Here is a 72,089-nt window from a genome sequence, read left to right on the forward strand (position 1 = left end):
ATTTCTGTTTCTTTTCGGCCGTGTCTGGTCTGGAGCTTTCCATGTCAAAAGAGCAGCATCAGTATCCTGAAGACTTTCGTCCACTAGCGATCTGCGTCGAGCTCCAACCAGCTCGGCTGATTCTCAGATGTTCCCATATCAGTCAATCAAAATAACTTTCGTGGGTATTAGTGGAGTGTAAGAATTTTATGGCGGTGGAGCCATGGGCATTTTATCATTCATACCATAAGTTGGTATTAAATTTAAACCTATCAAAAGTTGGTAGAGCATTTTATCATTTATACCATACGTTGGTATTTAAATTAAACCTACCAAAAGTTGGTAGTAAAGTTTCATTAAACCTACCAAAAATTGGTAGTGTTTTTCCAAAACTATCATAAGTTAATAGTGTTATTTCAAACCTTTTTCCAAAAAGAAAGCTATCATAAGTTGATAGTAATATTCCAAACTTTTTTCAAACACTATCATAAGTTGATAGTGTTATTTCAAACCTTTTTTTCAAAGCTATCATAAGTTGATAGTATTTTTCATACAAACTTTTTTTCAAAACAATCACACCTTGCAAAGAGCAAGTTTCCATAAGATAGCCATTAAATTAATCCGGGTAACCGTTTTCAAACGGGAGTTGTGGGGTGCCTAACACCTTCCCCACACTCAATCGATCCTCGTACCTTTTTCTCTGGTTCGCAGGTCTTTTCGGTGTCCAATTGCACCTTAAATCAATTGGTGGCGACTCTAAACGTTTTTCATCACCCAACGCCGGTCCGCGTCGTGACCCCGGTTGCGACACATAGTATAATATCTTCAATGTAGAAACTAATTGGGCCACTATGAAGTAGTTTACTATAAAAATATCAATGTTGTGTACTTTGTCATACCCCAAACTCGTCGTTAGTTACATTTCACCAAGCATTACTCAATTCCTCAAAAGTGTTTTTACGCTTGTCAACCAGTAAATTACATGTATTTGCAATTTATTCTTTCAACATCATTGCCTGGGCAGTAAATTCAAGTAAATTTTATGTAATCAATAACAATTTTTCCTTAAGCGATCATGTTATTAGGATATGAAAACAACTCGTTTTCCTAACATTTTTTCGTTTTGGACGCATCATACCTTGTCCATAGGAGACATGTTGCCTCATAGGTTTCATGACATAATCAAAATAATGCAATGGGTTAGCGGGTAGATTTTTTGAATGTAAATAAATTCTTAGAACTCACATGATGTGTAAACATGGATCAATATGTCAAGGTGGCTGGTGCACAGGCATCACCTCAGACTCCATACGCCGAGGTGGCTGGTGAACAGGCTGGGGTATGATTGAGGCACGAGACACCCGAACCGGATTGGACAGCAATAGTGAATTGCTGCTACAGATGAAATTAAAGAATGAGAACAATTAATATGAAGTATTTGTAACATGTTTTCAGAAATACATGTCCACTGATTTAGGCAATCAAACTCTCTAGTCTCCTTAATTTTTCCACTCTCTAATTTTTTTGTATGACTAATATAATTGCTTGGGTTGAAAGAGACCAAAAATCCTTTATTTAGTTACTTAAGTGACTCAATTCATCAAAGAGTCATAAAGCGTACAAAGTCCTTATCTTGGTTTAAGGTGAATGTATCATTTATATTTATTTGGATTAATGTGATACATTAATTTAATGAACATTTTAATTTCATTTCTTATATTTTATACTTAAGACTAATATATTTATAAATAAGACTATTTAATATATATTTTATTAATACAAAGTATACCATATATTAAGTCCATACCCTATATTTGTTATATAATTTGAGTATATTGTTGCAAATTTTCAATATTTTTAAGAGAGATGAATAAATATTTGATTAAAAGGTCAAATTCTAATATGGATCACAATATATTATGTGTAGAGTGTTGACCGTTTGATGGTTATGTTTTTTCTTGTAATTACACGATCTTTATGCATTTAGTGAGAAATTGGGTAATTTTTCATTAAATAGTTCTGAAAAAAAATTTCGGGGAACCCCCATTAACCAATAAACCCCCTCATATGAATTCATGGCTCTGCTCCTCATCTTTAGATTAAAGTAACTAACGTCAGACGAATTGATTTTTATATTATGCAATTAGAAAAGAAAAAAAAAGTAATTACATAATAATTTATTTGTTTCTATACATTTTATAATTTTCTTTTATATGTGTAGGAAAAAAATATTAAATATTCACTCAAGCGACATGGTGGTCAAGACACACATAAGAGTCAAAGAGGCGTCTACCATGAGGTAGTCCAAGATAGGTATATCAAACACCTCTTGAGGGGATGGGTCAGCAAAGCAAGTGTCAAATCCAAGATGATGATTATTGTTCCGAACACTTCTGAAGGGTATAAGTGGGTTCACCCGCTTAGAATATTTACACACCAACATAAGCATCCACAGTGATGCTTGTTTCAAGCCCTTGAAATGAGGTTTTCTTGATAAATGGAATACTACATGCACACAATGAATAAAAATACACATTTGAAAATATCTCCATAATGTACCCATAATCTATATTTGGAGACCACTTACTCCAATGGGTATTACTTTCAAGTGCTCCACTTTTCCTTTTTGTCTGTGCATCACAATATTGTCAAGTGTCCACCCTACAATGGTGAGATTCCAAATTCTTCAATACTTGTTCTCTCTTCCCTCGCTCAATTGATTCTATGTTGAAGAATAAGGTAATTTTGTGGCTTTAGTGGGCCTCATTTATATACTATTCATTTTTTAGAGGACACTCCTTAATTGGAGTGTGGAGAAATTTATCGACTCTTTTCAAGAGTTATTTTGCACCCATCGTGGTGCTCTAGTACTACATTTTGGACAAAAATATAATTTCAAGTGTTGAATATAACATTCATTCATTGGAGTTGCTCTTAATTGATGAATAGTTGAAATTATGGACCACTCAACCAATGAAATTGTAGCGAGTACAAGAGAAGATAGTGTGTGATTTCAAGTAGTCTCAAGAGTTTTCATGGTGCAATAAATAGAGTGGTGCACTTGAGAAAACACTAATTGCACAAAAAAGAGAAGTTTGAGTGGTGGCTCTTGCCAAGAGGTAGTAGGTGAGTAACGGGAGTTATGTCATCAACCCACTAATTACAATCACTATAATTGAGTGGGATGTATAGTTACTTCATTGCCCCAACCACCATTTACAATCACTATATTCACAGGCAAGAATTATAAAGATCACAGTGATATCCTTTCTAAAAACATTATAGTAGTGTGTGACACTTATTCATTGGATGTGATAATATCATAATAAGGGTCCATTGAAAATCGAACTCAATGAATGGTGTCACACACTGTTGGGATATTTTTTTTGGATAACCATCCCTGGAATACCTAACATTATTGATTGACAAGATTCAGAGATATACGGCAAAGAGGCTTGGGATTTCAATCTCGCTCATTCTATTACTTCTCTCAATTTCTCTCTGGACCTTGTATAACGCATCAGAGAATTATTGAGCCAACATCTCTTATTTGTGGTGAGAGTTTTAAATAGGGTATTTGTCATAGACACCCACTGTGGTAGGGGATTTCTACATGCACCCCCTCGTTTTGACAGTCATTTCACCACAAAAAACGTAAAACACACCATTTTAACTTAATAAAATTGAAAAAAAAAATAAAACTGATATTTATTAAAATCTTCCAAAATTTTTCAATTTCTCAAAATCTTTGGCTGCCACCTACCCTTTAATACCTCGTATGTCCCACAACCACCACCATCCCCTCCACCTCCATTACATTTTCCTCTGTCGGTCAGTCCAATTGGACTCAATGTATTCTCTCTCTAAGCCCATCTCTATCTCCCTCTTTGTCTCTCGCGGTGGTGCCTCAGATCAAAGTGCCTAGAGATAGATTAGGTAGCTAATGATGGTGCACCCAATACTTCCATCCAACGCCGCCACAAGATCGGTAATTTAAGGAAATGGTATCGTGCCGAGAAGTAGCACGCTCTTTCTAAACCATATGGATTCTTCTCTAGCTGGGAATTGTTTCCTGTTTTGGGTTTTATGGAGAGTGGAGTTGTTGGATCTGTTCAGCATAAGCATATAGGTAAAGTTATTTAATCTAAAAATATTGGTTGGAATCATAACCCTAATCTTGTCTTTGATTGCGACTGTGGAGGTGGGTATAGCGTAAAACCACAAGATAATGCATTTCCTCTGCCTCTTTCTTGGGTTTGCTTATTGTTCTAGAGCTTTTACTAACTTTGATGATGACAAAAATAAGAGATTTGAGTCTTGGGTGCACCATTAGCAGTTTACCTGGTTTGGTCTTTCTTGAGGAAATAGTAGAAAATAAGAGATTTGAGTAAATAGTATTTTATTCGGGGTTTTTTTTCAAATTAAGTTAAAACGATATCGTTTTATCATCCACCGTTAGTCAATGGCGATCAACTGGATGGATGGACTTGCGATGACAAGAAATCGAGGTATAGGGGTCCAATTATTACGAATTCAAAACGAATGGATGCTGAAGCAATCGACATGAAAAACAATGAAGCGCCACCAATTGATTTTTAGGATGCGATTGGACATCCGTTTTGGTCTACGAGAAAAATGGGCAAGGGGGTCTATTGAGCATGGGGAAGGTGTTAGGCACCCCACAACTCTCGAAAACGGTTACCTTTGAATGTTTTCCTATTTGGCTCTAATTTGTTTTTGTAAATCTCATTGTGAATGTGATGAAAAATCCACTTGGAGTTGTTTAAAGAAAAAAGGTGCACGGGATCACTGCGGCCATTCCCGGCTTCGCCAAAGATGAATAAAAATTTCACTTGGAGTGGATTTGGATGATTTGAAAAGAGGGTGCACGGGATCATTGGGGCCATTCCCGGCTTGGCCAAAGATGAATAAAAATTCCACTTGGAGTGGATTTGGATGATTTGAAAAAAGGTGTGCACGGGATCATTGGTGTCATTCCCGGCTTGGCCAAACATGAATAAAAATTTCACTTGGAGTGGATTTGGATGATTTGAAAAAAGGTATGCACGGGATCATTGGGGCCATTCCCGGCTTGGCCAAAGATGTTTGTTTTGCTTAGTTTGGATGAAAAATTCCACTTGGAGTGGGTTTCGATATTTTTGAAGAAGGGACTTTTTGGGGACTTGGTTGATGTACCAAAAGAACCCACAATCAAGGAAAAATGTTCAATTTAAGCCTTACTCACAATTATGTTCTTCATGAGAAAATAAAGAATCCATTTAAGGCCCATTGGACGAGCCAAATGTCTTTAAACCCCCCTTTGGGTCCTTAAATAAATTCTCCTAATCCCTAAAAACATATTTGCTTTCCGGTCCACGAAATCCAAATGTTTTGTATGGATGCCAATGGAACCCCAATATCTTGAAGGCTCCTTGGTATTTAAACGAAACATAAGGGTTCCATAATTTAGTCTTGGTGTATTTATTAAAGTGAGACGGCTTGGATTAATTCTAATAACTAACGCGTTGCATTCATTTTCATTGCATTCAAACAATCTTATCATACATCTAAGCATCATGGCATAGTGTGAGAAATCAAAGTCCTAAGCATGCATTCTAATGCAATCATCATTCACAAAATAAATTCCTAATTTCTATATGCTTCCAGCATCCTAGAATATCATGTATGCATTTTCTATTTTACATCCACTATTTTTGCTACACTATTACAAGACTTACATTTTACAAGAATACATGACAAATAATAAAATTAAAAAATGAAATTTATACAAATGTACAAAAACCCAATATTGCCCTTGGGACCCATTGCTCAAATCCGGCCCAAATCTTCTAAGTATGTCTTTCGGCCCAAGTCCTCTAAGTTGCCCCTCGGCCCAAGTAGGGTCAAACCCGATCCAAACCCAACATCAAACATAAAAATGGGTCAAAATGGATACTCAAATGTAATCCAAATTCGAATTAAAATCAAATTCACATTAGGAGATTTACACATGTAAGTCAATGTTTAACATTATGTAACAAATCTAACACGTCGATTTTCCACATTATGTAACAAATCTGACTCATCAATTTCTCATATTATGTAACAAATCGGACTCGCCAATTTTACACATTATCTTTCAAATAGAAGCTTAGCCAATTGAAATAATGTTCCCTCCACTTTGTTGCTCCAATCAAAACCGGATTATTTGTTACTTGAAAACCGATTATAAGGTAAACTCAAACAGATTAACAAACTCAATGTATGAAGGCTCAGCAAACCCATATATTAGTTCTTTGTTTTGTTTTTGCAAAAATCGGCTAGTTTCATCAACAACACAGGCTAGCAACCAACTTCATTAACAACAACAACTAACAGACGAACTCAAATGGCAATATCAAGATATACTTTGAACCCAAAGACAAACTAGTTTTGATGACTTGAATGCTATTTTTCACAAAGAAAATTCATCAATCAGAGTTACCTTGTTAAGGAAATAAGATTTTGAAGACCTTGCTTGTGAATGGACGAACTTTATTGACCTTATTGATATCCTCAAATTATGGAACCTTTGTTCCATAATTTGCTCCTCAAATTATGGAACAAATTATGGTACTTTTGTCCCATAATTTGCTCCTCAAATTATGGAACGCACAAAACATATTGAAGTTGATTGTCATTTTATTCGTCATCAAGTTCAGAATCAAGTTATTCAAACAGTTTACACTCGAAGTCATGATCAACTTGCTGATGTTTTTACAAAGGTTTTGTCTTCTGGTCATTTTCACCAATTATTGTCCAAGCTTGGCTCAATCAATCCCCTTGATCCAGTTTGAGGGGGAGTATTGACCTTATTGATATCCTCAAATTATGGAACCTTTGTTCCATAATTTGCTTTGTTCCATAATTTGCTCCTCAAATTATGGAACAAATTATGGTACTTTTGTCCCATAATTTGCTCCTCAAATTATGGAACAAATTATGGAACCTTTGTCCCACAATTTGCTCCTCAAATTATGGAACCTTTGTTCCATAAATTGCTCCTCAAATTATGGAACATTTGTCTTAGGGTGTAATGTTTGATCCCTATATATATGAGATTGTAATTGTAATGTTTCATCAATATACATACACATCAAATATTGCCTCTATTCTTCTCTACAATTGCTCCTATTTTTCTACAAACTTGAAAATCAACCCCAAAATCGAACGTGAATCCAACGTCCTCCCTTCTCTTCGGCGACTCTCCTTCTTCTTCTATGTTGTGTGGCTCTCCCTTTCTCTCTTTTTGTTTTTTATTCCTTCCCTTGTGCGGCTTTGCTCTCTCTTCTTTCTTCTTTTTTCTCCTCTCCCGGTTTCCTCCTTTTTTCTTTTCTTTCTTTTCTTCTCTCTTGTTTCGTGCTCTCTCTTCCCTTTTTCTTTTCCCTGTTTTTGTCCTCTCAGCTGCCTCTACCCCCTTCTCTCTTTTTCTTTGTTGTGCGGCTGCTCTTTTTTTTTTGTTTGTGTGTTATGCGGCTGCTTTCACCCTCCCTCTCTCAAAGAATGCTACCTTTCCTTTTATATTAAGAGAATGAGACATCATCTCCTAAAACCATAGTTCTTTCAATTTGTCCTTTTTACCCTTACTTTTTCTTTCCCTTTTAACCAAGGTTGTTATTCTTTTTGATCTTTTCCATTTTTTAATTTTCCATTTAATTTACTTATTTTTATTCTCTAGATATTTTCTAGGGTTTTGTTGTATTGGGCTTGAGTTTGAATTTTATGGGCTTATGGTCCAAGAAATGGGTCTTAGGATTTGTGTATGTTTGTGGGTCCATAAAATAGGCTTTGAATTTTTGTGTAAGCATGTGGGCCTATGACACGGGCCCTTGAATTTTGAATTTTTACATTTTTATATATTTTTGTTTTTATTAATTATTTTTCGACCGGACAGAAACCGGTTACTACATATGCATGTTGTTCACTTATGCAATTTCACTTCAAAACTCTCTTTCCTTTTTGACTTTGGCACCAACAGCTCACTTTGGCTCCATATTAATTCCTTGACACATTTTGAAGTCGACCAAATATACTTTACATGTCGCACAAATGTCCACCTTAGTTGCCACGTACGCAATTTCCATTTTCGACTCAATTTTCTCATAGTGGATTCATACAGATGCCACCAGGATTTTGGCTAGCCCTAGACCTTTCCTAGGTCATTCTTGAGCTACCATATATTTTAGACAATTTTGACATTTCTTTGATTTAACATGAAAAATATAAATGGTGTACTACACCACAATATGCTTGTAAGCTCAAAAGAACTTCATGCTTTGAGCATAGGTTAGTCAATATAAATAATTAATCTTTTAGTATGAAACACATAATCACATATATATGAATATTCATGTAAAGTTTCAGTTCGAATAAATATCATAGTCATATAATGAGTCACATAAATCAATAGGATAATAAAATTGCACAGTAATTTCGGACAGATATTAGGGCAAAATTTTGAGCAGAACAAAGTCAAAATTTCTTAATCATGGCTTCATAAAAAACGTTCATTATGATGTAAATAATGTCGCTGTCAAATTTCAGCTTAATCCGAATTCACTTGATATTAAAATGATCAATGAGTTCACAAATAGGCTTAAACCTTTTCAATAAAAAACAATTTCAAATTCAATATCTTTGTAATTAAGTTCATCACATAGTACATGTACTCAACTAGCATAATAATATTGGATCATTTAAATTAAAATGTAGAGCCTTTGGTTCAACAATTGTGACGTTTTCGTGGTTTTGGAGTAAGATCAAAGGTAAGAATGTACTTAAGCAAGAAGTGGACCTTAGAGGGATAAACTGTTTTGAGCTGGACAAAATTGTCCATAAGTTTCTAAATTGGTGTCGGCCTGTGAATTTCGCTTAATTATTTCTTGAACAGTGTGTAGTGGACCCCGATTAATAATTCATCTTTCTATATGATAGGGGGGGACCAAGATTGGACCAATTCTGATTGAGACAAGTAAAAAGGAGTAAAAGGACGTGAAGAATCGTGTGGTCAGCCTCAACTGGTTAGTCGTTGTCTTATCGGGCGTCTTTAGGTTATCTGTACTATGTAAGAAGATGGTGTGCAAGGGATGATCTTTGGTTCTATTTGTGGTGGTAATAGATTGTTGGATTTTTATTTAAGAGCTAGGCCAAGCAAATATTTTGATCAGACATTGATCAAAAAACGAGAAACATGGAGATTGAGCTAATATCAAGAGAGTGCGTCAATCCTTCTTCTCCAACACCTCATCACCTTAGAACCTACAAGATATCTTTGATTGATCAATTTGGCGGTCAAGGATTTACTTCTAGCCTCTTTTTCTATCCACCAGGCCAAGCTACCTCCATCTCCATGACCAAGAGATCACAGTTGCTAAAACACTCTTTGTCACGCACTCTTACTCTTTATTATCCTATCGCTGGAAGGTTCATTGACAATCTTTCTATTGATTGTAATGACAAGGGAATTTGTTATATGGTGGCTAGAGCTAATTGTGATTTGCAAGACTATCTCAAGCAACCTGATTTATCCAAACTCGCTAAATTCGTGCCAGACGAAATCATTTGTAGTGAAATAACTCCAGGAGGTTATGTTGCTATGGTACAAGAAACTGCATTTGTTTGTGGTGGTCTTGCTATAGGCATAGTTGTTCCACACCATGTATTCGATGCAACTTCTAAGATGGTATTCCTCAAAACCTGGGCCACAATGGCTAGAGGAGGAGCACCGATACCTCCCGATTTCAGCTCCACGTGCTTGTTTCCTCAAAACACTAAATTTCCACAAGATCCGATATCCCCGATTATCGTAGGCCAGATATTTGGTAGGGATGGTAACTTTGTTTTCAAGAGGTTTTTGTTTGAAGGATCAACCGTAAGCAATCTTAAATCCAAAGCAACAAGCTCTGGAGTGCATAACCCAACACGGGTAGAGGTTGTGCTTGCACTACTCTTTAGATGTGTCATGTCTGCAATGAAGGCAAAATATGGTGTCCAGAAGTCAATTTTAATGTCTACTGCAGTAAACTTGCGATCGAGGGCTGTGCCACCATTGCCGGAGACAAGTGTGGGATGCTTAGTTTTGCCAAAACCCATTGTAATTGGCGAAGAAACAGATATGTGTGGTTTCCTAGGCCTAATAAGGGAAGGCCTGTCCAAAATCAATGGTGAGTTTTTCAAAAGCCTTCAAGGTACTCAAGGACCCCAACGATTTTTGGAGTTTGCGATACAGACTGGTGAATCATATTCCAAGGCTTTGTTCGACGGAGCCGAGTTCATTGTGTTTAATAGTTGGTGCAATGCGGGCATGTACGATGTTGATTTTGGTTGGGGGAAGCCGATATGGCTTCCATGTCTTCCTCTACCACTTCGTGGATCTGTGATTGCGCTTGTGGATGCTAGAATGAGTAATGGAATAGAAGCATGGGTGACACTTGAAGAAGAAATCATGTCCGTGGTAGAACGTGATGCGGAAATCCTTTCATTAGCTTCAGTAGATCCAAGTCTTCTACCAATTAACTCATTAAAGTCAAACCTTTGATCCATCAATCATCTATGTAACTTTTGTGTGTTGTGTTTTTCTCCGTTACTTTTCTAACTAGGTTGTTTACCCGCACTTCGCATGGCTTTCATTGTATTAGTATGGAGTTCAAATTATTCAATTCTTGCTTTTGAGGTTATAGAAGAAATAAGATCGTCAAATGACATGCACACTTTACCTTGAGCAAAGTTCAAAGTTGTAAAATAGATTAGAACACACATTATGCCACTTCAATTCAAACATGATTTTCTTTCAACCAAAATAACTATTACAAAATAGGATTAAAGGCATGTGAGAAGCAGTTAAATAGATTCATGAATACAGTTCTAACGAATCAAAGTGGTCATTTATAATTTATATTTCCTCTCATGTCATGTATTCTTGTAGCCTCAGGCGTGTCTAGATTCATGTGTATGTTTGTAATTACCAGAACGGTTGTAGCTTTTCAGCAATATTGAAACAAAACCTGAGAAGAGAACGATACTTCTCACTCTTACAATATCTTTTCTCCCTATTTTTAAGCATACTATAAAAGCATACCTTAATGTTTAAATGAAGTGCACATGATGGTCTAATATATGTTTTAGGACTACAATCATGAGAAATTAAGTGTTTCACATATATATTTTGTCATATGCTTAAATTCCTTCAAAATTAGGTTTTATCTAATTTTTTCCATGTGTTCTTTGTGAGCGTGGTGAACCAAATAAACTTTGATTTAAATAAAAATTTGTGCGCGCCTTATATTCATCGTTATGAACATATTTAACTACGAGAGAATGTTATTTACACTGAGTTTGCAAAATGATAATAAGGTTACACTTAGAATTTAATTGATTTAATGTCATAGAAGATGTCTTAAACTTTGGGAAATGTCTCTACACATTTGAAATCAAGAGACCAAGCTTGGAGCTTAAATACTTGAAGGAGATTAGGGCTGTTATTGGTACGGTTACCGTTACCAAACACTGAATACCGTTACCATACCAATTCTTTCGGTAACTCAAAAAATGTTACCGTTACCGTTACCGGAAAAGTCGGTATACCGATGGTCGGTATACCGATCGATCGGTAATGGTAAGTCGGTAATTGGTAAATTTACCAATTCTTAAACTTATTTAAAAAAGAAAAAGAAAAAAAATGCATCAAGTAGCATTGTGCTTAATAGTCATTATATGAAACTACAACACTTTCATCTTGCCTACAATACCAATAATAAAAATGATAGATTAATGAGAAGGATCATTGTGCTACATGTGAATAAGAGAAAATACCTATCAATCGGAGAAAAAAAGAAAGGAGAATTCACATAACATTATTCCAACAATCTATAACGGAAAATCTTTCATTTCATTAATTTCTAATATTTTTAGTATCCGAAGTGTTTTAAACTCCATAGCATGAAAGCTCGAAGAAACAAGATAAATAAAGATAAAAGACCATAATGAAAATGGAGAATAAAAGCATGTAATCAATACCAACAAAGCATTTTGTTATGTAGCAAATGCTGCTTTAAAGTTAATGAAATTGCTACGAGTGATATATAAATGATAACCCTAAAAATAATCAATGGTCTAGATTAAATTAGATCAATCTAATGGTCATAATTAAATAAAACTAAAACTAAAAATAATATTAATATATATTTAATATATATGTCGGTAATCGGGAAATTTACCGGTTTTGAACTTTGCTTACCGTTACCGTTACCGAAATCATCGGTAAATTTACCGTACCGAACAATTGGTAACGGTATACCAATCTTCTGCTATTTTCGGTAACCAATTGATCGGTAATGGTATACCAATGGATAATTTACCATACCAGTAACAGCCCTAAAGGAGATTCATCCAACAAGGCTTTCTCTTCGTAGGACCAATATGTGGGACTTATTTGTACTACAATTCAGATTTGCCATAGTCTTTGTTTGGCTTCCTTCATTTTTGACTTGTGCTATAAAGAAGATTAGTTTGATGCAACCCTTGGCTAGGGTTTGCTTTTGAAGTCTTGGAACCAAAATGGAACGGCAAGATTGCAAAGTACAATTGCATCGTACGGCTGAGAATTTAAAGAGCTGATTGATGGTCCAGATTTAAAGGAAGAGTTGATCTAAGGGATGTGCTTGTGACACCACATTGAAAACAAAGCTTGTACCTTTCCTTACATGCTCCCAAAGCATGTTCGGCTGAAGCAGCATGTATTTTTCCATAAATTTTGACACCTGGCTTCCAATATGTGGAGTTAGGAAGGCTTGTAACAATGATTGAGTAAATATGGACTGAGGGATTCTAATTCTTCCAGACATACAACACGTTGAAAACTTTGGAGATGTTGTTCTCATTCTTTAATTTCATCTGTAGCTGTGAGAACAATTAATATGAAGTATTTGTAACATGTTTTCAGAAATACATGTCCACTGATATTAGGCAATCAAACTGTCTAGTCTCCTTAATTTTTCTACTCTCTAATTTTTTTTATATGAGTAATATAATTGCTTGGGTTGAGAGAGACCAAAAATCCTTTATTTAGTTACTTAAATGACTCAATTCATCAAAGAGTCATAAAGCGTACAAAGTCCTTATATTTATTTTGATTAATGTATCCTTTATATTTATTTTGATTAATGTGATACATTAATTTTAATGAACATTTTAATTTAATTTCTTATATTTTATACTTAAGACTAAAATATTTATAAAAAAGACTATTTAATATATATTTTATTAATACAAAGTATACCGTATATTAAGTCCACACCCTATATTTGTTATATAATTTGAGTATATTATTGCAAATTTTCAATATTTTCAAGAGAGATGGATAAACATTTGATTAAAAGGTCAAATTCTAATATGGATCACAAAATATTATGTGTAGAGTGTTGACTGTGTGATGGTTATGTTTTCTTGTAATTACACAGTATTTTATGCATTTAGTGAGAAATTGGGCAATTTTTCAATAGATAGTTCTGAAAAAAAAAATTCGGGGAACCCCCGTCAACCAATAGACCCCCTCATTTGAATTTATGGCTCTACCCCTCATCTTTAGATTAAAGTAACTAACGTCGGACGAGTTGAGTTTTATATTATGCAATTAGAAGAGAAAAAAAGTCATTACATACTAATTTATTTGTTTCGATACATTATATAATTTTCTTTCATATGCGTAGGAAAAAAATATTCACTCAAGTGACATGGTGGTCAAGACACAAATAAGAGTCAAAGAGGCGTCTACCATGAGGTAGTCCAAGATAGGCATATCAAACCCCTCTTGAGGGGATGGGTCAGCAAAGCAAGTGTCAAATCCAAGAGGATGATTATTGTTATGAACACTTATGAAGGGTATAAGTGGATTCACCACCCACTTAGAATATTTACACACCAACAAAAACATCCACAGTGATGCTTGTTTCGAGCACTTGAAATGAGGCTTTCTTGATAAATGGAGTGCTATATGCACAAAATGAGTAAAAATAGACATTTGAAAATATCTCCATAATGTACCCATAATCTATATTTGGAGCACCACTTACTCCAATGGGTAATAGCTTTAAGTGCTCCATTTTGTCTTGTTGTTTGTGCATCACAATATTGTCAAGTGTCCACTCTACAATGGCGAGACTCCAAATTCCTCAATACTTGTTCTCTCTTCCTTCGCTCAATTGATTCCATGTTGAAGAATAAGGTAATCTTGTGGCTTGAGTGGGTCCCATTTATATACTATTCATTTTTTAGAGGACACTCCTTAATTGGAGTGTGGAGAAATTTATCGACTCTTTTCAAGAGTCATTTTACACCCATTATGGTGCTCTAGTACTATACTTTTGGACAAAAATGTAATTTGAAGGGTTGAATATAACATTCATTCATTGGAGTTGTCCTAATTGATGAACAGTTGAAATTATGGACCACTCAACCAATGAAATTGTAGCAAGTACATAAAGAAGATAGTGTGTAATTTCAAGTAGTCTCAAGAGTTATCATGGTGCAATAAGTAAAGTGGTGCACTTGAGAAAACACTAATTGCACAAAAAAGAGAAGTTTGAGTGGTGGCTCTTGCCAAGAGGTAGTAGGTGAGTAACGTGAGTTATGTCATCACCCCACTAATTACAATCACTATAATTGAGTGGGATGTATAGTTACTTCATTGCCCCAACCACCATTTACAATCACTATATTCACAGGCAAGAATTATAAAGATCACAGTAATATCCTTTCTAAAAACATTATAGTAGTATGTGACACTTATTCATTGGATGTGATAATATCATAATAAGGGTCCATTGAAAATCGAACTCAATGAATGGTGTCACACACTGTTGGGATATTTTTTTTGGATAACCATCCCTGGAATACCTAACATTATTGATTGACAAGATTCAGAGATATACGGTAAAGAGGCTTAGGATCTCAATCTCGCACATTCTATTACTCCTCTCAATTTCTCTATGGACCTTGTATAACGCATCAGAGAATTATTGAGCCAACATCTCTTATTTGTGGTGAGAGTTTTAAATAGGGTATTTGTCATAGACACCCACTGTGGTAGGGAATTTCTACATGCATCCCCTCGTTTTGAATTCGTAAAAATTGGACCTCCTGTGCTTTGATTTCGTATCATCACAAGTCCTTCCATCCTTTGACAGTCATTTCACCACAAAAAACATAAAACACACCATTTTAACTTAATAAAATTGAAAAAAAAAAATAAAACTGATATTTATTAAAATCTTCCAAAATTTTTCAATTTCTCAAAATCTTTGCTGCCACCCTTTAATACCTCATATGTCCCACAACCACCACTATCCCCTCCACCTCCATCACATTTTCCTCCATCGATCAGTCCAATTGATCTCAATTTATTCTCTCTCTATGCCCATCTCTCTCTCCCTCTTTGTCTCTCGCGGTGGTGCCTCAGATCAAAGTGCCCAGAGATAGATTAGGTAGCTAATGATGGTGCACCCAATACTTCCATCCAACGCCGTCACAAGATCGGTAATTTAAGGAAATGGTATCGTGCCGAGAAGTAGCACGCTCTTTCTAAACCATATGGATTCTTCTCTAGCTGGGAGTTGTTTCCTGTTTTGGGTTTTATGGAGAGTGGAGTTGTTGGATCTGTTCAGCATAAGCATATAGGTAAAGTTATTTAATCTAAAAATATTGGTTGGAATCATAACCCTAATCTTGTCTTTGATTGCGACTGTGGAGGTGGGTATAGCATGAAACCACAAGATAATGCGTTTCCTCTGCCTCTTTCTTTGGTTCGCTTATTGTACTAGAGCTTTTACTAACTTTGATGATGGCAAAAATAAGAGATTTGAGTCTTGGGTGCACCATCAACAGTTTACCTGGTTTGGTCTTTCTTGAGGAAATAATATAAAATAAGATATTTGAGTAAATAGTGTTTTATTTGGGGTTTTTTTTTTCCAATTTAATTAAGTTAAAACGATATGTTTTTATCATTCACCGTTAGTGAATGACGATCAACTGAATGGAGGGACTTGCGATGATACGAAATCAAAGTATAGGGTCCAATTATTACGATTTCAAAACTAGAGGACGCATACAGAAATGATATCAACCACAGGGAATATTAATGACATTTCGCCTTTTAAATAAGTTAGTCTTTGACAGACAAAAAAGATTGTGAGGAGTATTTTGAAGATTTTTCAAAAATTCACATTCATTAGTTTTTGAGCTCAGTCATCAGTGAGGATCTCCAAAATAAAAAATGGGGTTCGGATTTTTTCAGGGATGGGGATACGGGAGATCGGTCATCAGTGAGGATCTCCCTCAATTTTACAATTGGGTGGACATGTCAAATCAACTTCTTTTTTTATCCCAAATATGCCCCTCCATCCACTCCACCAGTCCCTTGCCAGTTTTGGACAGGCATTCTCTCCTCTGTCTCTCCTCTATAATTCTTTTTTTAATAGAGATAAAAGTATTGAGAAGGGTAACAGCTGGGCCTGATCCAATAGTTGACACGGTTTAGGCCAATTAAGGTTCCATTATGGGCCAGAAAAAGTTAGAATTAAAGAAGCTGGACATCAACGGCCCACCAATAGAGAGACGAAAGCGTATCAAAAAGCTAACACGACGACGTAACAATCTGACATATCTGCTTATCGCTCTCTGAGAGGAGAAATCTCGAGACTCGTGGGGAGAAAATATTCAGTGGCCAGCACACACCACGTCATTCCGCTGATGTGGTGTGCATGTCCCATTGAATGAGTGACACGTGTTAAGTTGGTCCCCACAAAAATTCAGTTTTCAGTTTATTTTTTATGATATTGTTTTTTATTAATTTTAGCTCCTAATTTTCTTTTTCTTGAAAACACATAGAGACAAAATATCTCGTCTGAACCCTATGTCGTCGTTCTCCTTCTCCGTCGGATTCTAGATCGGAACTATCAAAGCCCATGTATTTCGCTCACAGACCAACATTCATGAGCAACAATGACTTCAAAAGAAATTGGGAACAAATCACTTCTTCCACACTAGTGAAGTAAAGGTAGCAAGTCAAAAACCATGTCAAATCCATAGGCACGCGTGTTGAAATCACAAATCAGATCCCTCTGCTCGTCCACTTCCTAAACCCTTTTCTTTGTTGCATTTCATTCTTCAATTTTCATGATTATTTAAGTGGGTGTTGCATTATGGGTATCTGATTCAATAGGTGAACAAGGCAGAAGAATCAAAGAGGGATTTGACTCTAGTGTCACGGTCAAGAGATGGAGACCGAAGATGGCGGCGGCGATGCATTCCAGCGGAAGTTTAGGAGTGTTGATGGTGGTCGCGGTTGGAGGCGGAGTTCGTGTAGGTGACGTCGATGGTGTGGGAACCGAGAAGATGAGAGAGAGGAGATTCGTTGAGATTTGAGAACAGAGAAGTGAGATACAACGGTGTTTTAATTTTTAAGCGCGTGAGATCAAAAGGGTGATTCAGTGAGAAATTTTGCTGACTAAGACTAGAGACGCCAGGTGTTGATTATTCAGTGGAGCATGCACACCATGTCAGCGGAATGACGTGGTGTGTGCTTCCCACTGAATATTTTCTGGTCTGAGAGGATCAGAACGTTCCGTCACCATCACTTTCTTCTCCTTATGCCGCGAAACCCGAACTACAGTCCCACGCAACCCCCTCAGGGCAAACGCAATGGTGAAGTGGTATTGGGCCAACAAAGATGTTGTCTTTTGCTGATGTGGTTGTATTGTAAAATGTGTTTTGCTTATGTGGCTGTATTGGGATAAGTGTTTTGCTGATGTGGATGTATTGATATTTAATGTTTTGGTGTAGTTTTGTTGTGGATAATATGGAGGAATGGAATGTTGTTGGGTTGGGTAGAAAGAGAAAGTGTGTGGGAAGAAAAAGTGTATAGAAATTTGTGTTTTGCTGATGTGGCTGTATTAGAATACGCGTTTGACTTGACTTTTTGTGTAATAGAGGTGGGACCGGGCCAACAAAAATATTGGCCCAATAAATTATTTCTTATTGCATTTGCCCTCACCATTATGGACCCCTCATCTACACGTGGCACTAGTCCTCGGGTCTCCCGCTCTAATCATATTCACAGAAGAATCATTTCCATCTACTACTCTCGACCCCATCCTTGTTTCCCTGTAAAAACACTCCGCACTATCATAGAAGAGGAGATGAGAAAGTGCTTTCCATGTATTTGTGCTTTTCGATCGGGGATGCTTTTGAATTTATTTAGGTGGATGTATGTAAAATTTCTTTAACTAGCCAAATTGAAGGTAAAGTGAGTGAATACACCACCAGTTCGGGGAGCTTGAAGTGATTTAAATTTGAGAATACATGTTTTCTTTTCCAAGAACGGTTAATCAAATTATATGAAAATATATGGAATATGAAACAACAAATAACCCATAAATTTAAAGAGGAAATCCAAATGAGAAAAACCTGAAATCCATTAAACGATCAACCTCCGAAACAATCTACTATGTAAACAAAGATTACAAACGTTTTATCCTCAATTGAAAAACACCTTATTTCATCAAAGATTCAGTGTATGTTTCGCTAAATGCAGCAAGTTCGTTAGTTACTATTAGAGATAAAGACAAGACCAACCTACAGTAACCAACTCAACAACCCGTAGCTCATCTACCTCAGTCCGATAAGAGATAAGATCAATCCTGAGAGTCGTCTTGAAGTGTAACTCTGTTATTAATAATTGAAATCTGTTTGTCTAGTTTGTTACAACGCACATGTATATATTTGTAAACACTCTTCAATACACGTAACGAAACTTTCACCTCTTCAAGTATATCAAAATATTCTTAATTGTTTTAGTTGCAAATAATTTGACACCTACCAAATACTTTACCTGAGAAGACATCATCTGGTCGCCCACCAACAAGTGATTCACTCTATCAAGAGCTGTATCACATCAACAATCTTCTTCAATTGGATTGCATATGCAAAAGAAACTTTGAAGCAACAAGAACTCATATCTATGTTAAGCAAAAGCTTTGATACCCACAACACATCTTGAACGACATATATAGGTCTCGACCTGTTTAAGAGATAATATCAAGACAATATTTGTGATAGAACAAAACTCAGATATTAGGAGATGTTGTTCATATTGAAACTTACTCTTTAAGTTTATCTTCTAGTGTTTTATCTCATCCTAAACCCAAGACAAAGCACATCTAATTAAAGATAACTCTTAACAGGAGTCTTATTTTAACTTCTCAATTCTGTGTTGGGAAATTACCCCCATGATTATTCTTTCAGAACTATCAACAAACTAAAGAAAAATTGAACTTGATCTAACACAATCAACAACACACAAGATTTACGTGAAAAACTCCAAACCGGAGAAAAAATCATAGGTGTTGTCAAAGACAACAAGAGAAACTTTCACTATATGAAATTGTTACAATCATATTCTTATTGACTTTTCTCTACCCAAGAAAACTCAAGAACCTAAGAACCCTAGAGATTTTCCATAAGCCCTAATTCAACCTATCCCCTCTAAGATTCTACATCTTGAATTTCTTACAGTCTCACACTTTTGAACCCATATTTGAACCCTTAAGAGATACACTAAGAGATAAAACCACAAGGATTCCCCCACCCTTGCTCTCTCTCTCTCCCTCATAGCTACCTCTCTAAACCCAAGAAGACAAACAACAATAATTAAGGTTCAGTAAACCTAGAAACAAACCTACTATTTCTAAGCTTGTACAAAACCTAATCCTAGTCAAACTTGAATTAGTAATTCTCATCTAACTAGAGTCCAATTTTATTTATCAATTCCAACAATCTCCACCTTGATCAAAAAAATTTCATAGCTTTCGCTATACCAACGTCTTCACCAACAGTCAACTCTCTACACTGAGAATTCATAGCCTTCTCTATCATTGTCCTGACCGACAACCACACTCCACCATAAAAGTATACCACTAAGAACTTTACCGCTCCAAGATTTTCCTTTTTCTTCAGCTTCATGTCGAAATAACTTTCTGAATTTTATGGTGGAACACCCATGTTTGGCTTTTCTGGGAGTTTCTCAACCCTTCGACATCCGTTCCATCACACACCCTACATTAATGCTAAACCAATGCCCGTGCTTAAACTTGTGGACCCACTTTCAGTAATTCATCCTCTTCCATGGCAACCTAGAAATCAATCAACATGCTAAAAGGATAACCAGTCTTTTATGGAGAAAAGAGACTCCACCGTCAGCGACAATATCAACATCTCCATCTACTGATTTGGAGCTTTTAGCCGAACCGCTCCTCCTTGACAATTTTTCTTCCTCAAGTGATTGTCCACACCTTATACCTCTGGTGACCACTCCAGTTACCCTTCAAGTGCTTCTTCAGGTGATAACTCCACCACCAAAAACTCTACTTCGGTAGCTTGCGCATCACCTTCTGCCAACTTCTTCTCCTTGAGTTTTACCACACATGCATGAACTCCACCTCCTTGCCATACTCGGCACACCTGCACACTTTTCAATACACCACAACACCGATGCACCTCCCTGTGCCCTATGCCTCACGTCTCACCTCGATGCTTCACACATACTGCCTCTTGTGTAACCCTGATTGAATTTTCACAACTTTGACTTGCTCTTGCCACAAGCCAAAAATTGTTCCATCTCCCATCATACTTCTCGATGTCAACACCTGATAATTATGCCTTAAGGAAACCTTCAACTGCCCAAGAAACTAAATCCTGAAGCTCCGATACCAATTGTTGGGAAATTACCCCCCAGGATCCTTCATTCAGAACTATCGACAAACCAAAGAGAAATTGAACTTGAGATAACACAATCAACAACACACAAGATTTACATGGAAAACTCCAAACCGAAGAAAAAACCACGGGTGTTGTCAGAGACAACCAGATAAACTTTCACTATATCAAATTGTTACAATCATATTCTCACTGACATTTCTCTATCCAAGAAAACTCAAGAACCCTAGAGATTTTCCATAAGCTACAATTAAGCCTATCCCCTCTAAGATTCTACATCTTGAACTTCTTATAGTCTCACACCCTTGACCCCATTGTCGAACCCCGAGAGATACACCGAGAGATGAACCACAAGGATTCCCCCACCCTTGCTCCCTCTCTCCCTCTCAGCCACCTTTCTAAACCCAGGGAAACAAACAATAATAATTAGGATTCAATAAACCTAGAAACAAGCCTACTATTTATAAGCTTGTTCAAAACCTAATCCTAGTCAAACTCGAATTATTAATTCTAATCTAACTAGAGTCCAATTTTATTAATCAATTTCAATATTCTGTAAGATATAAAACACTTTAGACACTTCACAACTGAGTTGGAACACGAAAGTTATGTTTGGATCTGATCCAGAATCACGACTAGAGTAGCTTATCTCAGGTTGCATAAGCAATGTTAGTTACTTCAGGATACATCACTGCACAGAACACAAAGAACACAAGTATACAAACAACAAATCAATCTACTATTTAGACTGATATATACTAGTAGGGTTTAAAACCCTACAAACTTGAACTACCAAATGGTTTTTAAAAATATTTAAAAATGATAATGTTTTTTGTATTTAGATCATCATTCTGCATTTTTTAGGAAAAAATTAAATTCGTTGCAAAAAGATTAATACAAATTTGAAATATTTTATACTGTTGGATCAAACACTTATTTCACTTGTTATTATTTGTCAATATATTTATTTTTTTTTGCTAAAAAAATACACCATTATAATCTAGACCCCAAATATCTTATGTTTATTATTTTTTGATAATTTATTTAAAAATATTTGATAATTCCAAAACATCCCCACTCAACAGCGGACACATGACAATGAAGTTAGAATTCTGAATATGTATCTTGGTACATTGCTCAAACAACTTCCTCGGTCAAACCTGAAGTACAGAGTAATTCACTGATCACACCTTGATGACATCCAAATACTTGGGATCATGTGCGTCCAAATATTTCATATTTGTATCAATTCGAATACCAAAAGGGGTTATTTCCTAGCAAAACTAGGACTCCCTTAAAATAAGGATCATACTCCACAACGGAGTGGTACTTATTTTATCATTATAAAAAGGCGCCTCCATACAGGTACGATGAACACAATTTACTAATTTTACTTACATACTTGAGAGCTCCTACCTACGAATTCTCAATCTACTGCTTTCTCACGTTATAACTTAAGTATCAGATCGTCTTTTCCAAAAAACACACCTTGAGAGACCTCTTCACTTACTTTCCTCATCTCAGCATCAACAACATCCAAAGAAACTAATTCTACCATCCTGATACGTCATCAAACAGATCAAGACTTCCACGTTATCAGTATTTAAAGCTCAAATTGGCCCGCGAACCAATATGCCACGACGACTTAATGCATTTCTCATATGACGCGCATGTGGCAGATTCTGCATTTGATGGAAGAGACACACAAAAATGAATAATAAGGCGTGAAGAACTGTGTGGTCGGCCTCAAATGATCAGTGGCTTTTTTGGTGCAACTTGTGGTGGGAATAGATTATTGGATTTGGTTTTTTTAAGAAACTTAATATATATATATATATATATATATATATATATATATATATATATATAAAGACTCAGGTGCAGGATCTATCTAACATCATTCACGCGGGTCACATTACGTGTGAGGTCGCACTTACACCAAATGATGTTAGATGGATCTCGTACTTTAAATAAAGTGCGGGATCCCTCATCTTAGAATTGTCACATGCGCACTAACCATGTGCATCAACTTTACGCATTTGTTTTCCAATCATAGATGATGATGGTCCCATGGCTAATGTATGGTCTCCATTATTTTGTGCTTTGTTATAATCATTGGATTTCAAGTGGGCAAAGTTTGTGCATATAGTTGGTGCACATATGAGAATTCTTATATATAAACACACAACTACACAAGTATGTATGCGCCCATGTAACCACTACATAAACTCGGTTAATTATTACGCCACAATGATAGGCACCTCATGTCGAATCTCGAGAATAAATTAAAATTTATGCTAATAATGTGATACGCTATTGACAATACTTGAATGATGAATGGTAGGACAGCTTACAGCGACCATAACCTCGTTGTACAGCTACTACAGAAGGAAAGTAAGAGAATGGTAGGTGGGACTGAGGTCAATATATAACATCTCTTTACACAATTACTACCAAAGCAAGCTGATATCTTAGAGCAAAATATATATATATATATATATATATATTAAGCTAGCTGATATCTTAGAGCAAAATATATATTTTGATCAGAGACTGATCCAAAAACGTAAAAAATGGAGATTGAGATAATATCTAGAGAGTGCGTGAAACCCTCTCTCCAACACCTCATGATCTTAGAACCTACAAGATTTCTCTGATTGATCAATTTGGCGGTCCAGTTTTAACTTCCGACCTCCTTTTCTATCCACCAAGCCAATTACATTGTCTTAACACAGTCTTTTATTATATTGTTTCTGATTAACATGTCTTTTATTACACTTTTTCATACATAATTACATTATTTTAAGTATTGTAGATTTGTATTCAAAAACAATGTAATTAAGAACGTTCATGTTAAACCTACCAACAATGAGTCTTTTTGGAAAGAGTTTTACATGCTGAATCTGAATGTGTAATTTTTTGAATCTGAATGTGTAATTTTGAGACATAAAACATTTTGAAGTTTCATTTAAAAAATAAAAAGTAAAAAGTCGTGATGCAATCTTACTTAGTAAGTATGCTACATAGATCACGTATACATAGTGCCGCTGTTAAATTGGGGCTATTGTGAACTACTTGGATGAATTTCTAATTAAAAAATAAATTGAATTAAGATGGTCCTCATCACAAAATCGAAATATTATGATTCCACAACCACTAAGAATACCAAGTAGTACTTATTGCTAAATGAATCACATTTCCATCTCTCTGTCGGAAATGTCAAAATTATTGTAGTGCATTGTGTCCCCCACTTCTTCTACAAAATAGACAGTGTTTTCAAATGTTAAGATATTGGTAACATTGCTTTTTACTACTTAAATAATTTGAAGAGGAAAGTTGTCTTTTTCTTATTTACTATTCTCCACCTTTGATTTTTGGTGTGATTTTTGGTGGGGGTTAGTTGCACTCCATAGATTCACATTTGCACCCCAAAACTAAGAACACAAAACTAAGAAATCATCTAATTTTGATCTCTTCTTCAAATGGACTGTGTGTGGTTAGAGAACACAAAACAGTTGGCTCTAGGTTTGCCTTCCAACAATCACCCAAAAACATGTAAAAAGAACAAATGTCAATAATAAAAATATCATGTCCTTGCCACGTGCTGCCAGAAGTTTGGATGCTTTTTGCAAAATGTGAGATCCGTATTGCCATGTGTTAGCTTACGTGTGGGGGATATTATTGGTAGACAACATGCCCCATTCAAACCTCAAACCTTTCTCTTTAAAAGAGAAGGATTTGAATTTTAATTTCTTGACTTTTGAAACCAGTATTAATCTCTCAACTTCTGGAATTTCAAAACCGCCTTAATGAGCCAATCACTAATGAGTCGTACTACCAGCTACTTTTTTTCTACAAACGCTTCATCTCCACAAGAACTCTGACAAAGGTAAATGTTTACTCTCCTCCAATCTTCCCGCTTCCATTTTTCTCCCCAAACCCTATCTTCGACGACCTTCTTCTGTACCCTGATCTCTTGTTTTCACCATGGCCAACCCCAGCTTCAGTCACCATGATTCTGACCTTGGAGACCAGGTTCACGAATCATTGTGAAAGAAAAGCCTACCCATCAATGCTCACCCCCATCTCCAAATATCAATTCTCGTTTTCGGTCCAGAATGCTATGGTTTGGCTCCCTCCTTTGATGGTTCTTTTCTTGAGTCTCTTCAGCCTTTCTATCCTCTTTATAGTCAAAGATTTTCTTTCATCCATCCTCACACGTAGAATACATACTTCAAAACTTATCCAACACGACTCTGACACATTGAAGACCCACGATATGGAGTGTGACTGGGTCATCTGTTTCCCACAAAGAAGACTTGTAGAGGAAGTTAGGGATCCATGATTTCTTGTTGATTAGTGAACAGAAGATTCACGTAGACAAAACTCTCCTCTGCACTGCAACTTAATTCTAGGATATGGGGACCAATTCATTACACTTTCGGGCTGGATTCATGAGTCCCATTTTGTAAGATTTAGCCTTCATTCTTGGGCTATATATGCTTCATAGGACCCAAGGCCAACAATGCTTTGGAAATCCCCAAAGCTGCCTCTTTCTCCTATCCTAAAATCAAGGATATGTCATAGTCTTTTTGGCTAAAAACCTTCATAGAAAACAAAGAAACAGTTTTTTATAAAGAGCATACCAGGTTTTTTATCTTCTAATTGAACAAAATTTTCTTTTGCATCAATTTCTCCAAGATTTCACCGGACTTGCTCTTTCCTGGACCCACGGTATTGCTTATTATTTTGCTCCTATGGTGATGGCTCTTGTCTATCATGCTATGCTTTCTTTCATTGAATCTGATTTCTTGTCTTTCATGCATATAGGTGGTGCGCATGTAAGAATATATATATATATAACACAACTACACAAGTGTGTATGCGCCCATGTAACCACTACATAAACTCGGTTAATTATTACGCATCAATTATAAGCACCTCATGTTGAATCTCAAGAATAAATTAAAAATTATTCTAAACCTGTTATATTATATATATTAATAATATGATGCGATATTGACAAGATTTGAATGGTGAATGGTAGGACAGCCTACAGCGACCATAACATCCGTGTGTCCATGCCAGCTACTACAAAAGGAAAGTAAGAGAATGGTAGGTGAGACTGAGGTCAATATATAACATCTCTTTACACAATTACTACCAAAGCTAGCTGATATCTTAGAGCTGGGCCAAGCAAAATATATTTTTTGATCAGAGATTGATCCAAAAACGTAAAAAAAAATGGAGATTGAGATAATATCTAGAGAGTGCGTGAAACCCTCTTCTCCAACACCTCATGATCTTAGAACCTACAAGATTTCTCTCATTGATCAATTTGGCGGTCCGGGTTTGGTTTCCGACCTCTTTTTCTATCCACCAAGCCAAGCTACCTCCATCTCCACCGCCATGAGATCACAGTTGCTAAAACAATCTCTATCAAGCACTCTAACTCTTTATTATCCGATAGCCGGAAGGTTCATCGACACTCTCTCCATTGATTGTAACGACGAGGGACTTTGTTATACAGTGGCTAGAGCTAATTGTGATTTGCACGACTATCTCAAGCAACCTGATTTATCCAAACTCGCTAAATTCTTGCCGGACGAAATCATTTGCAGTGAAACAACTCCAGGTGGTTATGTTTTTATGATTCAAGAAACTGTGTTTGCTTGTGGTGGTTTTGCTATAGGCATAGTTGTTCCACACCATGTATTTGACATAACTTCTACAATAGTATTCCTCAAAACTTGGGCTACAATGGCCCGAGGAGAAGTACCGATGCCTCCCGATTTCAGTTCCTCATGTTTATTTCCCCAAAACACCAAATTTCCACAAGATCCGATAACCTCGATTATCGTAGGCCAGATATTTGGTAGAGATGGTAACTATGTCTTCAGGAGGTTCTTGTTTGAAGGATCAATCGTAAGCAATCTTAAATCCAAAGCAACAAGCGATGGAGTGCATAACCCAACACGGGTAGAAGTTGTGCTTGCACTCCTCTTTAGATGCATCGTGTCTGCGTTGAAGGTGAAACATGGTGCCCAAAAATCAGTTTTGATGTCTACTGCAGTGAACTTGAGATCGAGGGTTGTGCCACCATTGCCGAAAACAAGTGTGGGATGTTTAAATTTGCCAATACCCGTTGCAATCGGCGATGAAACAGATATGTGTTGTTTCATAGGCCAGATAAGGGAATGCCTATCCACAATCAATGGTGAGTTTTTAAAAAGCCTTCAAGCTGCTCAAGGACCACAACAACTCTTGGAGTTTGCCAAAGAGACTGGTGAATCATATTCCAAGGCTTTGTCCGATGGAGCCGAGTTCATCGTGTTTAATAGTTGGTGCAACGCGGGCATGTACAGTGTTGATTTTGGTTGGGGGAAGCCGATATGGTTTCCATCTCTTCCTCTACCACTTCGTGGATCTGTGATTGCGCTCGTGGATGCTAGAATGAGTAATGGAATAGAAGCATGGGTGTCACTGGAAGAAGGAATCATGTCTGTGGTAGAACGCGATGCGGAAATCCTTTCATTAGCTTCAATAGATCCAAGTCCTCTACAAATTCACTCATTAAAGTCAAATCTTTGATCACCTATGTAACTTTTGTTTAATGCTTTGGCTTTGTGCGTGTGATGTTCTTTCTCATGGTGGGTGTGTGCCTTCATTTGCTGTGCTTGTGGCTATATGATGAATCAATTTAGAAGTCAGCACTTCGTGCTGACATTTAATCAGGTTCTGCACCTGCAGTCTTTGGGGTTCTATCCCGACAGAGAACCTTCCTGTCCGGACAATTATGGTTTATTGAAGGTTCAATTTTCTTACAGCTGATAAGTCGATTGCACGATGCTTTGAATTGATCGAGGGATGACATCGTTGTTTGGATGATCTATTACAGAGACGTCCCGGTCCGGACAACAGAATTCACTGTTCGAACATAACCGTCCATAATCATTTGACAATTACATTGTTTTAGCATTGTCTATTATTATATTGTTTCTTATTAACGTGTCTCTTATTACATTTTTTCGTATGTAATTACATTATTTTAAGTGCTGTAGATTTCTATAAATTGTTTCAAAAACAATGTAATTAAGAACGTTCAGATTAAATCTACCAACAATGAGTCTTTTTGGAAAGAGAAAAACATGTTGAATCTGAATGTGTAATTTTTAAAAAAAAATTTAACATGTATTTTGAGACATAAAACATTTTAAATTTTCATTTAAAAAATAAAAAGTAAAAAGTTGTGATGAATCTTACTTAGTATGCTACATAGATTATGTATACATAGTACCACCGTTAAAAATTTAATATGGAAAGAATCATTATTGGGGCGATTACTTGGGTGAATTTCTCATTAAAAAACAAATCGAATTAAAATGGTTCTCACGAAATCGAAATGTTATGATTCCACAACCACTAAGAATACCAAATAGTACGTATTGCCTAATGAATCACATTTCCATGTCTCTCTGTCGGAAAATGTCAAAATTATTGTAGTGCATTGTGTCCCCCACTTCTTCCACTAAATAGATAGAGTTTCCAAATGTTAAGATATTGGTCACATTGCTTTTTATTACTCAAATAACATAATAATTACTTTTATAGAGGAAAGTTATCTTTTTCTTGTTTATTATTCTCCACCTTTGGTTTTTTTGTGGAGGCTAGTTGCACTCCACGGATTCACATTCACACCCCAAAACACAAGGAAAAAACCCTAAACTATAAAATACCCTAGCGCGTCAAATTGTCACTCATTCCCTCATCTCCCTCTTTTCTTCCCTCTCCCTTTTTTTCTTCCCCTTGTTTTTCTGTCAACACTAATGGGCGGCGATGATTACTACGTTAATCCAGATTTCGGAGACTTCACCGATGAGGATATCTTTGACGATGAGAAGAGCTCCGACGACGAAGAGATGGAGTACCCAGAATACCTAGTAAGTCTATCTCAGCCAGTACCACACTACCTTTGATTTTTGATCTTCTCTTGTTCTGTTAATCCTCTTCAACTTACTCTTTTGTCACTGGATAAACTTAAAAACGCCAGACACGAATTTTATACCAATCAAAGGAAAAAAGAGTCATTTTTGAAGGTCTTCCCTTGTCAAAGTTAATGCAGGTGAATGAAAGAAAGTCACTTTTGAAGAAGCCATAACTTTTCTTATCTCTTTTCAGGGAAAAAAGAGACCCTTGCTATGGTATAATGTTGAAGTTACTACAGTTGGAATGCCCCCAACCTATCTCTGCCATCATCAACCATGACACCATCAAGCTTGCGTATATACCCATTCACCATTTACCTTGCGTATATACCCATTCACTAGTGCCCAAGCCTATCTCTGCTTTGTTTTGTTGGTCATGACTGTAGTTAGACTAGGTCAAATTTTAATAGGGTTTCTTAGTTTTGGGGTGCGAATGGAAATTTGTGGAGTGCAACTAGCCCCCACCTAGATTGTTTGATTTGTCTATATTTGACATGATTTTTTTCCAAAAAAAATGTACTTATATAAAAAATTATGGTAACTACTTACCATAAAATTATTGTGCTCATATTTTTTGATGAATAAAATAAAGATAATGTTTGAGACCTCTAAAAAGTGACCCCAAAACACCTCTATTTAATGTGAAGTGTTGGATGTGAAGTGGACACTACATTTATGTTTTTAATCAATGGCTATTTTAATCTCACATAGATTGGGGGACTTTTGGGAGTCATATTTTAGGAGTCTCTAGCATTGTCCATATAATAATTGTCGTATAACATAGATTATGTATTAAAAATATATGTTCGCATATATCTAGATATTAACCAGCCAAAATATCAAGATATTGATCCCAGTACGCGGTAAATCAAAGTAACCAATATTAGTTGTAGCACTGCATATACATAAGCATATATATATATATATATATATATATGCAACAATTAGCCTCCACAACAACACAACAATACGAAAGTACTCATCGGAGGTTGTGGCACCTAAATGTATCGTATTGCCGAAACAATAGGAAAATAAATCCAAGACAGTCATGATGTCAAGGTGGTATAGCTGACACGACCATCGCAACATTCGACTACTATCCACAACATCCAACGACTATAACAATGCCAAGTGTAGGAGCAGATTTCTACAATAGCTGAAAGGTCAATCTTTCTTCCTGTGGGGTCCGTTTGCAGCCTTGGATCCTGCAAGTTTCACAACAAAGCAAACCGTGAAAGCTCCTTAACCAGCTTGGGGGGTGCCGGTCGTGGAGGCTCCGACGATCAAAGCGGTAAAGTAACAATATGTCATAATTAAGACAGGTGTCGATGATAGTATGGAAGTTTTGTAGGCGGTATTTAATGAATAGATACGTATATGAAAGAAAGTCATACCTAAGGATGTGAGCCAATCACACCTATAAATATCGGCTGTAGATTAGACTGACAAAAACTGCTTTATGAGTGAGGTAGTCCGAGTAATGGCGCTTATAGGTGGCGTCGCCATTACTATGTTCTGGCGACTGTACTGGGTCGCCAACACCTGCGGATGCTTTGACACCTAGTTCCATCATGCTAAGGAAGGATCATAATAAAGTGACCAGTCTACAAAGCTATAAAGATCCTGTAGATAAGTATAAGAGAATATGACAGTTTTAGTGTCAGAATACTGTTTATATTACGTAGCAAATAATGTAAAGATTGTATATGGACCCAAAGATTGGCTTTTAGGTTCGGGCCTAACTATGATAGTTAACCTGGGGGCCTAGACAATCCAGCTCATCTTGTCGTTATGTGACCAGGTGGGGCCATACCATTTTTGGCACCTACAATTGTCCCCCACTCTCTAAGCATGAAAACAAATTCATCTTGGAGAGTTTGCGTAATGAATTTCCTGCAATGAACAAGAAACAGAGGAAAGAGTATAACTGAAGATGAAATGTATAGCAGAGGCGATCCAAGATGCTGGTGAGATACAACTTCTTTGTTCGAAGCTGTACAGGGGACACCCTCGTTTGTTTGAGGGTGACAATGTATACAACCTCGTTTGTTTGAGGTTGCACATAGCCAGCGTGGGCGTTAGCGTAGAAGCTATTTTGGAGTCATAGCTGTGGCCTGTATTGGCGCTAGCATAATGACTGAGGTGAAGCTAATGTCGTGGCCTGAATTGGCGCTAGCATGCTAGCCATTCGATGTAACTGATTCGTATTCAGAGGCGATGACTAACACCTGTAAAAAGAACACTTGATGGCGACTTCGTGAGTACGAGCTTTACTCAATGTAGTACAAGAGTCTATGTAAACGGAAAGTGAAAGAACTGCAACTATTATTCTGAAACTGTCATTTGCAATAAATCCAAAGAATATTAGATATATGAACAGTAGTTATAGTGACAGTAATACTGTATGAATGCCATTATGCTAAGATCAAAATGTTGCAGATAGAGGTCGTGACACGTGTCAATCGTAACACGACAAGCATTTAATGCATCTGACGTGCACATTGACATTTTGAATTGCTACCGCCATCGTTCCTTGGAGAGCACGTTTCTGTAAGCGTGCACCATGATGAACACAAGGGTATTACGGACAATCGTACAATACTAAAACTCAAAGATCGTGCTCTTAGTTTTTCAGAAAAACTTTCAACCGAAATTTACAGAAATTACTCAGATTTGCTGAAGACGGAAGAAAGGAAGGCATCGATTGACGCTCGTACCGTACCAATTGAAGGTAATTCTCACTTTCTCTTGCCCTGAGTTTGTATTTAATAGAATGATGCGACCTCATGATCAAGAATCGGAGGATGAAAGAGTATCCGGCAGCGGTAGAACTCCCGCCGATCAAAACAGAGATGAACAAGAACCCAGTGTAAACTACTCACGGTCTGGGTCGGGGAGTCAGGAACCTGGTGACGATAGAGCCGGAACCAGCGCACCAGTTAATGAAGGAGAAAGATCAGAGAGGAATGGCCACATTGAAGGGCCGTTAATACCGAAAGGGTTAAACCCTAAATCGACCTTGGCAGCAAGTGATATGGACTTCTACCGAAAGAAATATAGAATCCATTCATCCATTGAGATAAGACCTGGAGCTGACACAGAGGGAGTCGATTTTCAAGTCCCTGGATGGACGCCGTTTTATCTATTGTCCTTCAGCATAGGATTGAGATTCCCCATACCAAGGTTGCTTGCCGATGCTTGTAGGATTTGGCAAATATGCCCAAGTCAATGGATGCCTAACAGCCTCAGAATTTTGTTGAGCATTTAGTGCTTGGCTGAACTAGAAAACCTCGAATTCGGGATCAACGAATTGGCGGTGGTTTATTACGCCAAAGAAAGTGGTCCAGGAAGGTATTGCCTGGTTCGTCGGAGAAACAGGGAGGAGCTAATTCTTGACACCGTCTCCAACGACCATATTGTTGACTGGAAAGATAGATATATCTTTGCTAGGGGCGCCTTGGTATAGGGGCTTCATAGGGATCTGCCTTTAAACTGGGTTGAAGGAAATAGTAAGTTCCATTCCTTCTTTATCTGTTTATGCTTGTTACTGAATCTTATGCACCGTTTCTTTGCAGCATCAAAGAATTTGCTAAGCAAGTGGAAAAGCAGCCCCGAAGTGCTTCAAAGAGTAGAAGAGTTTTACAATCTTGGGGCACGTAAAAGATCCAGAAAAAACATTCTAACAGCACGCAAATTGGAGAAAACATCTCTTTGGAGATGCATAAGTAAGTACATTTTAACTGTCCAAACGAACAAACAAACATGCTCAAAGTATTCGTCTTATTTTATCATATGTGCAGGTGACGAAATGTTTGAGAACGTGTTTGCTGATATAACCAATGCAGACGACCTGTATGAAGCTCTGATGCAGGATGCTGAAAGAAATCAGTAGGGCCAGGAAACGGTGGGTGGAGGTTTCGAGGCAGCTATGCGTGCTGCAGAAACGTCCAAAGCCAAGAAAGTGGGAGAGAAACGAAAATCAACTGAGGAAATACCTGAAAGAAGGATGAAACAGAGAGAAGATCCCACTAGTAAAGGAAAATCGAAAAGCACTGGGGGCAGCGGGAAGAAAGCAACTGAAAAGGCGACTGCTAACGTCAGCGAAGGGACGGAAATGCCCAGAAAACTCCTTCACGACGCCATTGCCTCGGGACCCAGAGGTAGGGGTGGTGGTCTTATCATTACCACTGCGAGTGCGTCGGCTGCCATTGTTCTGGATGATGATTCAGACAATAGTGAAGGGGACACAATGCCTTTAACTAGGAGGTTACCAAGCATTAGGACAGCCAGGGTAGAGACTGCTGAACTAGTGGCGACACGGGCTACCGAAAATCGTGGAGAATTTGACCCAACAACTGACAACTATGTTGATGCAAACGCGGTATCAGAAGTTGCCAGGAGTGAAGCTATGGCAAGCGGATCTAGGACTGAGTTGGCGACAGCGGGTAACCAAGAAGTGGAGGACACTGCCCAAGGTGGGGAGAATATTCAGCCTAGGCTAAGGTTGAACGTCACGAGAAGTGAAATGGAAGAAATATCAATATGGATTCCCAAATCTTTGACCGTCTCTTCTACTCCCGTACTTCCACCCGTTGGGATTAGGAAAATGGTCTTCCCTGAGGACGCCAAAAAATTGGATGCTATGCCTCTTCCTAGCCAGTTCAACTACTCGGTGGCTCATTGCTTTACTGTAAGTGTTTCAGGAACGTATCAGTATATCGTCATTAGTTTACACGACCAATACCACCTTTGTTGTGTTCTTAACAGGCACTGCAAGGAGTACTCAGGTCTGGAGAGAACGTTATTGGCAGTTTGAGCAAAGAGAGGACTGAAAAGGAGAGACTAGAAGGCGTGGTAAAGGGGCTGGAAGACAACTTGGCCAATGTCATGTCTGCACAAAAAGATTTAGAGCATCAACTGATTGGGGAGAAGAACAAGAATACTCAAATGTCTGCTCAAATCTCAAGATTGGAAGGGAAATTGAAAGAAGCAGATGAGCAGCTCCTGCAATCAACTGAATCATTGAGTGCATTGGAAAAGAAAATACATGACGATGCATACAAAGCCACTCAATTCGAGTCAAGGATCGACCAAGCAATCAGAGGTGCTCAGTATTTCAAGGATTGCTGGGAAGGAGTCACCAAACAACTGGAGAGTGCAGAGGCCAAAGTGAACACACTGGAATCCCAAGTACACCACCTGGCTGACCAACTTGGTGATGTTTCCAGAGAGAAAGACCTATTAAACAAAGCGTTGGCGGCGCAGACAATAAAGACAGCAGAAAAGGTTGAAATGGCCAAGAAGATGGAGGAAAACTACCTTATCAAGATAGGGGTCATGGGAGGTGTTGGTCAAGCTGCAGAGAGGTTCATATTGCTAACCCAGTACAAAAAGAATGAGCATCAGAAATGGGATGTGGACTTGATGCTCAAGAAGGTTGTGGTAGTACTTGAAAACTACCAGCCCAATAAAAGATGGGTTGTGAATGAAGAAGCAATTGGAGAACCTAACATCGAAAAAGTCCTGGCGCCTCCAGAGAGTGATATCCCCACTGTTGAACAACTGCCCATTGAGGCCCGTGAATCGCCAATACCTGGTACTGTCACAGAAAATGCTCCAGCTAAAGTACTTCCGACTCCTAGGATTGAAGCTTCAACTTCTGAGCCTGAAAATGCAGATGAGGATATCCCACGTGCGGATCCTCCCATTACCTCGGAGGCCATTTGAGATTGAAGTGACAACAGAAACTATTTGAACTTGTTTGGTTTTGAATTTTTGTTATTTGTAATAATTGTTGGAATAATTTAGTATTTCCAATTTCCTTTTAGTTTAAATATCCTATCATAGCAATCTACAATAAATAACCTTACTCTGGTAGCAATCTAGAGTCAATAGCCTTACTCTGTCCCCCAGTTTAAGTTGGACTGTTAGAACGTAACTCTAAAAGTCCAATTGAAACTACGAATAATGACGTGTAAAGAAACTAGAACTAACAAGGTGGGACGCGTTGCCTCAATTATTTCCATCTGGAAAGAATATGGCAGGGTGAATTTCAGAACAGAGTAACAAAATCTTGACTGAAAAAACTCCAAGAACTGAATAGGTATGCCAAGTGGCAGGCAAAAACTTACAAAAATCAACACGTGTCTCAGAACACCATTGGTGGACTTGATAGAGAATTCAATCTGTGAGAATATTGCGTTCTATATAAGGAGGATAGAACAACTCAATGAGTAAAGGTTGAAGATGAGTTGGTAAGAGAATCTGGTGATATTGGTACCGATGATCAGGCTACACTGTCAGTTCCGGCTAAGCTCATATGGGTTGCCTAGTACTGACGGTGAGTTTGATCAGCCGTGCCTTATATCATTGTTCTGGTCAGGAAACGTAGAAAGTCTTGGTGCTGCTTTGGCAACGGTACGTCTTGGCGTCGGTAATTATACGTAGTCAATGTTTCTACATTTTTAATACTGAATGAACCTTTGTCCCCCAGTAATAAATGCGTTTAATGACATGCGCTGATTGGGATAATTTAGACAGTCATTTAATACCTTTTTGACTATAACAAATACAGTTCTAAGAGCCTCTTATGGTTTTTTAAGATTAACTGAATTTAGAGATTTTAGAATTTTAAATACGTTTAGACTTCTTTTCCTATCTTAAATGTTCGTGTAGATTTATGCGGTTGCAAAGTTCATCTTGACTCTTGGATTACCACAAAGATTTAATTGCAGAATTAATTTCGGGTGTTCTTGAGAAGATGAAAGGTAAGGTTCACAACTATATAAAGGCTAATTCTCTTTTGGCAATGGAATTATCCTACAGACCAGATAACTACACCTAGTCTTTACAAAAAATGGCTGCTTCTCAGAGCTCTGTAAACTCTCCATCTGACTCTGACGACAATAGGGACGTAAGTTCGTTCCTCCTCCCTGATTACCGAAACCTTGCACAGTACATCGTCGACCTAAAGGAGGCGATGAAAGAGATGGAGAAGGATATGAAAGAGATGAGAAAAGACATGGAGGACCAAGAGGAGCAGATCACAGATCTTACAAAAGCTCTGCAAACCGTTGGCTGTGCCATGCTCCAACTGGAAGAGCTTGCGGAATCGCAAGCTATGGAGCAGAACATAGCCAAGCTCCAAGACTCGCTCCTTAATCTTTCCGTTTTGATTAAGGACGCGAGAAATAAAATGAACGAAAGTTTAAACATTTGGTCGTAAAGACCATATGTTTTATATGTATGTTTGTTTGTTTTTTTTTATATATATATAAAATCAGTATTTCTTTCTCTAATGCCTCAAATATTTTGCAAATGTAGTACGTTGCAAAAACTGAAGTAATAAAACTCGTAAAAACAGTAAAATTTAAGAAAGCATGAAAACTTATCTGGCACGCTGGCGTCCCCATGCTTTGGCATCCGAACAGACGACTGTCTATAGTTTTTTCGGGCTTTACAATCCCTGCGCTCAAAAGAATAATCAAAGGTAGTCGATGGGACTCCCATCGACACTCCGAAGCTTAAATTAGTTCACATAATGACACATATAATGAACTACAGAAATTTAAATATATAAAGATACTAAAGGAAATATTTAAACTACAATTATAGCAATATAAAGATAAAAAATCATGCGTGTTTAGAAATGGTACAACTTTAGATGAACGGCGTTCCAAGGATGCAAGATCGCTTCTCCATTTTCCCTGTGTAGTCTATAGGCGCCGTTTCCTAGTACCCTGTCGATCAAATATGGGCCTTCCCAGTTCGGACCCAGCTTCCCAGCGTTTAGCTCTCTGGTATTCTCAAAGACTCTCCTGAGCACATAATCTCCCTCTTGAAATGCTCGAGTTCGAACATTTTGGTTGAAGTAATTTGAGACTTTATCATGGTATGCAGCTGTTCTTGTGAGCGCCTGATCTCTGAGTTCATCAATAGTATCCAGCTGATCATTCAACTCCTGCCAATTCCTTTGTTCATTAGCCCACTGAAACCTAGCAGATGGGAGTCCAGCTTCAACTGGTATGACGGCCTCAGATCCAAATGCAAGAGAGAAAGGAGTTTCCCCCGTAGGCGTTCGTGAAGTTGTCCTGTAAGACCACAACACTCCAGGTAATTCATCAGCCCAAGCACCTTTAGCTTTCTCCAAACGCTTCTCCAGGGTCCTGATCAAAGTTTTATTGGAAGCTTCAGCTTGGCCATTACATTGGGGATGCCTTGGCGTCGCAAAATCTACCTTGATTCCCCAATTCGCACAGAACTCCTGAAACTTATGACTTGCAAACTGTGGGCCGTTATCCGTCACGATCTCTTTAGGCACTCCAAACCTGCATATAATGTTCTTCCAGACGAACTTCTTCACATCCAGGTCTTTGATCAGTGAGTAGGACTCAGCCTCAATCCATTTGGTGAAATAATCAGTCATGGCCAGAAAGTACTGTCGTTGACCGGATGCCTTGGGCAAAGGACCAACTATATCCATCCCCTATTTCATGAAGGGCCAAGGTGCCACGACAGGAGTAAGTTTTTCTGGCGGCATGCGTGGAATCTGACCAAATCTCTGGCATTTATCGCACCTCCTTACATAGTCAATTGCGTCTGATCTCATTGTCAGCCAATAATACCCCGTAGTCAGTGCTCGATGAGTTAAACTCCTTCCTCCAGAATGATTACCACACTCTCCTTCATGTAATTCTGCCAACACATACTGGGCTTGTTCTGAATTTACACATCGCAACAAAGGACCTGAATAAGATCTTCTATATAGCTGCCCATCAAGTACTGTATGCCGAGCAGCTTTAGCGACCAAACGTCTAGACTCATTCTTTTCTGCTGGCAGAACACCGTCAACCAAGTATTGAACAAACGGTGTCATCCATGTCTTGTCTGAACTAACAGGAAGAACCTCACCGTCATTCTGCTTCTCTACTTCTTTCTGATTGCTGATTGACGGCCACTTCAGGTGTACCAGAGGAATCTTCTGCTCCTGGTTAGATTGGATTGACGACCCGAGATGGGCCAGTGCATCCGCATATGAATTCTCTGCTCGTGGAATCTGAGTTATGGAGAACTCCACGAACGCCAATTGCAGTTCCTTTACTAGCTCCAGATAACAAGTCATCTTCGGATCTTTGGCCCTATAAGAACCAACAAACTGATTTACTATCAACTGCGAATCTGAGTAAACCTTCAAACTTGTGACTCCCAGTTCTTTGGCCAGCATTAGACCAATAATTAAAGCTTCATACTCCGCTTCGTTATTGGTTGCATGGAAACCGCATCGGACTGCCCGTTGAATTACACTCCCTTCTGGAGAGATCAGCACAATTCCCAGACCACTGCCTCTGACGTTACTAGATCCATCAACGTACAAGGTCCATACCTTTGGGGCTTGATCTACCATGCAAAGCAACTCTTTATCAGCCTCTAGCTGTATTGACGGAGCAAAGTCAGCAATGAAATCAGCCAGGACTTGTGACTTGATTGCGGTTCTTGGTTGATATGTAATATCGTATTCACTAAGCTCCACCGCCCACTTGATTATCCTTCCCGAAAACTCGGGTCTATGGAGTATGCTCCTCAACGGGAAATTTGTCACCACAGCAACCGAGTGGCATTGAAAGTACGGCCTCAGTTTTCTGGCGGCAACCACCAAAGCTAAAGCTAGCTTTTCCAGTAAACTGTACCGGGTTTCCGCATCTAGCAGACTCTTACTCACATAGTATACTGGCAACTGATCTTATTTTCTTCTCTGACCAAAACCGCGCTTACTGCTACCCCAGAGACAGCCAAATACATGTACAGCTGCTCCCCAGTACTGGGCTTGGACAATAGTGGAGGGGAGGTAAGGTAGGCTTTCAACTGGTTTAAAGCGTCTTCACACTCAAGTGTCCACTTGTAGCTAACAGACTTTCTTAAGGTGGAGAAAAAATGACAACACTTGTCGGATGATCTGGAAATAAAACGACTAAGGGCCGCCACTCTCCCGTTGAGCCTCTGAATATCCTTGACACAAGTCAGAGAGGGAATGTTAAGTATGGATCGAATCTGATCGGGATTAGCCTCAATTCCTCGCTTCGTGACCATATACCCAAGAAATTTCCCAGATGCCACTCCAAAGGAACACTTGGCAGAATTCAACTTCATATTATACTTAATCAGCAAATCAAAAGCTTGCTGAAGGTGCTCAAGATGTTGATCGGTAACTACGGATTTTACCAGCATATCGTCAATATACACTTCCATGGTGTCCCCTAAATACTTTGAGAACATCTTATTCACCAATCGCTGGTATGTGGCTCCGGCATTCTTCAACCCGAAGGGCATCACCTTATAGCAATAAATTCCTCTATCGGTAATGAAGGCTGTTTTCTCCTGATCTCCCGGATGCATTAAAATCTGATTATACCCCGAAAAAGCATCCATAAAGCTCAACAACTCGTGACCAGCTGTTGCATCAACCATCATGTCTATGTGCGGCAGCGGAAAGGGATCTTTTGAGCAAGCTTTATTCAAATCTGTAAAATCAATACAGACTCTCCACTTGCCATTCTTTTTCTTTACAACCACAACGTTGGCTAACCAGTCAGGGTACTGTACCTCCACTACAGACCCATTATCTAGCAGCTTCTGAACTTCTTCATTAATCACTAAATTCCGTTCAGGAGCAAACTTCCTCCGCTTCTGCTTGACAGGAGGATACTCAGGATTAACCTGGAGCTGATGCATCACAACATCAGGGTCTATCCCAGTCATATCTGTGTAGCTCCAAGCAAAACAATCATGATGCTGTGACAAGAACTGGATCAGTCTCTGTCGTAGATGAGCAGGCAGCTGCGCTCCAATCAGGGCTTTATGATCTGGAAAGTCAAGATGGATCTGCACTTCGTCAAGCCTGTCCATTCCTGGCTCATCTGGCTCCAGACCGGGTGCCTGGTTCTGTAACTGCTACGAAGATTCTCCCTTGCTCCTCATGGTGGTTTTATAACAACTCCTAGAAGAGTGTTGATCTCCCAAAATCTCCCTAACACCATTATTGGTAGGATAGCGCAGGATTTGATGATATGTGGAAGGTACGGCCCGTATAGCGTGCAACCAAGGTCGTCCTAAAATAGCATTATAAGCAGAGGGTGAATCTACGATGGAAAACCGAGTCTGCTTGTTCAACCCTGGAGCATAGATGGGTAACACAACTTCTCCCACTGAATGGCTCACCTCACCATTGAACCCGATAAGAGCCGTTGACTTCCATAATATCAAGGTCTCGTCTAGACCCATTCCTTTGTAGGCAGCCAAGAACAACACATTGGCGGAACTCCCATTGTCAATTAAAATTCGCTTCAGGTTAGTGTTTGCAACCTGAAGTGTGAGCACCAAAGCATCATGGTGCGGGTGTAACAGTTGGGTAGCTTCATCGTCCGTGAAGACCATCACCTGATTAGTGAAAGTTCCAAGGGAACGTGCCATTCTAGCAGTGGGGTTTGTTGCTTCCTTCTCGTGCTTCTTGGCAGAGGTGTGGGACAATCCACTGATCTCTGATCCCCCAGAAATCACACAGTAAGTTTGAGTAACTGGTGGCGGCGGTGGCAATGCTTCTGGGTCATCAACTTTCCTCTTTTCCCAGATTGCTCTACCGCGCTCAGAGAGCAACTCTCTGAGGTGACCTCTTTTCAACAGGTAATCCACTTCGTATCTAAGTCCTTTGCAATCAGGAGTAGTGTGGCCAATGTCCTGATGAAAGTCACACCACTTCTTGGGGTCTTTCTATCCTTCAGTCTCTTTCTTAGGCGGCCACTTCACCTCGCTGCCCATCTTTTTCAAGACTTGTACAGCCTCGACTTGGTGTATCTTAAGAGGGTACTCGGGACAGTTTTTCACATAATCGGATGCTCAAGACTTATGGGAGCGCCAGTTACTGCTAGGCTCGCCAAAGGTGGATTGATCTTTCCTAGGACGTTTGTCCTCTCGTTTCTCGTTTCCTAGGACGTTTGTAGTGAGCCACGTGATCCTCAGGGTCATCAGTCCCGTTATATAACTTCATACTCGGGACGCTGAACCTGTGCGGCAGATCCGTTTGGTATATATTGTCCACAAACGGTGATCCCGTATAACAATTGGCATTAATTTTGGCCAAAGCAGGAGGTGCTTTAGTCAATTTATCTATATCTCCCCGCAGTTCGATGATTTGCTTGGCCATTGCCGCTTGGGCGACTGAAGCGATAGTGGGTCCCGCGAAAGGTGCAGCAGGAAAACGTGGCGGCTGTGGGAGTCTACTTCTTGGAGAACCGGTCAAATCTACAGGGGCATCCCTGTTAACATTTTGCTGAATTTCTTCTGTCGCAGGTCCCTTACCCCGTGAAGTAGAAGTATCATATCCCCTGGGGGTACTCCCGGGAACAAACTGGGCACTCAAAGGATAAGGCAAAGGGTCTCTAGGAGGTGATGTTTGTTCAAGGCGAGGAAAAGGTGGAATTCGGACTGAAGTGGGATCATGGCCTTGGGAAGTGGTTTGGCTTCTCAGCTGCGAAACCTCTTCGCGGAGTGCTGCGTTATCGACCGACATTGATTCTAACCGCGCAACCGTTTGCTGTTTGTTCTTCGACATGTCTTCTCTCATGGCTCGCATGAGTTCCAACAGCTGGTTGTTAGTGACCTCACTGGTATCAGCCATAATGGGAAGTTGCCGTGAAATCTTTTCGGCCAAATACTTGCAAAAGGTACCCCTATCTGGCGCGCCAAATTGTAGGAGCAGATTTATACAATAGCTGAAAGGTCAATCTTTCTTCCTGTGGGGTCCGTTTGCAGCCTTGGATCCTGCAAGTTTCACAACAAAGCAAACCGTGAAAGCTCCTTAACCGGCTTAGGGGGTGCCGGTCGTGGAGGCTCCGACGATCAAGTTAGTACTTGTCGGAGATGGAAGACCAGCTATAGTCTTAGGTGTTTTGTCTGAATAGGTATCCTCTGGAGTTGGTAGAAAGTGTTTTTGTTGTGTTGTCTAGTTTTTTCAGAAAAACGCTCGATCCCCACATATGAAAAGAGGGGGGGTCTTAATAGGGAACGAGGTTCGACCTCGGGAATTGTGTGTCCATTCCAGTTATATTCTTGGACCAAATTGTATGAAGGAAGTGTATAAAAGATCTACTATCCCGGTTGTGTCAGGGTAAGCGGTAAAGTAACAATATGTCATAATTAAGACAGGTGTCGATGATAGTATGGAAGTTTTGTAGGCGGTATTTAATGAATAGATACGTATATGAAAGAAAGTCATACCTAAGGATGTGAGCCAGTCACACCTATAAATATCGGCTGTAGATTAGACTGACAAGAACTGCTTTATGAGTGAGGTAGTCCGAGTAATGGCGCTTATAGATGGCATCGCCATTACTATGTTCTGGAGACTGTACTGGGTCGCCAACACCTGCGGATGCTTTGACACCTAGTTCCATCATGCTAAGGAAGGATCATAATAAAGTGACGAGTCTATAAAGCTATAAAGGTCCTGTAGATAAGTGTCAGAGAATATGACAGTTTTGGTGTCAGAATACTGTTTATATTACGTAGCAAATAATGTAAAGATTGTATATGGACCCAAAGATTGGCTTTTAGGTTCGGGCCTAACTGTGATAGTTAACCTGGGGGCCTAGACAATCCAGCTCATCTTGTCGTTATGTGACCAGGTGGGGCCATACCATTTTTGGCACCTACACCAAGCACTAGCGATACTGATCCAACAAACTAATCAGTCAATCAATGAATCCAATAATAGGGATGCATGACTTTAATAAATTTCTCATACACCCAAAACGATATGAAAACTAGTTTAGAAAATTGTTAGCACCAAAAATATGTTGGGCCTAATGGGCTTAGAATATGTGCAAGGCCCATTGTGCTACCTATTATGGTTTGGATTGTTATGGCCCATAAGCCCATATTATGGAAGAAGAGAAGCTCATTTGATGAGTAACTGCTAGGTAGAGTTATGCTAAGAATGATCCATGAAAAGAGGAAGAAGTGGTGGCAGTTATAACAAGATGGTCCAGGTGGCAGCTTGTGAGAGATTTAAGGGAAAACTAACATGAAGAGGTGGTAATGTGGCAATGGTTTCAAACTGACAGAAGATGGCATGATTCAAGGATAACTGCAGAGAAATCATGGTTTATGGAGGAGATTTTCGTGCAAGACAGGAGGTATATAAGATGGTAGACAGACGGAGGAAAAGGACACACACAACCAATCAATCAAACAAACTACTCAAGCCCAAAGGCAACTTCAACTTTCAAGCTTCCTAGCATTCTAGCATTTCAATTACATTTCCAAATCTTTGTTAATCTCAAACTATGTCAAATTCTCTTGTATTTATTTCCAATCAAGTTTCAATACCAACCATCGTTGTGTAAATTATTCTTGGTATCTGTTTTTGTTTCTTCATTTCAATCTCAACGAAGCGCACTTCAGTGGAGTTGGGGAACCTAGAACTATTGAGGTCCCAAGATAGTTCGTTCAATCGTCTAGATAGAAGTCATATTTACGTTCGGCGCATTTCATTCACATTAGTGTAGGAAACTATAATCCTTGGCACACCCGCAAATCACCATCACCTTGGGCCACATTTAGGTTACAACAAAAGCATTTTTATTTACTAAGATATAATGCATGGCTTTACAAAGAACTTTATCAAACTAAAACTATTTTTATTCAATTTAAATCAATACATAATAAATAATAAATAAAGTTTGTAAATTTTGAATTATTTTCCAAAAATAAATTTTATTATTTTAAAAATATCTATTGTCCCAATTTCCAAATCAATGCATGTCTAACTACATGTTGAAAGTAATTTTTAGCAAGAATTACGAAGGGAACAACAAACAAACAAAGTATTTTTCTAAATATATTATCTAACTATAATTTTTTATCCCTCAAGTATACCTCTCATTTTATTTTTCGTCGTTAAATTCATCCATCAATTATCTTAAGATATTGTATGGTCTCTTTTGCGCTGGATAGGAGATATCAAAAATCCGGCTATTGAGATCAGGAGTATTGAAGTTGTAGATGATGAAAATGCGGGTGTGTCAGGACTTGCTGTCAATCCAAAGGTTTTGATTATGTGTTGCACCAAGTTTGATTTCTTCATTGAATGGACTATGTGCAGTTAGAGAAGTCAAAACTGTTGGCTCGAGGTTTGCCTTTTTTGAGAAAAGAATTTAAAATTTGTGTTGTGTCAATCTGAATAAAAGAAACTGAAAGAAGACTATCACCAAAATGAAAATACTTATAATGGAGATATTTAAACAATACATTCTTGAAATGTATCAGGAACTTCATTGAAAAGGGGTACATCCTGAGATGTAAACAATACATGTTTTACAAGCCAAATTAAACACATAGTCGCGAGGGCTTTTTGGAAAAGAAAATGACAAATCTAGAACTGGTTGGTCTGAGCCATGCTAATTGAAAATATAAGTGATCGGAGTCATTGCCTAAGTAAGCAGTAAAGTTTGAAGACGCTAAGGACTGTGGTTGACGCGAGGTGTTTGTAAACTTGTCTTTCTTCTTTTATAGTGTTCATGGTGGTGTCTCATCTCCTGTTTCTCTGGAATTTACTGCAAGTACTCTGTCATGGAACATCATGAAGATCGTGGTAAAACCAGCATTTTGTTGTGACTGGATTCGTAGTTTTCATAACCGCAACCTTCTCCTAGAAATAGGGACTATGAAAACATTTCTCTGGTCATGCTCCTTCTTTAAGGCGGATGCAGATATTTTAGGAAATCGTGGTATCTTCCACCTTCATGATTGGTAGGTTTTGTGCTTGAGATTATGAAAACATGACTAAAGATCATCATTTTGTTGATGCCTCTACACGAAAGGTCATGGAAAAATTCCCTCTTCCCTTAAGTGCAGGACGAACGTGGCTCTGGCAGCGTCGGGTTTCAGCTGAAAATATGTTTGAGAAAAATCAGGGACGTAGGGTTAACATACTTCGATTTCTCCTGAACTCTTTTGAGATAATCAAGCTGAAATCTCAATTATTCCTCAACAAACCAACTTTGAAGAGGATAAACCATTAAGAACAAAATACCCTCATTTATAGTCTTTTGGAAACTGGATTTTGAACAACCCTGGTTTGTAGTAACTGATCTCTAGACTCTAGGTCAGCAATCACCTAAAAACCCGCAAAAATGAACAAATGTCAATCATAAAAATATCATGTCCTTGCCAAGTGCTGCCAGGAGGTTGGATGCTCTTTGCAAAATGTGGGGTTCGTATGGCCACGTGTTAGCTTACGTGTGAGGGATATTTTTGGTACAAACAATGCCTCATTCAAACCTTTATCTTTTAAAGAGAATGATTTGAATTTTAATTTCTTGACTTTTGATACCAGCATTAATCCCACAACTTCTGGAATTTCAAACTGCCTTAATGAGCCAATCAATTATGAGTCGTACTGTCAACTACCTTTTTCTACAAACGCTTGATCTCCATAAGAAGTTTGATAAAGGTAACCGTTTTCACTGTCCTCTAATCTTCTTGCTACATTTTTCTCCCTAAACACTATCTTTGATGACCTTCTTTTGCACCTTGGTCTTTTCTTTTCACTATGGCCAACCCCAGCTTCAGTCGCCATGATTTTGACCTTGGAGACCAGGTTCACGAATCATTGTGAAGAAGAGCCTATCCATCAATGCTCACCCCCAACTCCAAGTATAAATTCTCATTTTCGATCCAGAATGCTATGGTTTGGCTCCCTCCTTTGATGGTTCTTTTCTTGAGTCTCTTTAGCCTTTCTATCCTCTTTGCAGTCAAAGACTCCCTTTCATCCATCCTCACGCATAGAATATATACTTCAAAACTTCTCCCATCCGACTCTGGCCCACCGAAGACCCACAATATGGAGCGTGACTAGGTAATCCATATACCCAAAAAGAAGACTAGTGGATGAAGTTAAGGATCCATGATTTCTTGTTGATTAGTGAACAGAAGATCCATGTAGACAAAGCTCTCCTCTGCGCAACAACTTAATTCTGGGCTATGGGGACCAATTCATTCCACTTTCGGGCTGGATCATGAGTCCCACTTTACAAGATTTAGCCTTTATTCTTGGGCTACGCTTTATAGGACCCGAGGCCAACAATGCTTTGGAAACCCCCAAAGGTGCCTCTTTCACCTATCCCAAAATCAAGGATATGTTATACTCTTTTTGGCTAAAAACCTTTATAGAAAACAAAGAAACAGTTTTTAATGAAAAGCATACTAGGTTTTTTATCTTCTGGTTGAACAAATTTGTCTTTTGCATCAATTTCTCCAAGGTAACCCAAGATTTCACCAGACTTGCTCATTATTGGACCCACAGTATTGCGTATTCTTTTGCTCCTATGGTGATGGCTATTGTCTATCGTGCTATGCCATCTTTCATTGAGTTTGATTTTGAAGCTATGGTTGTGGGCGTACTTCAAACCTATGTGCCCTGAACGCAATCCTGGGTGACATTGACTACTTTGGACTCCAGTACAAATGTGTCTCCCTTCTGGATGATAAGTTCAAGGACTGTTTTGCCTAATTCTACCAAGATTTCACCACCAACAATGACTTTACCTGGTTCACATTTGATCATAATCAGGCCCCTGACACATTGGGTCTCAATCCTAGGGAACTTGAATTCGATGAAGATTCTGAGAATGCCCTCTTCTTGTGGCCAACTTTCAATCTTCCAGAGATCTTCCTTACTATCTCAGTTAATCCCCCTATAACAACAAGTGCGGGGTGGAATTAATACTATAATGCAGCTCAACTGATCGAACAATTTGAGTTAATCCAAATGGTTCCCTTGCCTCCATATCTTTCAGAGAATAAATCTGTCTTAACGTGCACCAATATCCAACATATGTATATGGTGATTTTAAAATAGAGCATCCAATGGAGAGCAGCAAATTCATTAGTTATAACTAAAATTATTATCCAAAACAGAGTAGCAAAATAAAAATACCCCTTATGGAGTTTCATGGGCTATGGTATTCGGTATGACTTGTTGGTTGTTGTGGCAATGGACAAATAAATGCCTCTTTGAGGAGGACTTTGTTGAGCCATTGAATCCTATGCGTGTTATTCTGCACAATGTAAAGAGCTTCATGCTGACGGATGATGTGGTAGGTAGATTGGATGGAATGAAGAAGTTGAAGGTCGAGAAGGTGGTTAGGTTGGGTGAAAGTTAATACTAATGGGGCTTTTTCGGGCTAATCTAAATTGTGCTACTACTGGAGTTTTAATTCGTGATAGTGCTAGAATTTGGTTAGTTGGTTTCACAATGAATATAGAGTTGTGTTATGTGCCTTGTGCTGAGTTATAGCGCGTTTTGGTTGGTTTGGGCAGGTTCGGGATTTGGGCTACAACAGGGTTATTGTTGAGGTGGATTATAAGTTGGTTTCAGATACTCTGAGTAGTCATTCGATGAGTAGTCATTCGATTCTTGTGAATGCTTTATACCATTTAGTGGGTTGCATCAGGAAACTTTTACACAAAACTGACTGGCGAGTTGATGTTAGACATGTTTATCTAAGGCTAATCAATGTGATGATAATTTAGCTTCTCTTGCTTTCAATTTAGCTAGGGATACTCATTATTATATTTCTCCTCCTGCTTCTTGTATTCCCTTCATGAGGGCTAACTATGAATAATAGTTTTCTCCTTTGGATTAAAAAAAAAAAAAAAAACCCTCCCCCTCCTCACAGGATGGAGGGGAGGTATTGTCTTTATCTAGATGGCGACTTTCAGCAATTAATCACTCACCATATGTCAGCAATCCTCACCCTCATCATCTTAGTCTCCTTACACATTTGAGATGCCGATTTTTTTACGATACTTTGCGTACGTAATTATGAAGCACGTATAAGACATAAAAAAATAAAGTAATGCAAAATCAAGTACTATAGTAAATCGATATATCGTTCTCAGGATTTTCATATTCTTCAACATCATCCAATTCCTCTCGAAGACTAATCGAAGTAGAAGAGGAATGTATCCAATTTTGGATACAAATGAGTGACTCAACCATAGAAGGTGACAAAGAACTATGGAATAGCGTAATAACGTGTCATGCCGTACTGAATGGTGATTCGGAAGTCACGGTCAATGTGGGAATTACGAGGACATCCCTCGCAATTCTTTTAAAACACAAGATATTTACTCACATTAACCTTCCACCATGCAAGTAGATCAAATCCATCACTGTCCACTTCCAAGTTCTCTATCAAGTATCGATCAATTTAAAACTTTTTTTGTAAACTGTGATTCCTTCAAATGTTTATAGAAGTTTGTTAATCTCATTGCCCTCATATCCTTATGAGAAGATTCATTGTTTTCTAATTGTTTACTTTGACTCGTCTTTTCATGTGCACTAGTAATTTCATCATCTTCAACATATACGTTATATAAGCAAGTCAAGATATATAAACTAGTCCATTTTGAGTTACGCACAAGTGTCGTTTGGGTTAAGCAAAGAAATTACAAACCCGTGACAATGTTCTTGTGTTCAAGAGAAAGTATTGACGGAAGGAGTTCATAGGGTTGTGATAATGAGGAGATTTTTAGGGATGTGGCAGCTAGGAATACTTTGGTCGAATTTGGATAGACGAGTGGCCGAGCCAGCGATTTTGATGCATAAGTTAAGCGACTGAAGGCACAGATAGAGGAGCAAAGATGATTAGAGAGGTGTGGTGGGACCAACAATTGAATTTATTTATCTCCAACGTCCATACTGTAAGATAGCTTCTAAAAGAGTTGAACATGGTCTATAATCTTTTGAAGAGGATCATCGTCCGAGGTAAGGACTATTAAGTCAATTGGCTGAGAAGGCTCCGTTTCTTCATCTAGGTACCCTTCAAACTTCGCTTTGGAGTCCTCCTCATCCCCAGTATTTATTTCTTCCTCAGCATGGATAAACTTCTCATAAATGGCATCCTTCAGCTCGTCCAAACCATCCTTCCCGACCATTGGAGGGAAAAAAATTTCTAGGATTCTTAGATCATGACCAACATCAAGAACATCCTTCTAAGCTAGCTTGAAAACTCCTTAGGCCCCGAATTAGCTCTTTTGCCAAAATTTCAACCTGTACTCAGTAGAATCCTTAATTTCTTGGATCTCAGCTTGCCTTCCAGCCTCAAAATTCTTGTCTTTCTCGGCATCTGCATCTTTGACTATCCGAGCAAGCTTCCTATCTAGTTGGGACTTCTCTCTTTTGTACTTCTCCATCCGAGCATCTACCTTGATTACAATTGCCTCCCGAGAGGACAGCTCTTCCCAGACTTCCTCCAACTCCTTCTCGACTTTAGCATTGGCCCTACCAACAACCTTGGCTCTCTCCACTGTGGCCGTCTCATTGTGAGCCAAATTGGCAATACCACTATGAAGGGTAGCCAAGAGTGAGTTGACCTACAAAAAAACAAGAAAAACCTATTGGAAAACGTTCTAAGTCAAAAAGCCAACCGAGCGAGTCAAGAAGGAAGAGCTATTTACCTTCGTAGCGGTGAAGTTTAGCTCAGACATCTTGTCCGACAAGGTCATCACCTAATATCGCCAATAGTCGGCTATAGTAAGGAACTTCGCCACCATCCTCCCAGTCACATCAGGTTTGCTGACCGAATCACTCACCAAAACACTCAAGTCTCGTTGGTGAGAAATGAGGTCCTCGAAAGCCATCCTCCGAGCTGACCGAGTGACAGGTAGAGGAATGTTGGCAAAATCAATGACCCAAGCAGGATTATGGGGCAACCTGATCACCCCATCCGAAGTCCTTACCTCTATTGGACTAGTCATCACCTCGTGGGCGATCGAAGTCTCACCCCGAGGTATTCATCATCGTGCATTTAGCATGAGGCTTCTTCTGCCCTCCTTTGCTAATACCACGCTTCTTAGCACTAGCAAGACTAGCATTGAACATTTTGACATAGTCGTCCATGCTCGTCATGTCTACAAGAATAAAATAATGAACAAGTCAGCAGATGTCAAACGTGTCAAAAAATTTGAAAAATTTTCGAAGTATGTGAATGCTGAAATACATCACTCCTTTCTAATGCATGACCAAGGAATATGTATATGAACACTCCTCATGACCAAACTCAAGGTTTACTATCAAGTCAAGAGGAAGAAAGGTCATCAGCCGATTGAGGAGCGTCTTATCTCCACCATAGGACAACTCGAGGGGATAATTGAAAAAAGGAAGAATATGCAGCCAAATTGTAGCAGCATCACTAATGTCATCCAGAGGAGAGTCAGTAATGTTCACCTAGGAACCAGCATCAGAAACAGTTCTTTGATGTGAAGAGGAGGTTGAACCCGATAAACCAGCTTGGGAAGGAGCCGAGGTGGAAGACTCAGAAATTGAAGACATAATTTTAAAAAGGTTGAGAAGGAATTTACCTGAAGAATGTTGTAGGGTGGCTCAAAAAAAAGGAGAAGGAAGTAGCTCGCTCGGAGAATGAGGTAGCTAGCTCGGAATAAGTGCCCTCGTTCAAAAATTTGAGAGTGAAAGCGAAAAGTAAAAGGCGAAGAATTACCAACCCCATATTTATAGTGGGAGAACCAAGTCAAATCGACGATCCAAGGTAGAGCCACTCTTCATATTCCTTGATTTGAGCTGCGAATACAAACCGAGAAGGAGTCATTATTTACCCTCCTATTAAGTTTACCAAAGGGTGCCTCAATATGAGTGTGAAAACATATGATATTATCAAAATAACCCCATTAATTAATCCCACCAATTACACATGGACACATTGCACCCCCAAGCCAGCTAGACAAAAGTACCTTCGGACTACACTAGGTATCTTCCAGGTACCAACCGAGGAACACCATGTATACCCAACTGAGGTATGTCCCTCTTATTCGACTGAGGTGGGTTCAACCCATCAGATCGAGATAGGTTGTACCTATCCGATGGAGGTTAAGTATAGTTTCAATGAATTAATGTTCCAATACGACACAAACTCTTAACAAGTCCAACTCCCCTTTGGAGAGGAATATGGATGAGATTTATCCTCCAAGAAATCCTCATGAGAACCAATGAGAGAGAGTCTGACTCCTACTACAACTCAAATACCTCAACTCATATAGAAAGGGGACATCCACCATCAGGTAAATATTGTAACTGTTGCACCCTAAATTACTTATTGAGCAAGTCGTAGAGCTTCGAACAACGAGTTATCCTCCCAAGTTAAGTTTAGTATTGACTTGAGCGTCAGAGAGGTCCCCTGAGCATACCCTCGGGCCCTATCGTAGCTTACATTTGTTCTCTATTCAGGACAAAAAAAGAAGATAATCACCAGCTAGGAAGGAAGTCGTTCAATCCTGCTCGATATGACTTGGCTGATTCATCTGATAGGTCAATCCTATTTACGATATCATCATACTTGAAGTTGCCACTATCAAATTTATCCTCTTCATAAGCTCTCAACTTCTTGTTGTGGTGGCTTTTATATTTGGAAACAACATTTAATGTCGGTGATCGGTGTGAAATTGAAGGAGTTCAAGAATTCATACTTAATCTAAAATGTGAAACTGATTTTCTTGTCATTGCCTTCACTAGTTTTTCTTTATATTTATTTGAGCCTTGATTGCTTTTGGATGTTCAAATTTAGATGGTAGCGGAAGAGATGAACATTTTGACTACTTTTTTCCTGAGATACGACAACCACGAGATCGTATACCCAAACAGTGTTCTTGCTACTAAGGGCATCAGTAACTACTATAGTATATGGTTTAATACATTCAACTGCAATGTAAGTGGAAGTATGGAAAGTATGTGAATGCAAAAGAGTGTGGAGTTCACTATTATGTTAGTTACTAAATGTGTTTGCAAATTTCTATGTTCAACTAAAAAATTTATGTACTTTATATATGATTGCTGCTTCAAGGGAATAGAATTTGTAGTACCAAAGTTTCTTCCAAGAGTCCTCTATGGTCTCTTCACAAAATTATATGTGAACATTTATGTGTTGTTCAAAAAATTCTGGTGATATTGGTAATACCTAGTGTACAACAAGTTATTGGCAAAGAATAATAGGAAAGATATAAAAAAAAAATTGCTTTATAAGTGACATAATGTCGTCACAAAAATCAAGAAATAACATTTTTGGCAATATATATCACAATTTTTTTGGGTTTTTTATATCATAGGTTCACGATTCACAAAAATACATTAATAATACTTCAAAGAAATTATATATATATATATATATATATATATATTAATCTATCACAAATTTTTTTTGAGGTTTTTTTACTGTGGGTTTACAATTCACAAATATATACCACAAACACAAAAACAAATTAGTACAAAGCAATAAGAAAATATATTAATTTATCACAATCTTTTTTGGATTCTTTATATCATGGGTTCACGATATACAAATATAGACCGTCAGCACAAAACACATTAATAATACTTCAAAGTAATAAGCAAATATATATTAATCTATCACAATTTTTGTGGGGTTCTTTATATCTATGTTCATGATTCACAAGTATAGATCATAAACATAAAAACACATTAATAGCACTTCAAAACAATGAGAAAATACATATTATCACATTAATAATACCGCAAACAATCTATTGTTCACGACCACTTTCTAGGGTCTTCGTAGGTATGCACACACACGATATAGAGAGAAGCTTCGAAACTAAACAATGTGCCCCCTCCCGAAGTTGGAGAAGGCCAAGGGAGTAAGGTTCAAAGAGGTGAGAACAATCGTCCCCTGGTGGAGGAGATCGAGGAGGCAGTTCACTAGAAGTAGGAAGAACTCCAATTGGGATAGGACGAACTCAAGGCTAGGATGGATGAGCTTGATTCCATAAAACGGAAGGGCAAACGACTAGCCAGCATTGTCGTTTGCCCTGTGAACACGATCATGGGGTGGAGAATGGAGGAAAGGGGCTCAGAGTAACCCTGAGAAGTTGAAAGCACGGGAAGATATTGCAGTCGGAAGAGGATCCTCACCCCAAGAAAGAGGCGAGGACGTTCCCCCACACCTAGGAGGATACAACGTCGGTCCAAATCTCCAAGGTTAGGAAAGGCTAAGGTCAGGAAAGGCCGAAAGGAAAAGATCAGGAAAGGCCAAAGTCAAGAATGGTAGGAAAGAAAAGGGTCTGGAAAGGCCCAAGAAATCTGACCAAGGCATATTCCCAATGATCAACATCCGACCAACATGGTCAGACAGCTTTTGTCTTGTTGGTCGGACGGAAGTTTTCTGACCATGTTGGTTGGACATTGGTCGTTCAACCAAGGGTAGATGCCTTGTTCAAATTTCTTGGGCCTTTCTAGACCCTTTCCTTCTGGCCTTTCCTGACCTTTTCCTTTCGACTTTCCTGACCTTTTCCTTTTGGCTTTCCTGACATTTTTCTTTTGGCCTTTTTTTACCTTGGCCTTTCCTGATATTTTCCTTTCGACCTTTTTTGACCTTTTTCTTTCGGCTTTTCCTGACATTGGCCTTGCATGACCTTTTCCTTTTCCTTGCCTATACGCGTTTCATTTCCCCCTGCTAATTTTCTCAAATTTTGCCTCTTAGGCTATGCGTCTTTGACTGTGTCATATGGGACATGTTCTCATATTGAAATGTCTCTTTGGCAATTCATCTTCATGCCAGGTTAGTCCTTGGCTCAGAATGATGCCATCCTTGGCAAGTCCATGCGAGGTTGGACCTCATCTTAGGATGATGCCTCAGTGGCATGTCTATGCGAGGTTTGACCTCGTCTTGGGATTATGCCTCATTAGCATGTCGATGCAAGGTTGGATATCATCTTGAGATGATGTCTCATCGGCAATCTAGTGCGAGGAAAGACCTAGGCTTGTTTGATACCCTTCAACAATATTTTTGGAGGTAAGACCTCGTCTTGGGATGATGCCTCATTGGCATGTCGATGCGAGGTTATACCTCATCTTGGGGTGATGCCTCATTGGCAATATTGCATATGGTAAGACCTCATCTTTGGTTTGATTTTCACTATTCAACACTTCCTCAATTCATTGGTAATTGGATAAACAAATATTTTATTGATATTGATAACATATTGAGCCATTGTGTTGGCAAACCTATTGGAATCAAAATGTAACCAAAATTGGCTAACTAAAAGGACTAGAAATGAACTTTTTAACCGATCAAGCTGGATGGGGTTTCATCTTTCTCTGGAGTCTCATCTTGCTCCTGCTATCTCCTATTGATAAATTCTTTCGGGTGTTCTTGCCCAACCAAATGCTCTAGATGCCACTTAAGATTTATGCATTCTTTCTTGCTATGTTCTTTGTCATTAATGTTGGCACAAGAACGAGTCTGATCTCTTTTGGCTAGGTCTCCTATCATTCTTGTAGACCACCTAAAGTAGTGCTTATCCTTGATCTCTTGGAAGATCTTGGTGATCAGTTCATTGAAGCTTGTATATATGGCTTTGTAAATGGACTTTAGCCCCTTGGGCGACTCTTTATCAATGATTGACTCATCAGTTGTTTTGTTGTCCTCTTCCAGTTTGATATACTTGTTGATCCTTTCCTGTAGATCATTCATCCTTTTTGCTGGCTGGAGTGTTAGGCTTTTTCGTAATCTACTGACTTTTGGGAGCACCAAACAGAAGGTTGCAACTGCAGTCTTCTCCTCGCATTCTTCTATATCGGTATAGACATTTAAATAACGAGAAGTAAAATCTCCTAGGGACTTACCTTCCCTATGTCGAGTGGATAACAACATATCAATTGTGATATGCTCCCTTGTGTTGGATATGAATATGAAAACAAAGCGACTAGCAAGTTGATTCCAGGATGATATTGAGTTCTCTGGAAGTTGGTGGAACCACTTCACGACAGTGTATCCTAGGTTTGTTGGGAACATCTTGCACATCAAAGCATCACGGTCTGCCCACAATGCCATCTTACGAGTATAGGCAGTGATATGGGCAATCGGGTTCGACTTACCATCATAGGCCTCGAACATTGAAGGGGAGAACTTGGAGGGAGGATCTTTTCATCGTATGGACTTCATGAAAGGAGTTGTGGTCATCTTTCTCAGAGTCTCCTCTGCCTTTCTTTGTGCACTCCATTGTGCATCACTGATCTTCTTGGAACTCCGCACCCTCTCCCTGCTCTGAAATCTATGTCGCAGCGAAGTCCCAGTGTACTAAGGCCTTTCCCAACTTGGAGATGTGAATTGCCATCGTGTCCTCCTAGTTGTGGGGGATGTCTATACGAGGTTGAGCCTCATTCTTTCAGCTTCTCGGGATTACTATGAGCCCCTTTCCTTCGTTCTCTGCCCCTTGATCATGTTCATAGGCTCGACAATGCTGGCAAGTCATTTGCCCTTCCGTTTGATGGAATCAAGCTCATCCATCATAGCCTTAAGTTCGTCCTGTCCCAATTGGGGTTTTTCCTGCTTCCGGTGAACTGCCTCCTCGATCTCCTCCACCGATGGACGATGCTTCTCACCTCTTTGAACCTGACTCCCTTAGCCTTCTCTTGCTTCTGGAGGGGGCACATTGTTCAGTCTTACACTTCTCTCTGGTGTTCCTGACCTGATGTATGAGACTCACTGTTAGATGATCACCACTGACGACACCAATTGTGGATGCAAAAATCACGATGATCTACACATCAACTATGCTGACACGGCTGACTGAGCGACAAGCCTCTAAGAAATTCTACAGGAATAAGGGAAAGGCAGCTTTTCATGGCTTGGGGACACTCCGACGCCCAAGTCAGTACTCCTCAGAGAATCAAAGTGAAAGTGAATAAGAAAGCAATGTGAAGCGTACCTTGGCTCATTTCTCTACCTCCTATATATGAGTTGACTGGGTTAAGAGATAAAGAAGACGTTTTGATATTATCGTCTGGTAGGATCAAATCTCCCTAATCTTGATCTTTTGAATTTGAATGTTAGCTTGGGATTTGTTAGGAAATTCTTGGGAGAGGCTGAGACTGAGACTTAGCATTTTCTGCACCTCTTCATACCTAGCACGATTCTTCCTAAAGAGCAATACAATCTACGCTGCCAAACCACATAACATGTTGACCTGTCATGTGTCATTTTATTTATCCACAATAAGATTGTGGTAATGAGTAGATTTATGGGGATGGGAGAGTGGGGAATACTCTGGTCCAATTTGAATAGACGAGTGGTTGGGCCAGGGATTCTAGTGCATGAGTTAAAGCTCCCGAAGGCAGAGATGGAGTAAGAGGATTGCAGAGGTGTGATGGTCCCTCTGGCCTACAATCTTTTGAAGGTCTCTCTGGAATATAATCATATGCACCATGTTACAATGTAGTACCAGGCAAAGAACAAGAGTTTCCATCAAGCTAAGTTGTAACCACCTTTGCATTGCAAGTACCATAAGACCAAAATTTGTCAAATTTCAGACAGAAACGCAAAAACTTGGCCAAACAAGCGCCTTGGTTTAGAATTAGGGCACATGATCGTTACACGAGATGCCCCTACAGGCACCTGCAACAAGTGCAGCTCCAAGAATTTTTTATTCTCGACACAAATTCAGAACACATCCCCTCAGTTACCCTAATAATAGGGACTATATAAACGGCTGCCGGCTGGATAGCTTTCCGTCTTCCCAAATTCAGAAACCAGAAACCAAAAGAAAAAAAAAAAAAAACTGCAAAAATACTAATAATGAGAAATTATACCCACATGGTTCTGGTAGATTATTGGTAACACTACTAAAATAGTAAGCTTCAGGCGCAAAGTCTCACTAAAATTTGCTTCTTCCTCGCACGTGCCAGACTAACAACCATGTCTTCCAGTACTTCAGAGAGAAACATACCACAAGCCTAAAAAAACATAGACTGAAGCCTGAAATATCCCAAGTATGAAGCTTGAAGCGACTTCAGTGCCTACGCTTGTCGATGCCGTTTTGAGACAATGCCATGGCGCTGGAAAGGGTGGCTCTTTTGCGTAGTAAAACTTGATATATCAGGCACAAAAGCTGCATTATCTGATTGATTCTGGAGACCTCTTGGCCAGTAGAGCCCAGAGGCTGTAGGTGGGGAAGGAATCTGTGGCACGGCCCAGGAGGTTTCAGGCGCCTGACCCAAGCATTCATCATCGCCTATTTCTTCCTCGGCAGATCTTAAAAATGAGGAGCTATCAGAGTCTCCACGCTTGCCACTATCAGCCTAAAAGAAGCAATGTAAACCAAAGGGAAAGGAGAGTAAGAGACTTCATCAACCATTGACCTTGGAAGAACATAAAACTAATGAAATCAGAAACAACCAAGTGAGATAAATCTATAGGGCCAAAATGGCAGGTTAATGAACAAACTAGATGTAAAAGCTATTTGAAGAAGGAAAACAAATTACAAGAAAAGCCAGATAAGGAAAACCCAAACAAAAATCCAAATATGCAGGTGTATTGTGCCTGGCCAGAAACAAGTTACATGAATAAGAAATTTTACAGCAATTTTCATATTTCAGGTTCAAATCATGGAAATAGTCTCCCCAACAATGCGAGTGAAAGGCTATGTATATATGTCCTTCACAGAACCTTCTAATATTCCCTGGGTATCATATATTGTGTGTGGCTTTCCTATGACACAACATGCGTTAATCAATAAGCCAATGGCAGAGGATAAATAAGTTGCCATTTCCTCGGTCCTTGCACACACATGACGAATAAACAAGGCATACATGTACACATGCAGCAAATTGATCCATTAAGTATCCAATCCATATAGTCAGATATAGTTCCTGCATAGACATAAAAGATATAGTTCCAGCATAATCGAGAAAACAAAAGGAATTAATTTTATCTAAACTACATCATTGTCAGACAAGGGAGCAGCTCTCCTAAAACCAAAGAATTTGCAGTGACCACATTAATGATTCTCCTCTTTCATGCGTCTTTCAACAAGGGCTTTTAAGATAGAATATCTGCACAGTACAACCATAAATTTAAGAAAGAATATCCGCTACATTTTGACAGCAATAACATAGGCAACAACATCATAACAAAAACCTAATTGCACAACATTTTACAATCTCTTTATTAATGGTATAACTTTTATGTTTTCAAATACAGTCCATGTCAGAGCCATCATTTGGGGAAAAAAATAATAAAAGAGTACTTCATTGGTTGCTCCTCACCACCCTGACCTCGGACAGAGAGACACAAGTATAAGATGAATGCATTCTAACTCCTCATCTCCAAATTAAAAAGAACATATTGGTGTGCAATGAAACAGAAACCAATATGAACGAGTACAGAGTTCATTGTCCGTACATTAATGAAACATTTTCTACCATGAACAACAACTTTACCTCCTACCACATATCGAAATCAGCATTCAGCCATATCAAACAAACTCACCAAGAAATTATGCCATTTCCCATCAATTGGAATATAAGCTAGCAGGTCCACTTGTCTTACAAAGTGAAAACCAGACCGGCCATGTGGATAATTGCAGAACTCAACCATGTGCATTGTGGCTTACATCCCACTAAATTTTCTTTCTTTGGGCAGCAGCTACATGTTCAGCAAGGTGCACGAACGCAAAGAGAAGAGAGAGGGTCACATTTATGAGCTTATTGTTATGAGTAATTGAGTATGTGTAAAACATAATGGTTCATTGATCGTAGTATTAGCAAAAATGCAAAATGACCTCTTGCAGTAATAAAGCAACAACCTTGATAAGAGCAAAGTCCCATAACAACAGAATAAAAGACCTACAACCATACCTTTGATGACCCATTATCCATATAGCCCAAATTCTGATGAAACTCTGTTAGTCCAAGAAATTCATCCATATGCCATTGTGGAATGCTTCCAGCTGCAGAACCACCAGCAAATTGGACTTTTGTCGGCACAACTTGCCCCGTTCCACTAATCTGTGCTGGTAAAATCTCCCTGTATTCACTAGCTAACTGCATTGGAGTACTCTTTCTAGATGTTGGACGAGCTTTTGTTTCTGAGGTTTTCTCCTCAGAAGGCGACTTTCCTGCAGATGAGGATGCCCCAGGATCAGTACGACCCAGTTCCAGGCCCACTTTTACTCCAGTGAGCAAAAACCTCTGATGAGCAGACACGAAAGAATTTGCTGTGTGTATGGAGACATCACATTTCCTGCAGAGTAAAGCTCGATCTTCTAGACAGAAGAAAAATCCAGATGCATCCTGCAAAGGAATGGAGACTCACTCGACTCACTACACTACAATTAGAATATACTTCAATATTCAGCAATTCAAAAACATGTACCAATACTGTGGTGAAGCCTGCCTTGAAATACCAGTTACAAGAAAAGGGGAAGACATGACAGGGAAATAGACAGATGAGCATACATTGATCCATATATACATATAGTACAAACATATATATCTTGTATAGTCAGTAATCATCTTACAATTAGTTATTTCATCAAACTTCTACATTAAGAAGGCACGACGATGATCAAAGTATATGTCATTAGCCTCTGAAAGTGGGCTGGCTGATAGTCTGATACACTGCTATCCAAGAAGCGCATCAGGTGTTCAAGAAAACTTGGCAAAGAATTATTTTAGCTTAAATTTGATATTTCCAAGCCACTTATGCAAGAATTTATTAACACTTAAAGAGAGAGAGATCAGTATATTCATTCATGAAATGCAACAATTTGTGCAAGGATTGCTCCTTGGCCAAAAAGAATAAAGTCTCTTCCCTTTAAGAGAGGAAGTTATCTCTACAACAATCCTCATCATCGTCATCTATGCCTTGATCCCAACTATGTGGTTCACCTTCAATAATTTTTTAGTCGACTTTGCAAATTCTCTTTTCATAATATTTGGTCTAGCTACAGCCTCCTTTAATCCTAGTTTTCTCTATTCAATACTTCAATAAAAAAAAAATTATTTAGCATTTACGTGTTGGAGACAACATTTTTAGGTGGCACATGAACCGGTTAGAACCCTTAAACCTGAAACCTGTGCACCCAATGAGGCAATGACCCACCAATCCACCACAAGCACACGAACAAAAACATAGATCCATGACTTTTTATAAGCACTTAATGAAGAGGCGATGACCATCAAGGATATCCAGCAAATAAGCCGGGGAAATAAAATAAAAAATAAAGAGAAGATTGATGTGGAGTTTAGTACCTGCTAAAAGTATAACGATTCTAAACCCAAATTATACTCGCAAGTGCACGAATCAATTGTAGTATAGAAGTGGCAAATACGAGTGTCGTACCCACAGGGACTGAATATTAAATATATGCAATTCCAACTCTTCGTAATTATCAATGGAACAAAATAAATAAGGATTAACACAAATAAACAAACACTAGGGATCCGAATTCACCAACTCTATTGTATTTAAATTATTTAGCCGACAATTATCATTTCATTCATGCATGTCAAAGATCAAATCGCCTAATTTATGTAATAGTCATGGGCATTTGACTTACTACGTCTATTCCCAATTGCAACCATCCATGGGCATTTGGATTGGCTAGGACAATCAAGAATGCATTAGGATTTATGGTAACTTATGTAGCGATCACAAAGATCCTAGCATATGGCATTTATGTCTAGGTAACTCCGGTATTAATTGCAAGAAGCTGGTCTCAAATTGGACATGGGCATTTGCCTCAATTTGCATCATGGTAATCAAACCTAGATGGTAGCTAAGCATCAAGATTTAATTATCAATAAAGAATAGCTAATTAACACTTGACATAGCATAAATAAACTAATAATTAATCAAACCAAATTTATTTAGATACAATAGAGTGGATCCATCATCACCCTAGTAAGAGGATTAGTTCCTCATACTAGATTTACAAAACCAACAATTGATCTCATAAAATTCTAGAAAGAATATGTGAGAAAATTGTTGTAAAAGAGAAAATAAAACTCAAGAACTCACTGCTTGGTTTTTGTCCTCCTCTTGCCTCTTTCTCCCCTCCTTTAATGTTGTCTTGTATTCCTTCCTCTCCTTTCTCCCCTTTCCCTCCTTTCTCTAGCTCTCTATTTATAGGAAATTAGGAGCTATCCATCCATTGAGAATTTTCAAACCAAAAATGTTGAATGGCCAAATATGTCAAAGGAAGGGATGTCACCACCATTGAAAAATAGTGTTGCACATGACCAATTTGTACTATAAAAATGATGGTGATGCAGGGAATGATGTCAAGAGAGATATACATATATGTGTATATATGTATAGGTGGAAATGGTAATGGTTTTGACAAATCATGTGGTGGGCTTTCAAATGATAATCAAAGAAATGGGTCAAGATGGTAGTGGACACAAGCAAATGGGCTCTTCACGAAATGTGCCAGCAAATGTTGAACATGGGTTGGTATGAATTGGGCCTGAAAATATAAAAACAAATATAAAGTGAGTGAGAATGATATTTGCATGTTAATGGTGTAATACTCACTTTAAGCCTTAATTATCTAACAAATGCCATATTCAGTTTTTGTGCAACTTGGTCTCGAAAAGGAATTACAACCAACTTCAATCACTTTGCAATTGGCAGATCGGTCAATAAAATTTCCACGTGGTATCATAGAAGATGTTCTTGTCAAAGTTGATACATTTCTCCTTCCAGCAGATTTTATTATCCTTGATATGGAGGAAGACAGAAACATACCAATTATTCTGGGGAGGCCTTTCTTAGCCACTGCAGGAACTATTGTGGATGTACAAAAGGGTTGCTTGTCCATGACTGTACAAGGACAAACGGTGGAATTTAATCTATTTGAAGCTACTAGACACCCTTCTGATACAGGGGAGTGTTTTAGCATTGAAGCTGTTGATGGCTTAATTTATGATTCATTTTTGGAGCATCAATCTATTGACCATTTGGCAACTTGTCTTGCGTTTCCTGAACTGCAAGTTGAAGACGATGGTGAAGTTACAGAATTTTGTGCATATTTTCAGGCACAACAACCACTGAATCAGAGGTGGATTCGCACATTTGAAGCTCTCGGTCCTTCACTTCCGAAAGTGGTTCGTTCTATTGAATCTCCACCAAAGCTAGAGTTGAAGCAACTTCCAGATCATTTGAAATATGCTTATCTTGGTGCTAAAGAGGCATTACCTGTCATTGTCGCTGCTAACCTTACTGAGCCCCAGGAAGAAAGTCTCTTGAGGGTGCTACGACAATACAAAAGTGTCATTGGGTGGTCCATTGCTGACATCAAAGGCATAAGTCCCACTATGTGTATGCACCGAATTTTACTGGAAGAAGATTCAAAATCCTCACGTGAAGCACAAAGACGTCTCAATCCATCGATGAAGGAGGTAGTTCGATCTGAAATATTGAAGTTGTTGGATGTAGGAGTCATCTATCCTATTTCTGATAGCCAATGGGTCAGTCCTGTTCAAGTGGTTCCCAAGAAATCTGGAATCACGGTAATTACTAATGAGAACAATGAGCTCATCCCAACAAGAAAAGAGACAGGGTGGCGTGTTTGTATTGATTATCGAAAGCTGAATTCTGCCACAAGAAAGGATCACTTTCCCTTACCATTTCTAGATCAGGTGCTAGAAAGACTGGCGGGCCATTCCCATTATTGTTTTCTTGATGGCTACTCTGGCTATAATCAAATTGTGATCGCACCAGAGGATCAAGAGAAAACAACTTTCACATGTCCTTTTGGGACATTTGCATATAGAAGAATGCCATTTGGGCTTTGCAATGCACCAGCTACTTTTCAACGGTGCATGACAAGTATATTTTCTGACATGGTGGGCCACATTATTGAAGTATTTATGGATGATTTCTCCGTGTTCGGATCATCTTTTGATACTTGCTTGTGCAATCTTGCCTTGGTTCTGGAGAGATGCCAGAAGACTAATTTGGTGCTTAATTGGGAGAAATGCCATTTTATGGTTCACGAAGGTATTGTTCTTGGTCATCTTATTTCCGAGAAAGGGATTGCCGTTGACAAAGCAAAAATCGAAGTTATTTCTAGATTGCCACCTCCGAATTCTGTACGAGGTGTGCGATCTTTTCTCGGACATGCAGGGTTCTATCGTCGTTTCATCAAAGACTTTTCGAAGATTTCCAAGCCATTGTGCAATTTGCTATCCAAGGATGCCACTTTCCACTTTGATGATGAGTGTTTGCAAGCATTCCGCAAATTGAAGCAATTACTTACATCTGCACCTATCATGATGGCACCAGATTGGAGTTTACCATTTGAGCTCATGTGTGATGCCAGTGACTATGCAATTGGAACGGTTTTGGGGCAAAGAGTTGACAAGCTACCACATGTCATTTACTATGCAAGTTGTACTCTCAATGATGCCCAACTTAATTACTCAACAACAGAAAAAGAATTGTTGGCTGTAGTTTTTGCATTGGAAAAATTCCGATCATACCTGATTGGATCTAAGGTGATTGTCTATAGCGATCATGCGGCCCTCAAATATTTGTTGTCTAAAAAAGATTCAAAGCCGAGATTGATTCGCTGGGTGTTATTGCTCCAAGAATTTGATTTGGAGATAAGAGATAAAAAAAGAGCAGAAAATGTTGTGGCAGATCATCTTTCTCGTATTGTTCAAACAAACGATGGTGAGAAGACGGAGCTTCCATTGAATGAAACTTTTCCTGATGAACAACTTTTCTCCGTACAAATTGAGACACCTTGGTATGCTGATATTGCCAATTACCTTGCAAAAGGTGTTATTCCCAAAAACTGGACTCACCAACAACGGAAGAAATTTTTCTCCACAGCCAAGCATTATTTTTGGGATGAGCCTTATTTATACAAGCATTGTGCTGATCAAATCATTCGAAGGTGTGTGCCACAACAAGAACAACAGAGTATTCTACAATTCTGTCATACATTCGCTTGTGGTGGTCACTTTGGTACCCAGAGAACTTCTGCAAAGATTTTACAATCAGGGTTCTATTGGCCAACTCTTCACAAGGATGTCCACAGTTTCTGCTCTACCTGTGAAAATTGTCAGAAACTTGGCAACATTTCTCGCAGGAATGAAATGCCACTCAACAATATTTTGGTGGTTGAAATCTTTGATGTTTGGGGAATAGATTTCATGGGGCCATTTCCCAAGTCTCACGGGAATGAATATATACTAGTGGCAGTAGATTACGTGTCCAAGTGGGTTGAAGCTGTTGCAAGCCCAACCAACAAAAGTGAGGTGGTAATCCGGTTACTTCAAGGTGTAATATTTCCAAGATATGGCACTCCTCGTGCTATAATCAATGATGAAGGGAAGCATTTTCTGAACAGGAGTGTGTCTACACTTCTTGCCAAGTACAATATCACGCATAAGATTGCCACTGCTTATCATCCTCAAACCAGTGGACAAGCAGAGATTTCTAACCGAGAAATTAAACGAATTTTGGAGAAGACTGTGAATATCAAAAGAACTGATTGGAGTATAAAATTGAATGATGCTCTTTGGGCATATCGCACTGCATATAAAACTCCAATTGGCATGTCTCCGTATCGTTTGATTTTCGGCAAGGCTTGTCATCTTCCTGTAGAGCTTGAGCATAAGGCATTCTGGGCGATAAAAAGGTTGAATTTTGATTACGATGCAGCTGGTGAGAAGAGGAAACTGCAGCTCAATGAACTTGCCGAGCTACGTGACGAGGCATACGAAAATGCGAGGATTTATAAGGAAAAGACAAAAAGATATCATGATCAGCGCATCACAATGAAAGAATTTTTTCCTGGTCAAAAGGTACTTTTGTTTAACTCTCGTCTAAAACTTTTTCCAGGGAAGTTACGTTCAAGATGGTATGGCCCATTTCAAGTTGTTCGAGCATATCCCCATGGAGCTGTTGACATTAAAAACTTGGAGACGGGAAATGAATTCAAGGTTAACGGTCATCGCCTAAAACCTTATTTGGAAGTTAATTATGACACAACAGTGTCCAGCATTACTCTCCAAGACCCAGGTAATTGAGTGTTGGGAACACTTCGTCTTGCCCAGACGATAAATACAGCGCTTATGGGAGGCAACCCATATTTCTGTCTTATTTTTGTTTTTATTTTTTTTTTTTATATATTATTATTATTTATTTGAAAACAAAAGTATTTTGGTCTTCATCGAGCATTGAACTGAACAGCGGAGCGTGATGGTAAATAGACTGGTGATGTGACAGGTACCCCAAATTTCTTCCGTACTTGTAGTACTTTTTCTTTATTATTCTCAAATCAATTTTTTTTTCTTGGAGTGTGTTTTTTTTTTTTCTCTCTCTAGAAAAGATCAGAAAATATGCCGAGACGCCCACGCACTATCTTATCAAAATCCCAGTCCAGGTTTGCACTATTCAATGAAGCTGAAATCATTCCTGAGTGTAGAATTGATGAAAAGATACAGCGAGACGTCATCAACAGATGGGCGATGCACTACCTGAGGGAGCATTCCTTGTTGTTCCTCGTAGATCCAGATCCAGAAGATAATTTACTAGTGTATCCTCAAATCATTCGTTCTTTCTATCACACTCTCATCGAGCTACCACGAAGTGAACGGACTGGGAATCAACCTGTTTACCAGGTTGTTATAGCTGGTTTGACTGTTCACTTCACAACAACAGATCTGTGTTGCTGCTTAGGGTATCCACCAGCATATGATACGACCATTGGATTTCGACAACCGATCTTTGTATCAAAGCAGGAAATGATTGATGATATGTGTAGCGGAAAGAGGAATAAACACACCAATGCTACACGCCGAGCCTACTTGCCACCAAAGATGTGGTTGTTGGATGATGCTATCCGGAAAAATCTGTGTCCTATTGGCCATGAGCAAGAACGACGGGGAAAATTCTTGTCAGTTTTATACTCTATGTATAAAGGGTATTGGTTTGACATTGGGAAGATCTATCTGGCCATAATTTTCACAGCCAAATCTTTCGTCGAGAAGAAGCCAACAAAGGCAGGAAAGTTATTTTTCCCACGGCTTATCACAAGGTTGCTTTCGTACAAAAGCATTCGACCTCCTTTGCCTCAGGCATCTTCGGGATATCAGGTCACCATGCTAAAAAAAACGACATGGCGTCAAAGCGTTCACCGTTTGCAAACATCTTCTTCTAGAAAGAAGCAGCCCCAGGAAGAACCCTTAACATCATCATCTGACGAGTCCTCCTCAGCAGTTGCAGTGTCTCAACAACCAGATCGCGTGAGTGTAGCGATAGCCCGGCTCGAGATGGGGCTACAAACATTAGAGGCTGGACAACAGAGGCTGGAGAGCATGTTGACCGTGCTCATGGATATGATACGGCATTGAAAACATAGCAATCCAATGATCCAAATTTTTTGCATCAGGTTGTATTTCTCTGAACCACAGTTTATCATATTTCATTTTCATATTTAGTTTTTTTTTTTTTTTTTTTCCCATTGAGGACAATGCAAGATTTTAAGTGGGGGAGGAATTGGTTTGATTAAAAAAAAAAAAAAAATTTAGCTAGAGGAGGCAAGTGCTGTGCTACCTTAGGTGCAAGCTTGAAACACTTGTAGTTGATCTCTTGGAGGGATGCCAACTCAACCAGCTAAGTAATTGTAGTTTGTCCAGGAAACAACCACCGATAAGGTATTTGGGAGTCCTAAGCATGGACTGGACGAAATGTCCATAATTGTAAAGCCCCAAAGTGGAGATACAAAGGACTGTTGACCTTGGCTTTTGTTCCATTGAGCCGACCAGAAACTCTTAGAGAATGACAACCTATTGTAAGGCCTTGTTAGCCTTTTACCCTTTGCTACGGGGTACATCTCTTTAGTTAGGTTGATAGTAACCTAGCATCCAGTCTCAAGGATCCTGGTGTTGAGACAAATTCCGTTTGTTTACGGTGCTTTGGGAATATTGAGTCTTAGAACCGTTTGTTTGCGATATGTCTATGTTGTGTAGTTACGTATTTTTTATTTTATTTTTTTTTTTTTTTTTAAAAAAATATATTTGCTTGTGATTTGGAAGTCATGTTTCTACCATATTTCTGAAATGGTCTGAATATCTCTAAAGTGTGGATAATAATTTGAGTTGAAAACCCATAATCACTTGTGGATTTTTCTGACTTTAGTTTTGTCTCACCTATTCTATTTAATAATTTAATCAATTGCACAGAATTACATATTTGCGGGGTATGATATTTAAGATTAATTATGAATATTGTGATTTTCTTGAGTTGAATTGGAATTCTTTGAATATTAATATCTTGGGATACATGTATATATCTATAAAAAAATTTAAAAAAAAAAAAAAAAAAAAAAAAAAACGGTAGTGTCTATAAGTTTTTCCGCTGAGTAACCGGGCCTCTTGCCTCAGTAAGCAGTGAGTGTTCGCGTAAAAAGGTAGAAAAATCAAGACATCAACCTATGTGACAAGTGAAGTTTTGTAGCCTTTTTGACTCGAGTTATTAAACCCGTTGGGGTGTCTTTACACCTAATGCCCTGAGCCAACTGGATTGGGAGTCATTGGTTGAACGCTTGTTACAAGGGTCATTTAGAAAGCTTAATGAGACTGAGCATTGCACAAGTCACATAAAAATATTATATATATATATATATATATATATAAAATAATTAAAAAATAAAAATAAAAAAATGAAGAGTCGATAAATAAAATCCCTTGATTATTCATTGAGTCTGATGATTCTTGTGATATTGCAATGTTTGTGTTAAGATTAAATTAAAGCCACGTATTTATGTTAAATTCGCTACGCACTACACATCACGCTAAGATAGAATGGGTGGTATGAGATTTAGTCAGAATGATTTGTTCTAGTGATAGTGGTTGGTGGATTTTTGAATATATTCATACTAACGAGATAATTGGATTATTTGCATATATGACATGAATCTTCTGCACGCTTGAATTGCTAGGGGCTAGCAATAAGCTGGTTGGGGGTTGTGATAAGTGCCAAAAATGTACACTTTTAATAATGAATTATTAAGGCATTTGTTAGATAATTAAGGCTTAAAGTGAGTATTACACCATTAAAATGCAAATATCATTCTCACTCACTTTATATTTGTTTTTATATTTTCAGGCCCAATTCATACCAACCCATGTTCAACATTTGCTGGCACATTTCGTGAAGAGCCCATTTGCTTGTGTCCACTACCATCTTGACCCATTTCTTTGATTATCATTTGAAAGCCCACCACATGATTTGTCAAAACCATTACCATTTCCACCTATACATATATACACATATATGTATATCTCTCTTGACATCATTCCCTGCATCACCATCATTTTTATAGTACAAATTGGTCATGTGCAACACTATTTTTCAATGGTGGTGACATCCCTTCCTTTGACATATTTGGCCATTCAACATTTTTGGTTTGAAAATTCTCAATGGATGGATAGCTCCTAATTTCCTATAAATAGAGAGCTAGAGAAAGGAGGGAAAGGGGAGAAAGGAGAGGAAGGAATACAAGACAACATTAAAGGAGGGGAGAAAGAGGCAAGAGGAGGACAAAAACCAAGCAGTGAGTTCTTGAGTTTTATTTTCTCTTTTACAACAATTTTCTCACATATTCTTTCTAGAATTTTATGAGATCAATTGTTGGTTTTGTAAATCTAGTATGAGGAACTAATCCTCTTACTAGGGTGATGATGGATCCACTCTATTGTATCTAAATAAATTTGGTTTGATTAATTATTAGTTTATTTATGCTATGTCAAGTGTTAATTAGCTATTCTTTATTGATAATTAAATCTTGATGCTTAGCTACCATCTAGGTTTGATTACCATGATGCAAATTGAGGCAAATGCCCATGTCCAATTTGAGACCAGCTTCTTGCAATTAATACCGGAGTTACCTAGACATAAATGCCATATGCTAGGATCTTTGTGATCGCTACATAAGTTACCATAAATCCTAATGCATTCTTGATTGTCCTAGCCAATCCAAATGCCCATGGATGGTTGCAATTGGGAATAGACGTAGTAAGTCAAATGCCCATGACTATTACATAAATTAGGCGATTTGATCTTTGACATGCATGAATGAAATGATAATTGTCGGCTAAATAATTTAAATACAATAGAGTTGGTGAATTCGGATCCCTAGTGTTTGTTTATTTGTGTTAATCCTTATTTATTTTGTTCCATTGATAATTACGAAGAGTTGGAATTGCATATATTTAATATTCAGTCCCTGTGGGTACGACACTCGTATTTGCCACTTCTATACTACAATTGATTCGTGCACTTGCGAGTATAATTTGGGTTTAGAATCGTTATACTTTTAGCAGGTACTAAACTCCACATCAAGTTTTTTAATAAGCCGGGGAAATAAAATAAAAAATAAAGAGAAGATAGGAATAAAAAAGACAGGGGTGGGAACTATCCAAACAGTTTTGGTATCACTATAAAAAGAGAAAGAAACGACTTGACCCAGAAATAAGAGACTGTTTACTAAAAACAAGCCAGAAGAAACACACAAAAATATGTAACCACCATGATAAATTAGGTCCACCTGCCTAGCATCTAGCTGGAAAGCCAAAGCGGGTGTCATGAGGAAAATGTTGCAGTGCTGGTGCCATTGGTCATTTCATTTCAAATTTCCAATAAATACTACCATGTATCTTAATATCTTATTGCCTCAACAAACAGTAACATCCGCTTCACTTTGTCCATGAAACCAAGACCAACTTATTCTATCCATTTCCTGACAAGACGACTTATAAACCCCCTTTTGTTTTGTAATATCTAACTAATGTTTAAATCTATTTAAGCTCCCACAACAACGTTGAAAATTAGGGCAAGCCTTGGCGGACTACAGTCTCTCCACATGAGGTAATGAGGCTTGCATGGTCTTAATAAAAGGTGAAGCACAATAAAATTATAGAAACGCAAAGGATCAAGTGCTGAACTTCCTTGACACTGTTATTAGATGCCAGTTTCTCCTATAAAACAAGGAGGACAATTGAAATGGAATAGACAGTCACCCTTCACAAAATCATTAATAACCCTAGCCAAACAATGTCGTTGGAATTTGGAAGTTCATCAGTAGTCTCCCACCTCACATTAACCTGTCTATATGCTTATTCACCCATTTTTTCCCCGCTTCATCCATCTATAGCCACCCACCGCAAAATAAAAAACAAGAAAGAAACAAACAAACAAAAAACCGAAAGGGAAAAACCAACAAACAATACAAGTGAGCCAAATAAAAGTTTATTCCTATGCTTGTTGCTTGTACCAAAAATTACCACAAACAACAGTCTCTTCCCGAAATCAGAGCCAAGTAGAACTACCAATTTTTCTCCCCCATTCTACTAATCAAATTAGAAGACATGATCCCACAAAGAAAAGAAAACATTTCTTGAATACAATTTATTAATTATGCCCTAACACTTCCGAGTTCAATTCAATTAAAACCCTATTCCCCTGGCTATCAAAAAAGCATAGCATGTTGTGCGTACATGTTTCCATACATACAAACAAATATGATTACGGACAGGAATTGACGCACATCGAAATTCAATGAAAAAAATCATGTAACACAGAAGATGTACCTGGCAGATATCGCATTTGGGCATCTGAGGTGAAGAATTAGATAGAGGAACTCTCTGATGCTTACTCGCAAACTTATTAGCCGCATGAACCTCCTCGTCGCACGCCCAACACAGTGCAGCCTCGTCCGCACAGCACAGAACGTTTGCCTCAGTAGCTTCGCACACGTTGCACTGTATCTTCATCTTCTTCCCCAATCAATTTCTCTCTCTAGAACACCTCTCCCTGAATTCTCTCACTCACATGTAACCACTCTGTTATCCTCCCGCTCTGTAGAATAACTTCTCAACTTTCTCTCTGTAAATCACTCCAAATTGTGTGATTGAATCTCACGGTTTATGAAGATTCGGGAAGCTTAACCTAAATGGAGGTACAGAGCATTGAAAGAGAGGGTTTAAGAATTTATTTTTTTCAGGAATTAAAAACTTATATATATGTATGTGTGAATATTTTTTCTTGGCCATGAATCTGTGGGACACGTGGCAGTTTCTGGCTTGTGTTTCTATAGGGGGAGACCAACTAGGCTGTTTCCTGGCTGTAGCAACGGACCCAAATCAAAGGGCTTGTTTGGCAATGCTGTGAGGTGCTGTGAGGTGTGGTGTGGTGCTGTGAGTTATAAAACTGTGGTGCTGTGAGGTGAGTTGGAACGCAAAAAGCTGTTTGGCGCATCACTTTTAAAACTGTGGTGCGGTGCGGTGTGGTGCTGTGAGGTGCGTTTGGCGTATCTAAATTACGGTTATATTAGATGACTAATAATATTAATATAAAATAACTTAATGTTTATATTGTACATTAATCTAAAATAAAATAATTGACCTAATTTGATTACGTAGGACAATTCAACATACGTTGTAAGCGTTTGGGAGTGCTGTGAGGTGTGGTGAGGTGCTGTGAGGTAAAAAGTTGTGGTGCTGTGAGGTGAGTTGGAACGCAAAAGCTGTTTGGCGTGTCACAAAAAAATGTGGTGCTGTGAGGTGTGTTGCAACTGAACGCAGTGCAAACACACTGCCAAACACCCACAAAGTTTTTAATGCGAAACGCAAGTTCTTGAACAGTTGCACGTGAGCCAAACGCCAATCTTATTGGTTGTTACCACATGTATGTTTGGGAGTCTTTTGTGTTTCGACCCACCAAGATGATAGCAAATAAAAAGCTGTGGTGTTGGGAGATGAGTTTTATTGACAAAAACTGTGTTTGGCGTGTCATAGAGTTTTTTTTCGTACAGGGCTTTTACCAGATTTTAAATACCATAATGGCCTTCTCATGTTTTTTTTACTGAAATGACTTTTGACGTTGTTATCAACAGCGTCATCAATAGTAATGCAGTTTAGAACAGCGTCACTAGTGATAATAGTATTTTCAATTAGGAGACGCTTCTTAGAACAACGTTTTCATGATATTTTGAAAAAGACGTTGTTACAAATAGTGTTAATAATACACCAACACTAATGACGCCATATGTAATAGCGTCATATTTAGAAGCAGTACCCAGGCCATGACAGTTTTTAACAACCATAAATCAACCTGTAAAATTAAGAAATAACAACCAAAATCTGACAGTAGAGTAAAATTTTACCAACAACATGGTATCATATGACATCACGTACCAATTGAAGTTTCTAATTCATTAACAAACTACATGTTAAGTAAAATAATCAAGGTTGTTTACATGTCAGTCCTCCTCCTAGTGCGTGGAGGCCAAGTGCTAGGAGTAGTAAATGGTTCTGGAGCTGGAGCTTCCTGTGTTAGTTGTGATTGCTGCATAGTGAAATCGTTAGCAAATAAAGCACTTCCACGTCCACGTCCTCGACCTTGTGTACGGCGAGGTACTCGTGGTGGTCTAACTACCCCA

At 38.6% G+C, this 72,089-nt stretch overlaps 5 protein-coding genes and 1 long non-coding RNA gene across 6 annotated transcripts; 3 read left to right on the top strand and 3 right to left on the bottom strand.

Moving 5' to 3' along the window:
- The first annotated feature begins 9,208 nt into the window (after nucleotides 1-9,208).
- Nucleotides 9,209-10,555, top strand: LOC119985496 (stemmadenine O-acetyltransferase-like). Its single transcript, XM_038829788.1, has one exon. The coding sequence runs from the start codon at nucleotides 9,209-9,211 to the stop codon at nucleotides 10,553-10,555; it is 1,347 nt and encodes a 448-aa protein (XP_038685716.1).
- Nucleotides 10,556-26,028: 15,473 nt separating this feature from the next.
- LOC119985497 (stemmadenine O-acetyltransferase-like) lies at nucleotides 26,029-27,375 on the top strand. The gene has a single exon (XM_038829789.1). The coding sequence runs from the start codon at nucleotides 26,029-26,031 to the stop codon at nucleotides 27,373-27,375; it is 1,347 nt and encodes a 448-aa protein (XP_038685717.1).
- Nucleotides 27,376-28,546: 1,171 nt separating this feature from the next.
- On the top strand, nucleotides 28,547-29,398 carry LOC119984941. Its single transcript, XR_005465019.1, has 2 exons — nucleotides 28,547-28,724; nucleotides 28,963-29,398. It is a non-coding gene; the product is annotated as an uncharacterized LOC119984941 (long non-coding RNA).
- A 10,318-nt stretch (nucleotides 29,399-39,716) lies between these two features.
- Nucleotides 39,717-40,580, bottom strand: LOC119985498. The gene is made up of 2 exons (XM_038829790.1): nucleotides 40,569-40,580; nucleotides 39,717-40,499 (listed from the first exon to the last, which is right to left on the bottom strand). Exons 1-2 carry the CDS (start codon nucleotides 40,578-40,580, stop codon nucleotides 39,717-39,719), a joined length of 795 nt encoding a protein of 264 aa, XP_038685718.1.
- Nucleotides 40,581-53,971: 13,391 nt separating this feature from the next.
- Nucleotides 53,972-54,748, bottom strand: LOC119985499. The gene has a single exon (XM_038829791.1). The coding sequence runs from the start codon at nucleotides 54,746-54,748 to the stop codon at nucleotides 53,972-53,974; it is 777 nt and encodes a 258-aa protein (XP_038685719.1).
- Nucleotides 54,749-56,104: 1,356 nt separating this feature from the next.
- On the bottom strand, nucleotides 56,105-70,630 carry LOC119986099 (B-box zinc finger protein 22). Its single transcript, XM_038830651.1, has 3 exons — nucleotides 70,240-70,630; nucleotides 58,489-58,923; nucleotides 56,105-56,931 (listed from the first exon to the last, which is right to left on the bottom strand). Exons 1-3 carry the CDS (start codon nucleotides 70,420-70,422, stop codon nucleotides 56,650-56,652), a joined length of 900 nt encoding a protein of 299 aa, XP_038686579.1. The 5' UTR covers nucleotides 70,423-70,630; the 3' UTR covers nucleotides 56,105-56,649.
- Between the last annotated feature and the right edge of the window lie 1,459 nt (nucleotides 70,631-72,089).

This window comes from Tripterygium wilfordii, chromosome 19 (genome assembly GCF_013401445.1).
Source record: "Tripterygium wilfordii isolate XIE 37 chromosome 19, ASM1340144v1, whole genome shotgun sequence".
Classification (NCBI taxonomy): Eukaryota; Viridiplantae; Streptophyta; class Magnoliopsida; order Celastrales; family Celastraceae; genus Tripterygium; species Tripterygium wilfordii.

Bases quoted from the DNA above. Each gene is read 5' to 3' on its own strand.
- LOC119985496 (XM_038829788.1), top strand. From the start codon at position 9,209: ATGGAGATTGAGCTAATATCAAGAGAGTGCGTCAATCCTTCTTCTCCA.
- LOC119985497 (XM_038829789.1), top strand. From the start codon at position 26,029: ATGGAGATTGAGATAATATCTAGAGAGTGCGTGAAACCCTCTTCTCCA.
- LOC119985499 (XM_038829791.1), bottom strand. From the start codon at position 54,748: ATGTTCGAGGCCTATGATGGTAAGTCGAACCCGATTGCCCATATCACT.
- LOC119986099 (XM_038830651.1), bottom strand. From the start codon at position 70,422: ATGAAGATACAGTGCAACGTGTGCGAAGCTACTGAGGCAAACGTTCTG. The intron at 58,924-70,239 runs GTACATCTTCTG...ATTCCTTTGCAG, and splicing joins CCAAATGCGATATCTGCCAG to GATGCATCTGGATTTTTCTT. The intron at 56,932-58,488 runs GTATGGTTGTAG...TGCTTCTTTTAG, and splicing joins TGGATAATGGGTCATCAAAG to GCTGATAGTGGCAAGCGTGG.